Here is a 64260-nt window from a genome sequence, read left to right on the forward strand (position 1 = left end):
TTTGAATTTCTGTATTTCAGTAAAATGTTGAGGTACTGTACCTATGCTTTGTATATTTTTGTGCTACTATACATTTTTATTCTTCATTCTACTAAATATTTCAGAGGACAATATTGTCTATTTTATCCCTCTCCATCCACCGCAGGGATATAGTTAAACCTGACTCAAATGAATGAATGATGATGAATGCTTCTATTGCCTTGCTGTGTTTATATTGTGAGTTTAATCCACAATAACAACTTAAATAACTTGATGATATTGTGGATTACCAAGATGAAAACATGTCAGTGTTGTGTTAAAAGTATGTTGTGTTGAGCTTAATGGCCAAAATTAATTATTAACGTAGGTTTAAAGTCCCCATGAAACAGAAAGCGGTGGGCTATTTGCATTTGGCATATTTATGTGATTCCCTTAAAAACGGTAAGGAGGGGCTTGTGGTGGATATTGTTTACAATAGCTAATAGTGAGTTGTGTGTTACATCCTCACCGCTATGCATTGCAGCTGTTTCTATGATCCAGTGTCAGTGTGTACTTTTCAGTGAACTAATTGAACTAACAGTCAACTCAGGGAATAGAGTTGCCTACTGAGGTATTTTTTGCTGGGTTTGGCTCCTGGAGTCTGGGGGCTGAGTCAATTCAGTTAGATATAAAAAATTTAAAAAATACCACAAAAGTGACTTTTTTCTCAGTGTCAGTTTTAAACCGAAAGTGGTACATCTACTCACTGGTAGAAGAGGCCCATTCCATCCTGAAAGTGATGGCTGTTAGCTTAGCCAGCCCCCCCAAACGAGCCAAAGAGTCTGCAGCCTGCCAGTTCTTCAGATTCGGATTATTCTCCAACTCCATCATGTAATTACTCCGTGTAGCTACCATCAAACCACTCAGCTCTCAAGCTAGCCGTTCCCTGGAGACAGCAGTGCTCAGCAGGTGTCTAACTCTGGAGTTGTTGGAGAATCACGAAGCCTGACTGCTAGACATTACGAAGCTTCACTTGGGTTTATTTTCATTAGTCAACAGTTGTATTGAGTCTCAAACTGAGTATTTTTATTTGCTTCTTGGGATTTCCAAGAGGAGTTTTTTTGTTGTTGTTAAAATAAAGACTCATTAATCGTTAGTTGAACTGTGGGTTTGTGTTGAGCACTGACTGTACAATACACTGTGGTGGACTTCAAATTCTTGTGTGTTTTCTGTTTGTGTAATTACTCTCACTGCCAGAGGGGCAAACAAAAATTCTGCACTGCAGGTTTAAGTAAAGGACCTAAACACTTCTTCCACCACTGTTTTCAGATCATTCCCAATGGAGGAGCTGCAAAGGTACCATTCTTTTTTTTCCCCCTTTTTTTTGTGCACAGCATTTTAGACATTCTAACAGTCTATGTGAAATAATTAATCAACACCGGGCTGTGATCCTCTTATAATTTTCTAAAATGTCAGACTGCGACTTACTGCATGACCGTTCATTGTCATTGAGAGGTCACATTAAAGTCTAGTCGTCCAATTACCTTCCAGCAATGATCCCTCTCTCCACCGTAGCTTTCTCTTTTTACTGAGTTGTAAACGGGAAAGCCTGGCCTTTGATTTCACTTTATTCAGAGCAATAAAAGAAGGCCTTTGCAGCAAGGAGTTTATTCAGACATTTTACAGAGGGACCATGCTCAGACTTTACCATTTCATATGAAGACACTCTGATAGTATTTGTTGCTACATCTTTGGAGGAAAAAGTCCCGAGGTGAACCAACTGTTTGTCCATCAACTGCATTTTTTAGTGTTATTTGAGGAGAGCTTTACTTTTACAGCATTCATGCATGTGCCATTTGCAGTGAGTGCCTGAAGGAGGATATAATGCTGTTTTGTGACTGCCTCCTTTTCCTGCCTCACTGCCTGCGGCTCACTCCTGGTTTTGGAAGAACCTCTGGGCCAAACAAGACACAACCTGAGACATGTTTTAAATCAGTCTTTGGAGAAAATTCAACTGTTCAACAAAACAAAATCTGTTCACTAATAGGAGAGAAGGAGCAAAAAATAAAGTGTCGCACTTGTGAAATCCCTGTTTTTCCTCTTCTCTAAATAAGAGGGAAAGTGGCAAAATAAGACTTCCTCTTCCTTGTTATGACAAGGAAGAGGAAGCAAATGAAGACTGATTGAGGTGTTGTGTGTTTGTCTGCAGCTGAGTCTGCACATCGTTGGGTTTGTGATAAACTCATGCAGCAGTGCTGGTAACGATGTGAGCGCAACATGCTCCCATGACAAACCTGCAGAGGGAAGATTGCTGTGTGTGCGTGTGTGTGTGTGTGTGTGTGTGTGTGTGTGTGTGTGTGCGTGTGTGTGTGTGTGTGTGTGTGTGAGAAGGAGGGTAGCTTCTTGTGAACAGCCCCAAAGATAATGAGAAGCATCAGGGCCCTCAAACTCTGTCTTTGACTTATCAAGCAACAGCCCTGCAGTACTCAGGACTGGACTGTCAGCAGAAACCTGCAGAAATGTTTCTCCGTGTGTGTTTGTGTGTGCATTGGGGCTCCTTGGTAACTTAGGGGCAATAGTGGGAGCTCGAGGGAGATGGAGTGTTGCCAGAAGGAAAACACTAAGGATGTGTTGGGAAAGATAGAGGCAAAACCAGGGCCAAAAAATCCATCAGGCTGCAGTTTTTGAAGGACAGTTTCCCAATGAGAGTCTCATCCCATCAGCCCCTGGGCTGAGCCTCGGTCTGGCCTCAGCAGGAGGGAGCTCCTCCTCCTGAGATCACGCGGCTTGCGATTGAAGGTTATAAAAGGGGAAATGTGAGGAGAGAACAAGCTGGTGAGAGACAGTGATGGAGAGGTGGAAAGCTAACCTTTATCAGCTCTTGTTTTATGTCTTCCTCTCTCTTCACTCTCACATTTATCACCTGATATGAGCCCTTAGATGAACACCCTTTCTCTCCTCTGAAGAGTTTGGCATAAACACTTCTCAGTTACATGAAAAGAGGAGAAACTGTAACATTTCACACCTCCCTTGCTTTCTCCCAGTTCACTCAAACACACACACACACAGATGCTGACACGCTGCTTGCCAAAAGCATGGGCATGCACACATCCACACATCCCCACCTGATCGTCTTCTAAGGGAGTGAATAATTACTTTGCCAAAGGGCACAACTGTGATCCCTGGCTGGTATTTAAAGCCTTGTCACTGAATTTAAATTACCCCTCCTCTCCATCGCTTCCTTTAGTTAAGTGGAAATGTCCTCTTTTCGGGCTAATACAGAGATCACAGCCCTAATGTCTTCATCATGGCCTCCAGCTAATACTGCCACGTCGCGTGGTAGAGATACCCAGCTTGAATTTCCACATTGGCATAGACATGTGAAGCTATTTGCTGTCACCCACTGCAATCCAAACTCCACTTTTTCTTTTGTTGTGTTGCAACATGCAGCGAAGCGTAAAGTCCTAAGCTTTCATATTAGTATTTCCATCTCAAAGTCTTGTTTTTACCATGTAAAATGATTTATAGATAAACTTATTTCTCAAGTGGAGGAAGGGAGTGCTGACATGATGGAGGTGAGTGTGAAATTCTGCCCTTCTAATTAGTTTATTCAGTTATTCTTTCCTCTCCAAACCACATTGTAGCCCTAGGCCATCTGTGCTTCCTTTTGCAACAAGCTCCCCCAGCCTCCACCATCGCCCCCGCCCCACTGTTTCCTCAACCCCTTCACTGTGCTATATTTTTCCAGCCTCTCTCATGGCCTCTGTTGAGTGTGTGTGTGTCCTGTGTCCAGTCTGAGCAGGATACACTGAACCAAAGATAGGGGCTGCAGTTTTTCATCATGAATGAAGCTGTGGGGGTTGAAAGGCTGATCCCGTATTTGTCCTTGTCTGATCTAACTCGTTTCCCAAGATGCTCTGTGGCTGAGACTTGGCCCACCTGCTTGTTCTACTCCGGGCTCCATGATTGGCATCGTGGGGCAGAGAGACTATTAGGATGCTGGATCATGAAACCACTTAAGTTGTGTGTTTCTGTGTGTGTGCGTGCGTGTGGGCAGCAAGCAAACGCATGTGTACATTTGTTTTTACACGTTTGCGCTCGTAGTAAGAGCGTGACCATGACCACCCCGACACACAATCCAGAATATCAAAGAACATCAAGTGTATTTGAATTCAGTGAGTGCAGCGAGGGGAGATATGATAATAAATTGCATCTAGATGGAGTTGGTATCCAGGTAACAAAAGCCCTAATCCATCGCTATATGATCTGCAGTTCTGTGTCCAACATGATATGGAAACCGATTAAAGAGACACTGAATGATGGACTAGGTTTTTGTCATACAAAATATGAACGTTTTTAATTAAATATATGTATGACTCATGCCAATATGCTTTCACTTTCCTATAATATTCATTATATCCCCAGAATTTCATTCTTCCCAGGGTGAAAAAGCATCAGAAACCACATTTATACCATAATGAGATACCAAAATCTCTGAAACCCCCGGACTAATGAAATTTTCAGATGGGTTAGCAGGTGACCCAACACACCTATTCAATATATGAAGAGATTTGGGGGAAAATTAGTCCTTTAAATTAAGAAATAATTCACGAAAATAGATTAAAAAACAGAATTATGCCAAGAAGATTATCCTTATTGCAGGGTTTACAGACTAATGTGACTGTTGTCAGGGAGAAACCTGTATCATATTAGTTACAGATGACTGATGAAATCAGATTTTTAAGACCTCTGGTTCTGTATATCATCAAACTGGTATACCAGTCTAATCCTCCTCAATGATTTCAAAGTGTGAAGAAATGAGAGCGCCATGGTTGAAGCGTCGACTTTGTCAACACTGTTAGAGGGCGGATGATGTTGCACATTGCAATATCTACTACCAAAGCAATACTAAACGTTGTAGTGTAACGTGTCATGGAGGAAAATGACTCATAATTATTATTCTGTGGGGGAAAAAAATGCAAACCTGATAGCCTTGCTATTGAAAACAAAGTGCTAACAAGGAGTCAGCACCGTCTCTTCTGTCTTCGCTTACTCTCTTTCTCTCGTTACATATTTTTTCTGCTTTTTCCAGGCACACTTTTTCATACCTCAAGGTTGTTTTTCTCAATGTCTATTTATCATTTTAAGCCTTCTCCCGCCTCCTCATGCCATGACTAGTTATTTTCTCAATTGACTATCGCCTGGCTTCCCATTACTCATGCTAAAATGCCCTTTCCTTTCTGAGAAGCGCACATTCTTGAATTGTTTTCTCTCCTCCAACATCCGAAAGCCTCTTGTACTTCCTGTAAACTCTTGCGTCCATTATCGATGATTGTTGCCTGGAGATTTCACCGTCTGTGTGTGTTCATGTGCCAGTTTGACCCAGTATGCTGCTCTCACAGATTTCACAGATTTAACCTCAAATCTGCTTTCTTCCAAATTAGATTTCCATTCTTCTGTCTCCATGTTGACTTATTTGCTTCCCTTTCATCATCTCCAGCAAGGTTATCCTGAGGCAGACAGCACTTTTATAGGAACAAGGGGGCGAGAAGGGGGGGTTGGAGGGCCTGGCTTTGCCGGCAGCTATGCCTTAATCGATCTTGTTTAAAGGGATGTTGTGAGCTGAATGTTTGAACCCGTCCTCTCGTTAACAGTTGTCTGGGATTTAATTAAGAAGTAGAATGAATTTAATGTCAATTACATCTTAAAATGTACGGGAAGAGCAAAAATGAATAAAAAAGAAAGAAGAGTGAGAGAGTGCGGAAAAAAGAAAGTGGAGGCTAATTAGAGGATAGAATTGTGTTCATGCATCATTCCAGTTGAAACATTTCCTTCCTCTCTCTCTCTCAACCTCATTTTCCTATCTGCTCCTTATCCTCCTCCTATTTCTCCTTCTGCACGTATATCTGCAAGAGCCCTCAGCAAAAAGAAATGTCACATCTTTTCTTTGCCGCTGGCACACAGTATGGGTATGCAAATATGAGAAAATAGAGACCTCAGCATTGTTGACACACTCTTCCTACACATGAAGCAAAACCAGATATAAGACTGGAGCCGACCTCTCTTTGACTGAAGTGGTTTAAGTACTTGTGTTGTACTTTATTGATTTTTAGAATGTTGAAAACCACAGTAAATGCCATCATATCATCCATACAGTATATCATCCACATGACATAGAGAAACAAAACCATGAGGAACAAAAAGATAAAACAGACAACCTCCACTGCATGACCCACATTTAAATACAACTTTATTCAGATCTGAGAGCTCTTAGCTTTTATATATATATGTATATTTATGTTTTTGACAGTCGGGTTTTGTTACTATTCTTTGCCGAGAGGACCAGTGTTGTCTTGCAGTCTCTAAGGCCAAATATCCACATCTGTTGGCACTAAATAGGTCAACAGTAAGGCTGCTGCCATAACAACATCGTCCATATCTTAAACTTAGTCCAGCAGCCTTTCTTTAACTCGCTCCGGGGAGGTGGAGAGGGTGGAGTCTCAGTGAGAGTATTGCTGTAAATCTGAGAGGGTCGGTAAGGAGCAGAGTGAGGGGCTTCTTCCGGACAGGTAGCCCAAGATATGTCCTTGTTTTTTTTGTTTTTTTAAATAAGTTCAGTGCTGTGGGCTTGTGTTGCCCGGGTTTGATTCGAATGTGTGTGAGTATCCAGCTTCTCTCCGGACACCCCGCAGGAGGGGGGAGAGGAGCATTGAGGTTACTGGGGCGTATCTGTGTCGGGCACTCTGTTGGCATGCTATTGAGGAGATTTCATGTCCTCACGATCCACGGGCTTATGTAAGATGCTTTGCACAGGAGAGAGGAAAATACCTAAACCAGCACATCTTAAGATTGTGTGTGAACACGCATTTGTTTGATGGGATATAGATATAGAGAGAAATAGATAGATAGAGAAGGAGAGAGGGGAGTTCTCACTGCTGATGTTCAGTTGGCTCGGCATTAAGCTCACAGAGATTAGCCAGCTCAGCTCAGCGCTGTGCGCAGGAGGGCGGGCAGGGCAGCAATGAAGAACTACCCACAGCAGGGTTCAACGCCAGGGTAAGGGAGGTAGAGAGGGGATGGAGGCTTAGTCCAGTGACCCGGGTCACACACAAGGAGAGGACGACAGCATGATGGCAGCGGGGCATATGACTGAGAAACATGCAGACGTCTGGAGTGGAAAAGGCCCAGAGAGGGCTGTAGGATGAGGACATGGATGAACAGAGCAAGAGGCAGTGGTTCATTCATGCTGGTTGATATGCATTTTACACACATGAAGCTTTGTATCTCATCCAGAAGTCCAGGAAAAGGACCCTCAGACAAGTGTTTAGTTTCAGTTGCTGCCAAACCAACATCTATATTGCATGTTCCACTGGGACTCTTTATGTATGCTTTCAAATAAATATTGCATAAACGCTACTGTGATGTGACAGGAATCAGATTCTGTCTCTACACGCTTTCTCATAGTTGGCGCTCTGATTGTTGGTACCCTCTTTAGGAAAAATCGACTCCGTGAGGATTTCTGATTGTGAGACACGTACAGTAAGAGACGAGCCAGAAGCAAGCAGCCGAGCCGGTGCATATATGAAATATCTGTTACGGTAGAATAATCACATGCAAGAGGAAGCAGAGGTCTGACTTTCCCGGATGAACAGGCTTTATCACGGCTGCGGGTGGTGTAGCTGTCTGTCGCCTGCAGACTTGCTTGTGCACTGCTGCCATTTGTTCTGGGCCACAAGTTGATTTGGTCGCATATGGAGAGGTGCTACCCCCCTCTTTAAGAGTAAATTAAAAACTCAGAGCTTTGACGTGCAGATTTACAGGTCTTTGTTTCTATCTTTAGCCCTGTTGCTTTATTTCCCTCCTACTCCTGCGCTCACACAGAGCAGCCAAGGCGAAGCATTTATGTCCAGCCTTATGCTACCCCCCACAGGAGGACGGCTTCACGGTGACTACTGTCCACCTGGGACATCGCTGAACAATTCAAGCCAAGCATGCATGCGCACAGGCCATGACTGTATCCCTGATATCACAGCACATTAGCATCAAACCAGTTATCTGATACCGCCATTTAACGACTCTTCACACCTGTCTTGTGACTGTTCATCGTTAATGGACTGAAAAGTCATTGTGTCCTCATAAGCAGGATAGCGGTAACCTCTCAGCACACAAAATGTCAGGATACCTAATTCATAGCTCCATTGTGCGCTGATATTGTTTGTGAGAGAAACATGAGATGGGCCAGCCAGTGGCCATTTATCTTAATGAGAGCAGTTAACTCTGGGCTGAGCTGTGGCTGCTGGCTCCGCGCTAGAACGCAACAATCTCCATGAACGTCCTCTTATCCTCCTACCCGCCGAGTTGATTTTTAGGAATACATTTCGCCCTCTCGTAGAAACCTTAATTAGTTCTAAAGGAGATTAAATTATATGTAATTATTATGATAATATTTTCATTTATTCAAGATAACGGGCCGCCTTTAGTGAACACAGTATTTGTCGGGAGAGAGCAATCTCTCTCACACAGTCAAAGTTATCAAGGCGTGAAATCAGGAATCCTGACGGCAACAAAATGTAATCTTTTTCATACAGAGGGGACAATAGAAGGAGCTGCATACTCTCTACGTCTCCTTCTCCACTTTAATTAAAACAGCTCACTGAATCTCTCCCTCTCTCACTCCCCCACCTTTCTCTCTCTCTCTCTCCCTCTCTTAAGTATGGAGGGCCAATCCTATCTCTATGCAGAATCTAGTTATTTCCCTCATGCTGAACTTGTCTTAAACCCTGACCCTAAATCTTTGTTGAGCAATTGCCTTTTCTTGCATTTTTTAAAATATTTTCTCTCCCTCTTTTCTTGAAATGGGGTGACGTAACTGAGCGATATAGTGTGATTAGGTTTGGCAGGCTGCGAAGGTAAACACTACACCTGGACAATGCCTTAATGAGATGGTTAAAGGTGATGTGGACGGGGTGAAAAGATGAGTAAGAAGTGGAACTTTCTGGGATGCCCTTTGAAAAGACTTTGAGTTTAACCTCCATGATCCCGTGGGTTGGTTACACCTTACATTCATCTGCTCTTTGCGTTCCCTCTGGTAAGTTTTAAACCGTGATCTTTTTTGCCTTTACAGTGTATGATGTTAATCACTGCATGACGTCTTTAATAAAGTCTAAATTTGTATACAGCTCTCCAGTGAATCGTATCACAACATTTAAAAGCGAGCTTTCACTAAAAATGCTGCCTTGTGACTTTGCAAAAGAGCGACATTGTAAAGGGTGATTAAACGGACATTCAGACAACATTCACAAATGACTTAATGGAAGAGAGAAATAGCTGGAGAAAAAATGGCATTTAGAAACTGGATTGAGGTAAGAATGTGCGTGTTGGTGGCATTTAATTTTCACTACCAGCCCAGTTAATGAATGCTGCAGTTAAGCATTCCGAATGCCTCATTATCTGCATACTGTAGTTTTTGTTTTGCATATATGTTTTTACATCTTACAGTAGTCAGGCTACAAAGAGAGCTTTTTTAAGGTGTCTTGCTGCCACAGTGGCATTAAGGACTATTCACAGCCCTGGTTTCCTCCTCATGTGTTACAGTCACTCCTGCTCAACCCCCTTTTCCTCTCCCCTCCCACCTCTCCTCCCCCCTACAAGTCTTCTAGCCCGAAGGCAGGTAGGGCATCTCGTTATGGTAGTTGTAGTCCGGGCAAACCTTCTGGACCAGACGGTAGTCCGTACTGTAGAAGGAAATGTAGATACAGATGACCTTGAAAGGCTTGGAGCAAATCCAGGACACGTGGCTCTGAATCTGCTCCTGGAAGCAGGTCTTGGATGGGTCGTAGTTGCACAGTGAAGTGCGCTTGCTGCGATCCACCTTCTCATAGTCCACGCGGCAGTTGAAGATCTTTGAGTCCTTGGGGTAGACCACGCTCTGGCGCTCCAGGTCAAACTCCACCGCCTTGACAGGTGGCACCAGGCTGACTGAGATGTTGCCCTGACCTGTGGAGTTGTGGCGGAAGTAGACGCTGAATGTGCCGTTTCCGTGGTCCACAATCTTACCAGTGATCAGCAGGTTAAGCCTAACCGTCTTGATATTGGAATAGAAGTCTCCCCAGCCAAACATCTTCTTGAACTTGCCGGTCTTAACAATGGGTCGTCGTTTGACCCTGGAGCTGGAGGCATCGGGTTTGAGTAGGTCACTGCCCAACATCTCCCAGAACTCCTGTTTAGAAAACTCCTGCTTGGAGAATGGGACCGGGGAGCGGTAGGGCAGCTCCAGAGAGGTGGTATTAGCAGCTCTGCTCTTACTGTGAAGCATCCAGCGGCTGAGAGGCGAAAGGGGAGTCTGCCCGCTTAGGAGACCCACCGTCTTGGAGGAGTCATCTGAAGAGCTCTTGGGGCTTGAGGAGTCGTCTTCTTGACCCAGGGCCACCTGGAGAGAGGAGGTGGAGGTGGGGATCGAAGAAGAAAATAGAGAAAGAAAGGAGGCAGTTATTAACAAGGTAGAAAGAAACGTGGACAGAAAACAAATTAAAGGTTTAATCGATACTTAATTTACCGTTCATACCTTCAGTGGTAGTAACCGTGACATTCTATCAATGTTATATATATAAATAAATGGTTGAAATTTTGCAGGTATTGCTATTATTACATTCTTTTGTTTACTTCTGCCGTGAGAGAAAATACTCCTTTATGTCTAGTTTTCACACAGCCGATGTAATTCCCTAAGCTCACTGGTAATGGGCTCATATGCCTCCGTTGGAGCTACTGGCGAGGCCAGAGGGATCAAAGAACAGATTCAAACATAAAACCCACACCAAAACTGAATCCACATAAAGCGTGTTACTCCTGTGGTCTTGGGCAGTTTAATCAATATTTCTGAGAGTGGACAATTTTCTACAAAGGCTATAATCCTGTAAAACAATAAAGCTCTGTCATTAAGAAATGGTTTCTAGAGTTGTTTCTCTGACAACAGAGGTTGGAGGTTGATTTATGCACTTATAAAGCGTCTGAATGCACCAAAAAGAGCAGGATTTATGCCAGCGGTTATAAAACATTTCATTTCTACATTGCCAAAACATCATTGGAGGAACTGCTTTTACATTTCTCTCACAAAGAATAACTGGAACTGGAACAAAGTCAGAAAAGGTCACTTGAAGATCATCTTACTGGAGAGAAATTGTTCTTATATAAATTCTTACAGAAAGAGACTCCAAGTGAAAGTAAACTAAGCTGTGTTTTCTTTGCTTTTCTGCATCTTAAGCACTGGTGCAAGTCTAAATGCAGGCAAAATTATTATTGCCTCCAAAGGTTTTGGTCTGAGGATCAAAGTGTTGTGAGGAAGGGGAGGTGGACAAGTAGGAGGAGTGTGAAGAATAAAGTGTAATATCCAATTAAGACTTCCAGTGTTTTAATTAAAGGGGAAAATCTGTATCGGCACACACACAAAGCTGTCAGATGTTAACATCAACTCAGGGGAGGAGAAGACGACTGAGGGAGATAAGATAGTGCTGCTGTGCTCAGCAGTAGCTTTGTGAAGAGTGTGTGAATGTAATGGGTAATTATTCAACGGTAATGATCTATTAACAGGTAGCCTCTGTCTAATCCAACATTATGATGTCCTTTGGATTTGGCAATGGAGAACACACACACACACGCACACACACACACAGGTTATTTGTGAATTTTGAGTTGTGGTAAACGTGAGCAATAAGCGATGCAAATGTGAATGACGTTTATGTATCTGCGTGTGCGCTCTACCCGGAGAGGATTTGCAGGAATGCATAATGCATGCATTCCTGTCTGTACTCCGGCCCATCTACTGTCTTGACTGCAAGAGCTTCCTTATACAGGCTTAGTCAGGATTATTAAGTCTGACTCATTTTTATTCCATTTTATGCAGGTTTTTCAAGCTCGCTCAGATTTGTTCACTTGCACCGCAGTCAGTCAGCGATATTGATTTTCTGTCTCTTCATGTATTTCCTTTCATAACAACCTGTATCACATTTCAACTGCCTTGCGAGGATTCCCGCTGATGTGGTTGTGGTCTGGTGTTTGGACTCACATGAGAGGACTCGACTTTTCCCTTAATCTGACCCTAGTACCACGGGGGTGTTAGAGACCAGACACCCTCTCCTCTAGTTACCTATCGGCTGCTACGCTACACTGCAGCCCCGTTCCTTCAGTCTCCCCATGGGGGGCCGATAACAGCCTTGACAAGGACTCCTTCCTCTTGAATCAGATAGTTATGAGCTTCTTCGAGAATACCAAAGTCATTAATAATGAAAAAACATTTTTGGAAGAGCTCAAGACATATTGATTTTAATCTTTTCAAATGGATCTTTGTTTTTTCAGAGGGGAAGTTGAGGCCAGGCAGAATGACTTTGATGACAAATACACCATTCCCCACGGCTCCTATTGAAGGACTAGTTTGTGTTTGATTTCTCTTCTTCAATGAGCTGGTTGCTGCTGGGCACAGAGGGTAGCACTCTGCCTGCCTCCCCAGATAGCACTTAAGAGCCCCTGCGGTGTCCTACAAAAAAGCCCTTTAGGGTTCTTAAAAAATATTTCACTCTTGATTTCTGTGTAACTGCCCCATGCTTTTAAGATCCTGATCATTTTGCCAGCACAGCCGCTTGTCTAGAGTGACTCTCAGATGGTGCCAACACTCATATCTGAGCAAAAACATATTGCAGTATGCTTTGTTGTAGCTTACATATTGAGTAAGGCTTCTCTCTCTCTGTCTCTCTCTCTCTCTCAAGCACAGTCTTCATTAGAGAGCCTGAGAGGCCAGGCTGCAGGAGAAGAGATGGAGTGAGCATTGTGCTATTGTTGAACAGAAGATTTAAGTGTCTGGCACTGCTGGAGGTGTCAGATTCAGTGTGCAGCATCATTGTCAAAGACAAATGTTAAAATGAGCTTAATATGGCTCTGAAAAAAAGAAGGAAAAACTGAGCCAGGACTATAATGATCACTATAGTGAGAGAATGCGTACTGTATGATTGTCCAAACCACCATGATGCTTTAAAATACAACTGTGGCTTAATTTCTGCAGGTAAATGTTCTCATTAGTGGCCTGTAGTATCACTTTATACATGCTATATACTTGTATTTGCACACCAGGAGATCTGTATTTCTAAGGTCACAGAGGTTACACTTTATACGGCAGCACATAACATATTTTTCATCATTAAATACTGTAAGAATCGCTACTTTCTCAAAAACTGCATACGGCTACAACTGTCTCGCCACTCTGCATTTAACTAGGAGAGTATATGAGGTGTAAGATTTAACTATCAGCATGCTTCCAGCTTTGACTTATGCAATGTAAGCAAGTTGAAATGGTGTAGAAAAACCCCAGAGTTCATTGTTGTTTTCCACAATGCCAAAAGATTAATGCATTGCCTTACTTTAGCAGGACATTTTCATATTTTAGAATGCAAACCCCAACACAGTTGAGCACTGATGTTTTTATGCTCTGCGTATTCATGCCACTCTCTTGCTTTCATATTTAAACACAAGCCAAGAAGTCATCCTTTGATGATGCACCACAAATGATATCGTTTTATATGATGTGTGTTTTTCGTTGACCAGTGTTGTAACATTAAAGAAATGTTTTGATGAGATTAAAAAATATGCAACAGCAAAGAATTTGTAAGGCTGCACAGGAAATGTCAAAGGTTTCCTGCTCACTAAATCATACTAAAATATGCATGTTAAACTATCTACATAGTGTAACACAGTAAAATGTTGCTTTGAAAGGCCAGAGCAAGTTACTTTGAGACTAAGTTTGTTTTGTTTCATGAATCTTGGCAAGATGTATCCCAGCTTTAAGTACTGTAGGCAAAGTGTGGGCGATGGGCAATCAGGTCTTAGCGAGGGGGCGGAGGTTCGGGATGATTTTGTCATTTGTCATGTGCGCTAAGTGAGTCAGTGAAACGGCTGGAGAGGATGGGAGGTGGCTGCAGGCTCTGTCACTGTGGTAATTGTGAGTCATTCAGCCTCAGTGAGCACAGGCCCCAGGCCTCTCGCCCAGCAGGGAGTATGGGGAGGGGAGCGATCCTCACAAGCCTGCCAGTTCCACAGGCAATAATCAGCCTGTTACAATGACAGGTACACCGTTTTAACCCCTTTCCCCCGGTGACAGAAGAACACTATTGCCATAATATAGCACAGAGATCAGAGAGCCACTTAACTCTCACAAAAGCAGGGGCGTGATGACAGACTGGTGTGTTGACCAGAGAAGTAAAATATTGTTGCAAAATGTACTCATTCAAGCTTAACTTATTGACCTGTAAGTAAATACAAGTTAAAAGAACAGCATAGTTTTACTTAAAAAATGGGGAAACTAGAGCTAAAATAATAAATAATTGAATGTAAGCTATTTTGATAACTGATTAAATGCCATTTTTCTAGTGAAGTGCTCTGGCTGATCTGGTTCCAGTTTCTCCAGTGTGAGATGTTGCTGTTTTGTATTCGGGTTTTAGATTGCTGGCGGAACAAAAGGTTCAAACATTTTGGAAATGTCATCTTAGGCATTTGGAATTTAAAATGAAGTAGACAAAATGTTTGAGTGTTTTAGTGTCTTTCAGCTCATTGTTTTGATTTTATGGCCCCTGTCCTTTGCTGTTGGTTCTCTCACCGCTGTCACATTGTTGTTTTCTGCAGCAGCAGGCAGCTGTTTTCAGCAGAAAAGCTCTAAGAGGTGACTGTGCACCACCTGCCCAGACTCCTGCAGACAGACAGTTAGTAGCTAACTGGTGAACAAGGTGGAGCATTTAACAGCCAGACAGAGATATTTAACCTATTCCAATTTCAACGTTTATTTTGGACTTGCTGCTGTATGTCTTTGGTGTGATGCGTGTTTGATGTTATCTTTTTATGGATGCATGATAAAGTAAATTGATTGATTGATTCATACAGAAAATCTGTCTGTAGAGCCACCCAGTGGTGCTGAAAGCATGTGCGCGTCCTGTGGAGCTGACAAGTTCAATAAGCACTCCATTTTCCTCTGGCAGTTGAGTCGAAATCTTCATCTCTAATATGACATCAATTTTTAATTAAAGACCCAGGCAGCTCAGATTTCTTAAGTGTTCGTCAATGCTTTATTCTTTTCTCTTTTTTTCCTTCGGTCTCCTCTCCCCGTCTCAAGATCTAATATGCTCACTGCGGGAGACTTCTCTGTTACATGATTAAAGTCTGAAAATGGCTGTGCCCTTATAACTAATTATTCTTCTGGCTAGTGTAGATCCAAGAGGAGGTGAGGGAGAAAAAGGTAATTTCACAAGAAACAAGCCATTTGACTCGTAATGAATAATTTACTCCAGCTTCTTGGGGGTCACTGGAGCTTAGATCTGCAGTGTGTGAACAAACTCACTACACTGAATCTTTTTATTCTAAACTCTTTTTCCTGATATATTCGTTCTGTTTGCATCCTCCACCTGCTTTTCCAGCTCATTTTGGACAGGTTGAGTTGTGTGGTCCCAGTGGACTCAGGCTCATTTTGTATGCTCAGAGAGAAGCCGGCTCTGAATTGGCTATCACATTTTTACATTATAAGATATTGACAAGTTGGCGGTGCGAGGAGGGTGTAGAAGTACGGCTGGGGACGGTTTCTCCCCACTATTCCCCGAGGAGAGTGGTGAGCAATGCATGGCCTGATGGGACAGGGCTGATTAAAGTGCTGTTACAGTATTCACACCTGTCTGGTAAAAACTAGAAGAAAAAAGCTTTCACTGAATGCCATCTTATCAAGTGCTGGTGCCTGACTTTATGCGCCAGTCTTTCTGCTGGATTTTGACAAACACCTGATAATAATTCACCAGAAAAAAGCAAATGAATTACAGCAAAGCAGTTGAATTGCTTCAGTAAAGGTGCTAAGTGGTCAAATCAAACGACAACAGTTTGTATAGCTCCCAGCTGGGAATGTTTGTAACTGTGTGAACAGGCTGTGTTCACACTTACAGTAGCACTAAATCCAATCATTAGTGGACTTTATATATAAATGTGGGCGCGCCCACAACACATTGGGAGTCATCACGTCAGCGACATTTTGAGGTAGACCAGATGTTTCCACATTTGTATTGTGAACACGAACGCATCCCTGATTGCTTTGAAGCTCCGTCTAGCTTCACAGGTTGCACGCAGACTACAAACCATCAGAACGCTGTTCATTTGCATATGTGCCACACGGCTCGGACAACAGTGAAGTACCAATCTGACACAGCAATCTGCTTCAATAGCTGAAGTCGAACTTTTTTTTTCTCTTTAACAGCAGTCTTTAACACATAAAACCAAATGTGAGCTGGGAAGTGAAATCTGATCACAAGTGCTTACTTGTTTAACATTTGACACTCATCCTGACAACAAGTCTAAACTGCAGTCCATCTCAACTCGACACCTGAGACACCAACAGTATTCAAATTCATAAAACCGCCTATGTTTTAAGTGATGAGTGACCTATATGAGTCAGGCGAACAAAAACGGTCTTCTCCAGATAGATATCCTGTTACAAAACAAACAACAAGTCTTAATGGACTGAATTTATGCAGCACTTTTCTGGTCTACAGACCTCTCAAAGTACTTTACAACACTTGTCACATTCACCAATTCACGCACTGATGGCAGAAGCTGCCATGCAAGGTGCCAACTGCTTATCAGGAGCGATACAGCGCTCCTATCCAAAGTGCTCACAATAAATCCAAGCTCACACTTCACACACACTCACACAATTTGGTAATTTAGGGTGTAGTATCTTGCCCCCAATTGTTCCTGTTGTCCAAGGACACTTCAACTGGAGTGAGGGAGCCAGGAATCGATGGTTGGGCGTACAAAGAAAGTGACTTTGGCATCACATATTGTGGTCTGTTTCCTGTTGGCGTCTTCTCTAATGAATGCAGTCTTTCATTGACCTTAACCAAGTACCTGCCTAAACCAGACCAGACTTTAACCACAGAGGCGACAGTTAAGAACATTTTTGAAACAGTCATATGTCACTTTTTAATGAACTGACTAATAAACCTATTTTGTGCGTTAGGTCAGTGAACCTTTAGCAAACAGAAAACACAACAGCTCTTATCACTGCGAAGTGGGGCATGAATAAGTGTATGACTGCTCAAACTGACATTTCCTGGAGAAATAAAGGTTGAAATAATTGCTAGATATTGCTGTCCTATATTCTACAGTACACTCTCAATTGAATTCAGAAATCACTGTACTCTGCAGAAAATGTCCCTGTTATCCATTTATTACACTGGAAACACTCTTCTTTCAAACTCAGCCAAATTCCCTGATCCCTGTGGCTGTGCTCTGCTTTAATTGGAAACCCCCGTAAAGGCCCTCAGTGGGCCTTGTCTGGTCATGTGCACCACTCTGACCCTGAAAATCACTGTACCGTCACTGGGCAGCACGCTGGTGAACTGCACACTAGATGTTCATTGACGCAGAACAGACTGTTTACAGATTGTGAGAGAATCGAGAATATAAATGGGCTTTTGCTGGACCACTCTCATTCTGGTGTAATATCTAGCAGCTCCAGTCACACCACGATGAGGTCAGCATGAACTTCAGAGCCTTGCGGCATCAGAAAAGCTTCAGTTTCCCTCAGTGTTAAAGTATATTGACAGCCTGGTGTTCCCTCTTCAAATAAGCCCACATCCCATGGTCCCACGTCGCCTTTTCTAATATTGTTTGGATGCCCACAGATCTTGAAACGCTGAAAAATTTTGTTCTATATTGACACTTTCCATAACATTTTCACAATGCTGTAAAACAACTTTTTACTATTGTCAGTTCTAGCAGAAGCTCTCTGAAATTAAAACGGCTGTTATGGATTTTCCCATCCTTAGTTATTCCTCCGTGTGAAAGTCAAGCGCATCTTTATCTGGATCCCCTGGGAGTTATACCCACTCATTCTACCAAAGGCTACGAGTCATTTTTCTTTAAGCAGTGCAGTGTAATCCACCCTTCACTATCCCAACCAACAAATAAACCTACAGATATTCTTCCAGGATTTGCTCTGCCTCTCCTGTAGTCTCCCAGAGAGCAATGCCACAACAATAAATTGTGCTAGTTTTGAGCAGCAACGTATTCTGTCTCAGGACAGCTCGCCGCTTCATTATGAAGGGCTGTCAGTGTGTCAGGGAGCATCCTTTCTGTCTCTCAGTTTCTCTCTTTGTCCGTCTGTTTGACTGCTCGGGGTGGTGGAGTGAGGGGAGAGGTGGAAGGACAGGAGGGGTCCCCTGCTGGCTTCCACAGCGAGTGGTCAGAGGGGTAGAGGTGCACCTCTGGGGTCATTCTTGCTGTGGTTGTGCATAATTCAAGCTGCTTTACAACACAGGCAGGAAGGCTTGGCAACAGCACTGCTCATCTACAGCTTCTTCATGTTTATATATTGTTTTTTTCTGTTTGCTCATTATTGTGCTATGTATTTGCACAGTACACAAATATAAATTAACGTAAAAGGTCAGAGCAAACTAGGTTAAAACACCAAAAGGGAAAAAATCATAGAGTTACACCAGATGTGCTGGCAGAGCATGTGGCTCCATTTCAAAAACACACACCAGATTTCAGGGTGACACACAACAATCATGCAGCTATCTGTGCACACCATGTACTTTCATGGATGTAGAGTCACAATAAAAGGGTGCTAGCAGTCGGAAATGAGGAATCACTGAACATTTATTAAAATATCTCTCCGGATTCTAAATCCAGTGTTTGAAGTTCATGAAAATGAAATCACGGGCTGAGTGTTTTTGAAATAATAATGTATAAACTTAAGAATCTGCAGTTTGTGGGCCAAAGCCAAAAGATTTTACTGTTTAATAGGACAAAGAAAGATAAATTGCAAATACTCACATTTGTGAAGCATTTTTGGAATTTTAGCTTGAAAAATGTCAGTCACTTTCTGACAAATTGTTTTATCAACAAACCATTGTTGCTGCTCTATAAATAATATGTAAATAAATGGACATTGTGGCTCCTGTGTCATACACATGATAAATATAGGTAGGAAACGTCGTCTGTAAGATATACAGTTTTTGCAGTTGTATCTTGTGTGTGCTCACTCAAGTTACAGTTGCTATAATTGAGCCTGTATCCTATTTTCTTTCGCAATTAAAGACAAAGTCTTGCTAATATCTTTCCAGTTAAACTTGTTATGTATCATTACTCTAAGGAGCCTTGTTAAAGTGGCTCTCAATTCACTACCTATTACAATAATTATACTCTTGGTTTCACAAATAAAATGAAATGAGTTCTCTTAATATTGAATGAAGGTTTATTCAACTTAATTTAGATATCTGGTATAGTTTATTTAGCTTAAGTCTCAGATTTAATGCAATTTAAACAGCAGGGTGATGGGCTGCTTCCCCTAAATAAATGGCTAACAAGGGAAGTGCATATTATTGCACAGCTGATGATGAAGATGCCACAACTTCATAATTGTCCCTCTCAAATCACCCCCTTATGATTCTTTATGCACCCACACAAGAAAAGAAAAGGACATATGTCCTCAGCACAATAAAAAGTGTCTGCTTCCAGCATGGTTATATAGCCAAACCCTCCCTTATGATAAAAATTTGACAATTACGAATGAGTTTTGTGTTTCCTGCTTCTCTGTGGGATGTGAGGTGGAGAGTAGAAGCTTATGAGCTCTGACGTGCAGATTGCAACAATGATGGCAAAGAGAAAAACTCAAAAAAAACAAAATAAAATTAGTATTCTCTCTGCCGCCGCTGTCTCACATTTGTGTCTGCATGCAATATATGCTGTATCAGACAGTGATGTTTTTTTTCTGTTTGTTTTCTCAGGATTAAGGTGGTATTTCTGCTTAGCCGGGGATGTATCCAGGAGCCCAAGGTCAGCGACCCTGTGAGAAAGACAGGTATCTAAGAAACATGAATCTAAGAATTTGTGACAAATGGAGAAAGGAGTCCGATGTGGCTAGAATTAGTGTCAGACAGCCTCTGCATTGTAATCGTGCACACAAATATTCAGGTTTGCACAGCGTGTGTTTGTGCACCATACTGTCTTGTAGTATTCCAAGCATAGTACAGACAGTTTTACTTTAGATTTTTATGCCTTTGTTGTCTCAGTTGCTGTACTGCTATGTTATGATTTAAAAGTGCCATTGCTGTGGTGCTCTCTGTACAGCCTAATCACAATCCCCTCTTTGTCATGAAAGGGATTTTGCCTTTGTGAAGACTTTCACTCTAAAAACACAAATTGTTTTTAATTGTCGAGCAGTGTTAAATAAGCGTTTCCTTGCTGGTAGCAAAGTCAGATAGAGGGCGATGGTAAAAGTTTAGAAATAGAAAAAGTACTGTAACAGCACAAGAGCCACACAATTTGTAAAAGCTAATTCGTTCAAGTGACATTGTTTCTTTAGATTTTCAAATTACCTACTAGCACAGAAATGACTGTGCCACATAAACCTTGGAATATGTATGAATCGATTCACTAAAATTCAATCTTCAATCTTCAAAAAAAGTGTGCAGAGCTACAGAGGTGAAATTCAGCTATCAAGCATGATGGCCAGTGTCTACGTCTGCACTGAAAGCAATCAGAAGGAGTATAAAGCCTCCCTGTCTCTCATGGCCGCAGAGAGGCTACCTGAAGCTCATCCTTTTCAAGAAAATTCTTGTGTGAAAGAGCAGATGTGAGCCCAGTGTGAGGGTCGAGCTCCTGCGATCTTTGCCATGTGAAGGTTACAGCATGTGCAAGGTCAGAATACTCTTATGAATAAGCTCTTTTGTGTGCATGTGTATTCAGTGCTAAGCATTTATGCCTATGAATGAAATGACAATTATGTTCGTAAAATTACCTAATAATAACATTTTAACCAGGCAGAGTTTTTTGAGTAATGTTTGAGGAAGAGATAGCAGTTCACAGAGGTAGTTAACTTTAATGCCCTGTCCAGTGCACTTCATCCCCCTATTGGTAGTTATTCAGATTGTTGAAGGAGGGAAGAGCACTTGTCGTTCACCTCACCCCTCCCAGATTTCGGATGAGCATTCAGATCGGCAGTCCTGTGCCGTGCACGCTTCAGCCACACTGCTGCAGTCGTAATTCTACGTGGATTAAGTACATTTTTCTTGGATGTTTTTGTACAAAAGGAAGAAAAGAATCCGTGATGACTGCCAATGAGGAGTAAAAACCTGCGAGGCAGATGTTGGCATTTTATCTACTTTATCTACACCTCCTCCTCTCTCTTCCTCTCATTTCTTTTATCCATCACTGTCTTTCCTGTCTATTTTAAGCGTGTCAACATATAATCTATAGGCACCTGTCTTTCCCCTGCATATGGTGTGAGCTCAGTTCACATCACGTCTGCTGCATCTGTTAAGAGATTAATTTTGTCCTTTTAAAGACTGTGACTTTCACATCAGAACGAAACGCAAAACTGACAGAAATATAATCAAATATTTTGACAATCCATTAGCAAAATTGGCACTTTGGCACATTGCTGCTTTTCATTGTCTTGTGTTACAGTACGCTGAATATTTTTGCATATATGATTGTGGCACCTTTGAGCTCTAGGATACACCCATTATCTGATGTTTTAAAGACCGAACCATCAATCAACTAATTGTGAAAATATAAAGCAGATTCATCAGTAATAAAAAAATAAAAAAAATGTTGCAGCCCTATTTCACATCTCACTTCTGCTTAATCTGCAGCTGACCGCTCATCACAAGGACAGTGAAAAAGGACACTAAATGTCAAACTATCCTCCTAAATATTCCAGATTATTTTCTTGTCATATGCATATTAGCCACTTAGTTCACTGAAACAAATCCAGTCAGCTTGCTGAGCATCACAGATGAAAAATAACTCAATCCGCCGCCAAAAATAAACATAATTTCTCAAGCAGTCAATTATACAACTGAGATGGTTTATATTATTCATAACCCTCCATTCAAATACAGAGCATAATTAACATTTGAAACACATCATTCATCACATAAACAACAACCAGAGTGGCACCTTGTCTTAATAGTCCTCTATATAAGTCATTTGCAAAAGGCCCCTCGAGATCTAAACCCCTCCCTGAGAATTGCAGAGCTATTACAACACAAAATCCAAATCGAATTTTAATGCATAGTAGGCTTATATGATTATTAATCACCACTCCGTTGCATAATAAAAAGTTACTTAATTTATTAATTGCTCCATAATTTATCAATGTCACGGGGCTAATGAATTACCCAAGATCTCCTGCTGAGGGATGCCATGTACGTTTTTCATAGATACATGGTCTGGAGAGGGAGAAAAAGCCCCAATTAATTTCATTATCATTAGCCACAGACCTTTTGGGTTATAATAGACTGTAGCCCTGCAGCTCATGCTCGCAGAACCAAGACAACACAAGAGTGAGTATTAAGCCTATTATCCCACACTCTTGTATCTAGTTATACAACAGGGTGAAAAGGCGCTCATCCTCCATATTTCCAGTCAGCGTGTGGTCTCTTCTCAGATCTGTTGAAACGGCTCCGTCTCAACTAAATAAATCTCTCTGTGTGTTAAGTCTTTCACAACCGTTTTCTCTGAGACCTCACATCACCAAAAGGGCCATGGTTTTATTTTGGAGGACCTGAATAACACCTTAACATGAAAGCCACAAGGTCATCCTTGAGGGGTCGTCGACACAAATGGGTACATCTAACAAGCACTCAGCCTCGCTTGAATATTTCCACCGAACTTTCTTTTTTTGGGAGGGGAAGTTTTTTTTTTTCTTTTTCCCCCCTTTCTCTTTTTTTGGGAGCTTGCTCATTTCTCCGGCAGTGTGATACTCAGCCCAGGGGTTTCCGAGCAAAAGGATGTTGAAGTTTTCTCATGTGTATCAAGAGCTGATTTCTCATTAAAGGCTGCTTTTTAATAAATCTGCAAGCATACATGAAAGAGGAGTGGGTTGATCCAAATTTGATTGTAAGGTTATGTAATGTTGGAAGTCTTCATTAAGACTACAGAAACAGTTCATGTTTATACATCTGGTGTAATATATCAATGGGAGTCTTTGGGAGGATTTATTACTGTTTAATAGATAATATTTACTTTAGATTTGTAGTGTTTCTTCATTTATTTTAAATGGTTTACTCTGATGAGAGTAACTCACTGTGTCTAATCATATCTGACTTGAGGTCCTCAAAAAGAGCTGCTTGTTTCATCTTTCTGTTGATCCTCTGTATGAGAGATTCTACAATAAATCTCACACAGAACAAACACATGGTACCCTACAACCTACTAAAACAACTGTGTTAAAATATGTTTATAATATTTGAAGCCAGATGTGTGGGCTACTGCAGGGTGAACCCACTTCTGTTCAGTTTGCATGTAATCTTGCATGCACTTTATTTGGCTGATGCAAGTGTATTGGTAGCAAAAATGTCAAACTGGTGAAAGCTTTGACATTCTTTCCTAAAAAAAGAAAAAGATTTTGTTTGTTTCCCTGTAGTTTTCGTGTAATTATTCGGTAACTTTCAAGTGCAGTCAGATAGTTCCAACTGACCCAATAGTGGAGACTGAATGACAGGTTAAAAGACTGGCTTGGCTTCTAATACGCACAGAGCACACTGATGATGGGCACCGGCGGCTCGGTGCGCTCCGCTCGCTGCCAAGCACGAGTGTCCGCTGGGAATAGTCATAGTGTACATTGTTTACTTGTTAATTGTTAAATTATAGCCAAAATAACACAGACATCAGCACGAATGCTTTTGGAAGCGGTGAACAGAGCACACAGCAGGCGAGAATTATCTCTGCATCTCTGCAAGAAACACAAGTGACCTGCACGTCTGCTACTTTATCATGTTGTCCAGCATCGGTTCTCTTTTGTTCACATAATTTATATCATACTCATATTTGCAAGTTTGGAAGTTTTTGGTGCCAACGGGATGCAGACACCTTATTGTACCTCATGACGCAGGTACAAGGTGTTGCATGGGTAATCAAAGGTAATTTGGAGCAAGATGCATAAAGACTACAGTGTGAGTTTCCCCCCCCCCTCTCCCACTCTTTTCTTACCAAACAAGCAGTTCCGTTGAGGAGGAGCAGGATGAAGCCGCGGTTGGGACGCATCATTCCGGCGCGTAAAACCACAGCTCCCCCTCACTGGTAGCAACAAAAACACCCCCGAATAAAAAAAAAACAACAACAAACAAACAAAAAAAAAACTCCCGCACACGGGCTTTTCCTCCTTCAGGAAGATGCTCTTCCTCTGGCACCGGATCCCTCTCGGCTGACGCACGGTCCCATGTCCAAGACAGGCTTCCACAAACCTTACAAAAAAAAAAAAAAAAAAAACCCTGCTAGAAACCACTTGAAGTCTTGTCTTTTCTTTTTTTTTTTCACCAATCCCAGGTTTGAGTCAAATTAGTTGTGGTATGAGAAATCCATGAACATGCGATAAGCTGTTTTCATCCATGCAAACAAATAAAGAGATCCCAGCTCGGAGTGAAATGGGCTGACTGGGAAGAGTGGGTAGATCATATCTGGTCAGTGGAGATCCTGAGCTGCAGCCTCCTGCAGAAACTGAGCGATGCTGAGACTGGCAAGCGCGAACACACGTTTTAACAGTTTCCTCTCTCTCTCTCTCTCTCTCTTTCTGTCTGTCTGTGTGTGTGTGTGTGTGTGTGTGTGTGTGTGTGTGTGTGTGCCTCTCCCCTCTTCTCTCACCACGAATCTCTTTTCTCTCTCTCCCCCCTGTCTCTCCTTTCACCCCCCTCCCTTATCTCTGTCTCTCTCCACCTATCCAGCACCCATCCCACTTTCTCTCTTTCAGCCACTTTCTCTGATGCCATCCACTCAATTCATCCAGCACACAATCTAATAATAAAAATAAAAAAAACAATTAAACAAATAACCAATAGCAACACAACAATAAACATCTGTTCCACTTGTATGAGTGCTTCTGTATCTATTTTCCGAACCCCTTGCCAACATTTCTGACGTCAGGTTTTCATTGCGACGCAGCTTGTCTCACTGCTCCACTGACAACATTTTGGGCATTTCTCATCAGCAAGCCTGCCATTAAGTATAATCATCACTGCAGGTGGGTGTAAGTCATTGATTGGGAGAGACTGGGTCTGTTTTCACACCGTGCTTGTCACAATAATATGCCGTACTGTAACTGAGGATGTTCAAGCTGAGTTTTGCACTTACAGGAATGTGTCACAAGGCATAACCCTCACGCATGCATGTCACAGTCACACTGCTCGTCCTCCCCAACAGGCCAGCCAGAGATCCAGAGCCCTGCTGAAGAGTATCGACGTACATGGTGAACACCGATGAACCAGTGACCGTCACCTCAGTGGGGTGTGATTAATAAAGACTTTCCCCAATAACACGCTGTTCATTAGGAGCAGGTTAATGGACTGAAATGCAAGATACCACTACGCAGGTCCCCTGGCTCCCAACTGCTCCATTTCTGCTTAATTAGACTCATAGATGAGCTCTTCTAGCTCTGTCCATCTATTCTTTCCACCCCCTCTTCATTCTCTGCTGCTCAGTTCTATCTGACAAGCACCACAGAAGAAGATCTTTCTCTCACCAGGTCAAGGCCTTTTCTATCAGCGTTATTTTGTCTCGGATCAACCCATTTTAAACCTTTTGATCATGTGGTTTCTCTGCACCTGCTAATAATGCATGTGGTGTTATCTGCTAAAAGGGTTAATTGATCTCAGTTCTGGGGTTAATTGGCTCCACGGGCCTAATGCTGAGGGACCTGCCTCCTGAAGGTGTAAGGTCAGGACTGAGAGGTCACCAGAAGAGGCGAGGCCCTGTCAATCCAGTGTGACCGAGACATCAGAGAGTTTGGGTGCAAGGAAGTCTTCTTTTCAACACGTCTGACTGTGCACACATACAGATTCACTGCTCATTATAATGCAGGAGATGCTGATGAAAGATGGGAATGAGCTCATCGACTTTGGATGTTGCTTGATCCCCTCTCTCTCTCTCTCTCTCTCTTTTTTTTATTAGATTATTTCAGACACTAAACGTGTCTCTGTATAATTCCAGCCAGCCTCTTCAGTTGCCCAGAGTATCAGGGAGCTCTCTGGGAGAGGAAACAGCAACCTATAAAGGGAGATCCGCTCCCCGGCCCACAATCTGAAGAAACAGCAACCATAATAAAACGCTTTTTAAAACGGAGCACGTTCATTCATACACACACTTTCACTCCTGCACATAATTATAGGGCCATAACTCAGTCTGTATACTCTCTGGGGAACAGCCAGACAAGCTGCTGCTATTTTTTACTCACTTGAAAATAAATAAATAAATAAAAAAAAAAGCAGTGTGGATGCTAAGATACCCATCATTTGACACCCAGCATCGACTTATCTTAATGTTGTTTCACAGACGACTCACATCAGCATGACAAATAGGAATACGTGTTTGTATATTTTCCTTTTATTCCGCTCTCCTGCCAAACTCCAACAATTGTGCTCAATCATTGCATTGCTTGACACGTAATCCTATTTCACAGTATAATTCAGTTTGAATGAAGAGCTGCAGGCAGCAGACAGCATGGTGAGATGTCAGAGACCTGGACTGCAGGGTTTGTAGATGAGCATTGGCTGCCCTCTAGTGTCTCGATTTGTCACTTCTGCACAAGCAGGGTGGAGGCAAAGCTTCTATACTGGTGGCGCTGTTTAAAGGCTCAGTTCATCTGAATGTCAAATAAAGCAACGGTGTCACTGACAACTGTGCAGATTTAGTTTTGTATCCATCACTGATATTCAAAAAGGAGCAAAGGAAGAGTGTCCTTTTTTTTATAATCATAAAGTGCAGACAGGATTTGATCCCCAAAGAGTCGAGATGCTGGTGGTGATGAAGGTTGATGCTCTCATTAAAACTCCATCCTGGACCTCATGGTGTTGTTGAGCATCAGAGGATCTGCTGGTTCCAAGAATGGAGACAGAAAGATTACATTTAAAAAATTTAACATTTATGTATACAATTTAACCAGAGCTTTCCAGAGACAGTTTCTTATGGTTTATAGTAAACTGGCCTGATGTCTGGTCGACTATCCATCTCTTAGTCCATGAGGGATCCCACTGTGAAATTAGTCTTATCTTTATTTAAGACTTTGTTGCCAAAGCATAAATATATTTATGAAAGACAATGTTTAATAGTAAAAGTAACAAAAATATTCTTATTAGATCTGAGATGAGATAGATAACTGAAATAAAATGATAAGGAATCAAGTCAGTGTTGGTACAATTTTAACGTTTAACAATTCAAGGCAAAGAAAAATAATGCAAGTGGTAAGTAGACATGAGTGTTAGATTGTGGTTCTCTGATCGTACTCTTTCATCCAGTCCACAACCCTTCACACTTTGTTTAAAAAAATATCCCACGATGCATGTCACTGAGTGTCACATTGTGAAAAAGAATACAAATTAAAAAAACACAGAAAGGATCAGCGGCAGTCATTTTTACACGTCTAATAGCACTGCATTATCAGTCTCAAACGCTGCTGTTCAGAAACCGTCACAACTAAAAGGTGCTGTGCCTGACACTGTTTGGACACATCACACAGATGATGTCAGATACAGCCTGTGAGGATTCAGTGTCTTTAAGGCTCAATAGGACCCTAAAACTGAATTTATTTCTTCTGACTTCCATCCACTTTTATTAGATTAGGTGATGGCACATCTCTAAACCTGGTAAGATAAGCACAAAAGTATGTGGATACCACAAGTGATTAGTAAGAAAATACAGAAAAAAAAAATTAAATTCTTCATGAAAGTTAGATTTATGTTCAAAAATTATTCTCCCACTGCTAATTCAGATGCGATACAGATGTGCTTGTTGAATTGAGTGAATCCTGGTGTGATTAAAGAGTGAGCAATAATTCTCTGGCAGCCACAAGGGGGTGCTATAATCAAAGAAGTCACTTAACACCTCTGGCTCCGTACAGGCTCGTCTTGTATCAATAGCCATCCATCAAACATGGGACACTGATGTCTGACAACATGAACAAAGTGTCGTGTCAGTGTTTCATCGCTGCAACTGTTTCCTCTTTTGTGAGGAGCACATTAGCTGAAAGGAAAGAAATCTGTCTATTTCTGGCCGATGTTCCTGGTTTAGGACATACAGACAGTATCAAGCTTCAAGTCTGGAACATATTTGAGTCTCTATCTTGTTTCAGCGTGACTCAATCTGATGTGCTGCACTATTTGTGTGTTCGAAGAGCAGAATATATAGTAGGAGGAGGGAGATTTACTGTAAAGAAATGTTTTTATTAACAATTCCTTTCCTTTTCCTGTGTCCCAGTTTTTCCCACCACTCCCCCTTCTTCATCCTAATCTTTAATCTCTAGAGATATACTGTAAATATATGAGCCAAGATAACAATGGACTGATTGAATTTCTGCGACAAGGCAGTCTATCACAATGTCCTCTGCTAATCAGTGTCTTTTTTTTTTTACTAGAGGGTAGGGCACTATTAGAGAACAGGTCAGGAGGCAAGTAGGAGTGATGACAGGTGTTGGCACTAGAAACACTGGAGATCGAGGGATGAAATGAGGTTTAAATGTGGATTGAGGGATGAAAAGAGGTCTGGATGGATAGAGAAGAATCAAATCTCCAACTCTGGGGAGGTCTACAGACTCCAGGATCCATTAATCCCCGCACAGATCCCCCTCGTCTTTATGTTTCATTTCCTCCCTCTTCCTTGAGAAAAAGGAAGTCTATAGTTTTCCCATAACCGCCGATATTCTCTTATCACCTGTTTCATCATTAAATTTTGAACATGGCTTCTGTATTGTAAAGTCTGTGCATATTTTCTCTCTCTTGTTTCCACTAAAAATATTTTTAGAAGTTGAGTATTTTCTCTTGAGTGTTGCCTTGAGATCTGAGTTCAACTTTGAATGTACCACAGAGAGTTAATTGAGTTTTAGGAGGGAAGGGGCACACATTTGGGACTTGTCAGCTTTATAATTTTCCTTCTTTTTTTTCCTGGTGAAGAAGAGTGGATTACTTCCAGACACAGAGGCTGGATCCATCCAAATGGCCCTTCCAAATCTTTTTTAGAAACACTCGTGGTGTGGCTGCAGGGAAGGATTTTTGGCTGTTGTGTCAGTCCAACATTTTACAGAGTGAAAAATGTGCGTGGGTTGTTATGAAATTTGGTACAAACATTCATGTTCCCTAGAGGATGAAGACTTTTCCCCACTAGTCTTCATCTAGTGTCGCAAAGTTTAACAGTTTATGAAAGGACGCTTCCACATGTTGCACACACTAACATCAACATTAAAGCAATGAAGGAGGCATTGAAGGAGGTATTAAAGTATTACAAGTCAAAGTTGTAATATAACACTGTAAAAACTCTGTTACAAGTAAAAGTCCTGCATTGAGCATGTTATTTAAGAAAAATATGCAGAAAAATATGTCCTGTGACTGTTATACATACAAACATATATGATTAGATTTGAACTATGTTGTATAAGACTGCAACTAATCATTATGTATTGATCTGTTGATAATTTTTGCATTAATCAATTCATTGTTTGATTTGGAACATTTCTGAAAATGTGGAGCAATGCTGGCACAATAACACAAGGTGCAGACAGGAGGTGAGGTAAGCCCAGCAGGTAGACGCTCTCATTGAAAACTCTATCCCGGACCTCATGGTGTTGTCGAGGTGGTGGGTTGAGCAATAGAAGGTCAGCATCAGAGGACCTGCTGTTTCCAGGAATGCAGATAGAAAGACGATTAAATATGGTTTAGTTGGGACTTTGTCAGTGTTGAAAAAGCAGAAGTAACGAAGAAGATAAGATAAGATAATGGCCTGGTGTGGGCTCAGGCTGAACTTATATTTTCTAACCCACTACACAGACAGACCATTTTGTTGATAAAAAGAGATAAAGTATAATTTCTTCTTTCTCAGAGAGGAGAGACTGACGGAAAAGAAAACATTTCACAACAGTTTTGTGGCCTGAGAAAATTCCTAAAGCCTTTCTAGACTAATAAATCTCTTAAACGCTTTGGAACATTTCAAAAATGCTTTGTCAACAGGACTGAAACCAGGCTGTGGGACAATGTTTTTACCGAACAACAACACTGCTATAACTGTGACTTCCAACTGCACAGTGGCAACTCGTAAAGTGTTATGAAAGAAAATCAACAGGGAGGTAGTTTAAATTAAAGGAGACAGTACAGTAGATCTATGCTGGCATTGAACGACACCTGATCTCCGTAATAATCCGTGAGCTATTTTCACAGTTTCAGCCAGAATAAATCGTCATCTGCTCATGTGCTTCTGATCAGTCGTGAGTCTCTGCCTGCTGACCTATCCACAGCTTGTATTTGGGTCCAGGCATGTCAAAAGGTGTTAGTGACTCAGTGCTGCACTGCTGTTTGTTTGGGTTCTGACAACATGGGGGGTGAGAGTGACTCAGTCTTGACACCAGCGGATTTCAGCTTTGGCACCTTCCCTCTGCCTACACTGTTTGACCTCCCTCTGATACTAAAAATAAATATCTCAAGGAGCCCAGAGAGAGAATTTGGGATTTCCCACTGTGAAGCATAACGGGGTTCGTCCATTCAGTGTCTATTGAATGACACAGTTTAAACCGATCTGCCTTTTTATGTAACCTTTGACCTTAAACAAGCCACTTGGTCCGCTCATAAACATTTCCTGGACCGTTACTGGAGCCATGTATCACAGTGGAGTGCCTCAGGGGCTCAGCCTGAATACATTTGTACTTTTGTCAGAAGCCTTTCCATAGAAGATCTATTAACACTGGGGTTTACTTATTCAGCGTGAGTGATGGCCGTCACTACTGGTTAAGAAGATGAGAAAAATACAAGCTGTGTCACCAGGTCAAGCTCCAGTGTTCCCTAATGAAGGTCCTTTTGGTGGTTTGGCCTGCTTAACATATCCATCACCTGGAAAGTGTGAGTTTAAAGTAGAATATGAGCAACATTTAGAGTTATGGCCCATTAACTCGTAAGTCTGGTCTCCATTTTCCTCAGTCATCCAGCAATGCTGTCAGTGGACGCAGTAAAATAGCAATAAAACAAAATTTGATGTCATGAAATAAAGACTAATTTACACTGATGGGATAGCTTAATATGTGGAAGTTGTTCTTCATCCCTTACAAGAATATATTAAAAGTAAATGTCTTTTTTTTATTATTAGGAAAGTTTTCCAAACTATCTTTGACTGACTGGAAAATGTGCACACACATTGTCATTAAAACTCATCACATAATGGAAATCTTTCATCTCACCCTTTTTACGCTCATCCATCACCAGACACTCTTACATGCATAATTATATCCCAGAGAACAGGTGAGGCTTTGTTGTGGTCATTGTATCTTCTTCTCTTTTGTCCTCCACCCTGATAACAGAGAGGCCTGCAATATGTGTCAACCTATATATATAATATAAGAGCTTCCTTTTAAAGACAGCATAGCCGCAGCAGGTTGTTCCATATGGTCAATACGGTTATATATCGGAGGGAGTCTTGTGGTCCTGATGTGGCGTCCTCGAATTACATTGTTTTTAAGAGTGGATCAAAGTGGAGCCACCATCAGCTGGGATGCTCTGAAGCATCAGACACACAGGGAAGGTCATCCGGCGGGGAAGGTGTCCGACTTCAAGGCCTTTGAGTGTGTTGGGGGGGGTGGCGTGCGTCATCCACCATTGTAAGGTGGGCCAGCCAGTTGGGGGTGCCACAGAGGGAAAACAGTAGGGTGCCCTCAGGGATACAAAGGACAGGGACCCTTTGAAGTGGGTTGCAACTCTGTGGCTTCATGACTCTCCAAGAACCCCACCCTACTTCCACACATCACATATGGACACCTCCGTAAACTACCCCTGGGAGCACTGTGGCTCCCAGACCCAGGCAGTGTAATCTGAGAGTGGCTGTAGCAGCCTGTCAGACCACTGATGGAGCTTCCCCATTGGTCCAAACAGGAAGCAAGCGTGACCCTGTGAAGCCCTGGGGTCAAATACGTCTCTTAGAACGGTGACAATTGGATTAGTGTCTTATGTAGGCCAGACGGCCTTGAGATCCCATAAACACAGACATATTCACACAGGTAGGAGTAGCCTGGGAGCACTTACACATCTCAAACACACACATCTTATTTTAGGTGCCTGGCTCTGAGCTTACTTCAGTTGTTTTTTTTCCAGTTATGCAGCAGTGCAGCTCATCAAGCACATGATGTCACCAAGCATTTTCATTTTTGTTTTATGATAGGAGATCAATAATTGAAAGTGTACTGATCTGTTTTCAATGGATGAGTCATCCAGTCGGCTGTGCTGCCCTTTCTATCTTTAGCCCTGCATTTATTTTTCAGCACAGTTTTTTTTTTCCTGTGAACAATCTAGCAGAAGACACACACCTCCTCTTCAGGGAGGCACATGGAAACAGTGTTTTATAGCTCTGCTCCCTCTTGCCCTTTTCCCTCTTCTGTCTTCCTCTCTGCCTTTCGCTTTATCTTGCTCTCTCCCTCTCTTGCTCTTTTCTTGCTGTCCGTTCCCTCTCTCTTGAGTAGATGAGGGCACGCCACCATCACTTTTGCAGACTTAAAAAAAAAAAAAAAGAAGATGATTAGAGAGATTTAATGCCACTGGAGCCAGTTAGGTTGTCTGGTCAAAGCATTTTATGATCACAAATGCATTTATATACATGTGTGCATGGCATATGTGCGTGCACTTGTATGTGCCGTGTGTACATGTCTGCGTGTGTGTGTGTGTGGTCATATTAGTGGATGTAAGTATGTGGCTGGCTCAGAGGAGCAGCGGTGCATACACTACCATCAGTCAGAGCCCAGAGCCAGCCTTGCTTTAATGGTCGCCATAATTAAAAAAGCTTTTAGAGGAGGGTGTGCCACTAAAGGGGGCAAGGTGGGGGGCAGCGCTGGGCTGATTGGAGATGCAGAGTGACTAGTGCAGGACACCCACCTGCCAAAAAGACAGCCTTGTTTTGTGTAGGCATGCTGCTTCTCCTGAAAATGCATGTTGAAATATTAAGACTACACCTTTCAGACTTAGAATGTGAAGTGTGGGAAGTAGTATGTAGGTTATTTATTTGAACCTGCAATAACTGTTTTTTTTTTGGCCACTTGCAACAGAAACAAGTTCCCAAAAAAAGCACTGACATATCACCCCCTTGTTGATTGTAAACTTATTAGCAGTTGCTTACTTACACATCCAGCTGGGAGAGTCGTGTTTCTTGTTATATAATAAATGCAAGTTCAATAGTCACTCTCCTATTTGCTCTGTTTTTGTTTCCATCCTGAGGGAAAAATCTGGCTCTTTAGCTCTGCTCAACTATGTTCACCAACTAGTATCTAACTGTGCCTGTCTGCTGTTTGGTGCTGAGCAGGTACAGTAGTGTTCAGTGGGTTTTTAGAGCATCTCACAAAAAAAAACAGCTGCGTGCTGCAGCTGAAAATGACACTATGAGAGCGGTGCCAGTGAACCAAAGTGGTGAAGTTGCAGCAAAGTAAAAATACAACAGCCTAAAAACCTGACTTAAGCAAAACTATAAATGTATTCTCATCAAAATGAGCCTAACATTCTTATCATGCAAACAAATAGAACCTGTGGGTGGCATACTATAGCATTTTGTGTATGCATCTAAAGTTAAATACATTTCAATCTTGAAGGAACAATAACCAAGCAAGCTCTGACTTTAGAAAGGCAACCAAGATCCTGGTTTGCAACATTTATTACAAGTAAAAGACGCATACACTGAAGAATAAACAGTTACAGAGGGTAAAACTGACACACATATAGCTAAAGAGAAAGGCTGATAAAAAATGTAATCAGTTTCTGTGAATCGGAATCAGAAAAGAGGATAAAAAGTTTTAGAATTACCGGTTTAATCTATATTAAATGCTGTACTTTATAAGCACATCATAGATTTTGTACCAGTAAAGTAGCAAGAAAAAAGGAAAGGGAAAGTACATTAAAGTTGAACTTAAGTGGAGTAGATGTACTTGAAAACTGGTAATGCACAGTGTAAGGAAAAAAACAAGGCAGCCGTCTTTCATGAACAGTCTGTGTATGTTGGTCTTTATAGCATGAAGCGCCCGTGGAGAGTCAGGAAATCATGCTGATGGAAAGAAGAACATAGAAGTGCTTCAGGCTGCCTGCAGCACAGACTATGACCTCAGCAAATGTATCACTTAATCCCATAAAAGATGTTACCAAGAGGTCATTGTGGCGTCCACTGGCCACTACGGTGAGTAGAATTTAGTCAAAATCTTTAACTTTGTATTAAATAACCAAATTATTCTACTACTGTATTCCTACGTCATGGAATAATAGCACTGCTGAGCCATCCTTGTTGCCATTAGCTGCTGTGTTTACATGTCTAAAAAACATTTATTTTGCTGGCAAAGCTCTGGAACATAAACACCATGAACAGGGATGGAAACAATTACGCGTCTCGGATATGCCCCCAGTGATAACAGCGTAAGACTCTGATCTAAACACACTGGAAAGCATAAATATTCATAAGAGCCAGGGGAGAGCCCGGATTAGATGCTGGTATAAAGTGGATTTCTTGATGTTGGAGTCATGACAGAGTAAATGCGTGTAGCTATGTTCAGTTGCTGGTCAGTACATCGTACATGAGTTCATATTACATGGCACTGGCTCCAGCTAAGAAATTCAAGTTAGCCAATTTTGACAATTATTTATCGAAACCAGATTTGTGAATGAGATAGTTTTGTATTGGTAAACTATGTTTTCACACACACTGTAATACTGTAGCTGTCCGTCCATTAGGTGTGTGGGATTGTGGCAAAATAGGACGTGTGGTTGTGATTAGCGAGGTCCTTAAACTCCCCCCGGGTTGTGAAAACATTTGAAAACACTTTTCATTTCCTTAGTTTGAACTGGAGAGCATCCTGATTCTCACACGGTTCCTCACACACACACACACTCTGCACTCTCTCTTCCCTATGAAGGTAAATGATCCCACTCTCTCATAGAAGTCCAGCGGAGCAGACCTGCTTTACTATGGCCTCTGGGGTCATGTAGAGGAGGTCTGCGCCTGGTGCGTACGACTACTGTGCCCCACAGTTTATTTCCACCGAACCTATTGAATATCACCGAGGGGGGAAAACATTGCTTTGTTTACTGCTGCACCCAGAGTTTAAAGCAGCGACTTGGGGAAGAAGGTGTGAGTTTTGGGTTCAGACGCAGGTCAGAGTTAAAAAGACCATGAGGTTAAAGGTCTGAGTGCTGAAGTGTTTACCTCCGCAATGAGTGTCTTTACTCACATTTATTTACAGTATGTGACACTTCGGCTGACTATCTCATAAATGTATCCATGAAGCAAATTTAGTTGTAAATAGGTTGTAATTGTTCTTAAACGTACTGCACATGTGTATTATTTGGCCTGCTGCATATATTCTTGTCTTTTTAATTCAGGTTTTTGGGGTGCAATCCCACTGCTACTGCTCTCATCTAGCTTGCTGTTAATTAGTACATCATATTTCACATTATAAATATTTAATTTGTGCAGTTTTATTTGTTTCATTGCTCAAATCACTGGTTGTGTGTGCTTATTCCCACCTCCCACTGCTCCGCTAGTATATGTGTTTCTTGTTTTTTTTTTGCTGTGTCTTATGATTTGCTGCTGCAATGATCCTTTAATTCCCTGAAGGGATCATTAAATTTCCATGTGAACTGATGTTGCACAGTGTTTGACATGAAGTTGATGGGGTGTATGGGTGAACCGGACCTCTTGTTTTGCCCCAGAAATGGGAAATGGGGTGACTGGGTGGGTGGAGGTGTTAAAGTGCTTTGGGCAGACGGAGTCCCCTGTCCTCAGGGCACAGGTGGGGGCAGCGGGAGTTTTCTGGGCTAGTTCTTATATTCAGGAAGAGAGCAGGCAGGGGTGCAGGATCTGGGCAATTACACTATTTGGGTTACAGGGGAGCTATTTATTTGCGCGGTTTGACATGTTTCTGTCGTCTGGGGGAGCAGTGCAGTACGGAAAACCGATAGCGCTGAAGTGTATTTATTTATTCTGCAGGCAAAGCAGCCAAACTGAACAAGGCAGAGGAGAAGAACTGGAAATTAGAAAGTTAGAGCATACACAAAGAGAGAGAGAGAGATAAAAGACAATTTACAGAGTTTTTCAAAGAGTTGGGCCTTCAAGTTTTCTCTTAGCATGCTGTGCCCTGAGTCCTGTGGAGTTGTGGGTGGATGAGAGGACACGTCCTCCATCTGCCTGTACAACTTCCAGGACCACAACAAGATGCTGGCTACTGACCAATGGTGAGATTAGTTTTGTTTTTATTCATGGTTCAGTACACAGTCATAACCATAATTTAGCTTTGAAATCTTCACATGTCCAAACTTTCTGAAACTTTCACTAACACAGTGCTTTATATAAAATACACCAACTTAAATCATAACATCATTCTGCCCTCTTCACCTCTAATTGACTGTCTGATACGCCTGCCTCAGGTGCTACACCTGTCAAGCTTTCTTTAGTAAAAGTATAATATGACTAGGAGGCTACACTACTATCTTGTAGAGAGCTTTTTGTAATGAAACTCCACAAAAAAAGTATAGCATGTAATGCTCCATGGGCTTGATTATAACATTACATTAGCATTACTCAGGTGTTAAGCTAGTTTAATAATACTTGTTTTTCATCCTTTTTTATCATAATTTATTTTGTACGCTTATGGCACCTATAGCAAACTCATTCCTTGAACTTTTTCTCATGTATTTTGGGTTTTGAAGGAGATAAAAAAAAAAAACTATGACAGCACCCTTTAAACTCACTACAAGCAGAGTTTACTCTTACTGTTCTTCCGCGCCAATATAAGTTCCTTCTGTAAAACTATCTTTTTATGTCAGAAGTTTCAGTTTTAATATTATTGGTGGCAGAAAGTCACGAAATGAAGAATCAAAACATAACAGCAATCCAAAGAAAGTCTCCCGGGTGTTTGCTTCTTTAATCCATCATGGGAAACACAATGTGCACCAGCATGCTGTTGGCACATTATTGACATCAGATGACTTCTGGGAATGTTCAAACAGCTTTGGAAAAAAATGGCACATCACTGCCACTTGTAGCTGCTGACATGAGAAGTTGCCCAGGGCAGTTTTAAATATCATGTTGTTGATTTGAGTGTCAGCATAACATCCTCAAATAATCCTCAGACAAACTCTCTGCCATTGTGTGAGGGTTTAAGTATATATGTGTGTTTCCACTCTATGTACAGATTCCTTATGTTTCCCATCACACCAATAACCACAGAGACAAAAGAACAAATCAACAACAAAAATAATCAGATTTGACCCTTTCCTGTCATTGTCATCATTAACTCCTTTGTCTGCTTTTTTCAATATCACATCTTTCTTCACCAATCTGACTCTCTCTCAAACACACACACACACACACACACACACACACACACACACACACACACAGAGTGCTAATGTTGACCATGTGTATATCTGGCAGCTATTTTAACCCTTAAATGCATACCTCTGTTTTTAGCAACCCGGGACTCTCACCCTGTCTAATTCATTCATTTCATTCAGCACGCAACTCCATGATACTGTTCAAACTATTTGTTTTCAACCCTGTCCTTTTGTCAAAATGTCAAAAATAATAAAGCAAACCCGTGTTTTTCTAATGTTTTTCTCAAGAAAGTTTATAGGGTAAGATTTTTTATTTGTGGTGTGCTGAATGCAAGCGAGTAATGTTGTCTTTCCTGTTCGGCCTCATGGTAGCAACGTTACCCTCACTGAATAAATACAGACACAGTGATAAAAACATTACGTCACAGTAGCATGATGGTGTATTCGTATGAATCAGGTCATCTAAAAGCATAAGTGGAACATGAGAATGACAAAACATAAGAACCCAGAAGAGCTTCAGCTGTTGTGGCTGAAAACACGAGGTTCCATGTCTTCCAAAGGTAGTTGGATGCTCTAAAGAAGTCCTCCTGTTTGTCCAGTTGGGGACCATCCAAAAAGCAGCTGGAGATGCCTCATCTGTCCATCCGTGCTCAAACACAAAACAGTGTATCAGTATGTACAATACACACAACAACCAATGACCACAAACAAGCTTTGTGATCTGTGATTACTGTGCTGACCATTGTCAGGCAATATTACCGGTATTACCAGTAATAATTACAGTAATAATATTACCTCTTCATCAGTACTGTGTAGTATAAAGCATTCCTAATAAAATTACAGTAATGTTGTTACAGTTCCCACCCTCAAAAATTATTTACTTCTAATCTTACTTTTGTCACCACTCTACTGATTTGAAACCCAACAATCTAATCACAATCCACATTTATTTTTGTAATTGTCACACAGGGACGTCACCAGGCAGTGAGCTGGAAGCATGAAGGATGGGAACACTTACATTCAGTGCCTGGAAATACTCCCATCACTTTGATTTTACTGGGAGGAAAGAAGACTAGTACATTGTCGTCAGAAATTGTAAAATTGTGTGCCGGTAGTGGTAATGTTCCTAATTTACACTTTCCACTGCAAAAAACATGGACTCAGACATCCTGAAACACCCACTGCAACAACACAAGACGTAAAGTTTGCGGAAATATGCCCCGCCAAAGCTGTCTGCCGTGGTGGAGGATGGCTATAGCCCTACAATAGCTAAACAACCCATAACTGATTTTAATTGTGAACAGAAGACTACAAGCGGCAAAGAACTTACGAATCTTGTGGGCTGGATATGTGATGAATGAAATGTCTCCACTATTGACCCCAAGTGAAAAATCACTTGCAATACTAGCTGACGTTTAAAAGACTGTGTCTCGTCATCGTTCTGAGCCAGGTGTGCTTTTCATCTGGCCTGTAAATTTTATGGATTCATAGGCTGCAGCAAAAAAATGTTTAATGTTTAAAACCTTAGCTGTGCTCGCTGGGTGATTACCCTAACATTTACACAGAGAGACACACGCAGAGTCTGAATTTCTAAGAAAACGGACGCAATTACCAATATTCTGGGGTGAAAAGTGATAGTAGTTTATAGAACCCTGTTGACAGGGAGTAATAAGTAAAGTAATAACACTACTTAGTTACAGAAGCCTCCACAGTAGATGATACTACTACCACTACTACTTCTACCTGAGCCATATGAATACATTTTTTCTAATATATACAAATTCTTGTAGAAATTTCATAAACACCAAAGATAGACTTACAAGCAATATGATTGTAATATATGGATTAATCTGCGTTATCGAAGATCTGAGTAACCTGAGCTGAGCTTTGTAGGAATGTTAAATATGCATTTAAGAGTTAACCTCCAAACCTTTGCCCTTGTGCTGTACTCAGATAACTCCTGGGCAAACACAGCTAATACAGCACTCACGCAGCTACAGAGGATCTGGAATCAATACAGCAAAGAGCGGATATTATTCGCCAATATTTTGAGACTGTTCATATTCATAATTCACACTATTTATAGAATTTTCTGTGGTCAGAAGAACAGGTCGTGCCGCTCGTGCTGGGAACGGCGGGCCGCTCTGCATTGCACACAGTGGCAGGCCAGATCCTGCAGAGCAGCTCCCTCGATGGCTCACAGCACTAGATTACAGGTGGAATACCTGCGATGAAACATGACAGGATATGAAACGTATCACACTTGCACCATACATGTGTATGAGGAGCAGCAGAGCCAGGCCCCTTTGATATTACAGCTTATTTTAGGCCATGTCTATACATAGTGTGTGTATGTATAAATGTGAGCGCTGCTGATTATCCAGTCCTACGTGGTGACTAATAGAAAAAGTGTACATAACTGGCTGTCTGATGAAAGAAGAAGTTGTTGTCGAGGCACTTTGTCACCCAGAGACTCATTAGGTGCTTATGATGCTGATGGTGACTCACAAGTATGATTGATTATTCCTCATAGCAAAAATCAGCTGCAGTCTGGGTATGTTTAAAGAATATGAAGTGGTTTTAGAGTTTGTTTGATTGAATTTGGGGCACAGGGCTGGTTTACCGCCTCAGGCCAGCCTTATCTCAGCATAATTCTTCTGCTTTGGCAGGAGATGCGTCACATGGACCACAGAACACCAGCTTCTGTCATGACCTTGTAGGTTATTTTTCCCCGCCATGATTACTTTAGTCTTTATTTTTGTTTGATTCTGTCTGATTCTGTCAGTGCACATCTTACTTTATTATTATAGCTTAAGTTCAATCTGTTGCTTTTACATTTTCTTTCCCCACTCAGCTGTGTGTTCACATCCTTCTGATTCAGTGTTTACAATAAACCTAAATTTATATTCCAGCTCTCATTAGGCTGATTTTGACTAATGGTTCTTAATTTTTGAGACACAAACAACATAGTGTCGCCTAATAATCTGTTAGGTTCAACATCATGAGTATTACAGATATTGTTTTTGTTTAATAGGAAACAGGTCAATAAGAATCAACTAAATAAGTTAAAGTTTAACACTGTTTGTTTAGTAACTGACTTCCTGTTACTGCCATACTTTTTGTATATGATGCCAATGCCTGGCAAGATGGCACAGATCTTATATTTTCTATTGAAAAAAGTGCTATTCTTATATTGTGTTTTCAGTTCCGATCTGGACCACATGGGATTATACTACAGGATTTCATCCTGAGGCATGCAGCACTGAACACTCTGAACACGCTCAAATTGGAACCTACCTGCAGTGTCAATGCATTTGGTAAAATGTAACTTGGGTAAGATGGAATAAATTGAACTTTATTAAGCTTCAGTTGAGTGACAACTGGAATACATTTACCATGACCTAGTGAAATTGAATGGGTTTGTATTGTGACCACATCCTTGGCGTCTTGCTATATTTGTGTGGGCTGGTAGAAGTCCTAATGGAATGGACTGATGGACGGCTATAATTGATCAGCCTCGCTATTTATCTCATTACAGTATGTATACAACTTGTTGTTGGTGTCTGAGTTTCTGACTGTTTCTTTAGAGAGATTTATTTAGCCAATTAATTAGTTCCGTAATCATTTCAGTTGATTATTTTCTCTCTGTTCTAATATTAGATTTTTAGCTCTTTGTGTTTACTTGAGACAAACAAAGAAAAAAAATTCAAAAGTCAAAAAATGATGTCTCTCTTACTTAAATGTTAACTTAAAGTTCCAGTGTATAACATTTAGATAAATCAATATCACAGAAATGGAAAATATTATTCAGAAATAGGATTTTATTCATTTATACTAAGAATTGTGTGTTACTATCTACAGAGGAAGCCGGTCATCTTACACAATGTCCATCATGTTGCCCTGCTTTGTTTCTCTACCAGAACAGACAAACCAAAACCAGGCTCAAGATGGGAATACCACAGTTTCTACTACACCCTTGAAAGAAGGCATTGAGGCAGGCGGACCTCACTCCTAAATGCCACCAGATCCTACACTCTGGACCTTTAAGTCCAAAAATCATACAACTTACAACTATTTGCCTGTCTGCATACATGTGTCTTTCACACCGCTGTGAATTTACATTGGCATCAGACACCAATTACATACTGTTGAGATATGTAAAGTGTGAGAAACAGTTGTATGTGTATATGAGACACTGACCAGGTCAGAGCTGATCCTTTGTTTATATCAACCAATCACTGAAATTCACACAATTAACACAAACAATCAATTTGACAAATGAGCTGAAGGAATGGAGGCATGTTGGACAGTCAGAAAGTTTTATTTACACGTCAGAGAGCAGCACCTACTCTCTTCACCTCCTTTTATTAGAGGGGAACAGTTTTCACCAAGGTGATTCATCACTAGTGAGACTTCCTCTACTTTCTTATCTGATGTTATTTGGGTTGAGGCCTCTGCCCTGATCTGGCTGGATTTTGTGCCCTGTCCCATGATGGATAGTCGAAGGTGAGCTGTGACTGTGATCCACAGCAACACAACCTTTCTGAAACAAACCTCCTGCTTTCCGCGGCGCCACAAACGGTGTCGAGGCTTGAAGATGTGGCATTAGCTATGTTCTTTGATACCGGGTGTAACACAACCTCTCATTACTCACACAGACGTATTATTGCAAATGTAAATGAGAATGGCCCTGAGCTTAAGATTTATCAATGTCACATCTGTGAAGGCTTGGAGAGTTTTTTAAACTTTGACTGATAAAGCAAATAAGTCTGTGAGAGTGCAATTTGGCTATAAATGAAACACTGTTCTGCCGAGCCGTCTAATGTCTGTTGTTGTCGTTTATTTTCACACCCATTTTTGTTCAGTGCACTTATGCTCACCTATTTGTTTTTCTATCAGTTGAAATAGGTTAAAATGACCTTGACTCCAGCATGCTGAGCCGGACACCAAATATAGAGAGGTGGGGGGTAAGGGCACGCTGAGCATGGGTGGCCTCAGAAGTAGGATAGCACTGAGATTAACAACTTGTGGAGATTTGTTTATGAACGTCAGGGAGTTTTACTCCTGGCTTTGTAAAGGAGCTGAGGCCCTAATTTGTCTGGTTAATGCTGCTAATCCTGCTCCTGGAGATCGTCCGGGGTCTGCCTGCTGTAATGCCTTCCAGGCTGCTGTCAGAGGGAGGAGAAAATTATTTTTATTAATCTGTTTTTAAAGGCTCACAAGGTTCTGCTGTTGAGGGCTATCAGAGTGAACGATGATCGGGCCGAGACAATAGGTTTAGGATGCGCATTAGAGCACCTAATGGTCCTCTCCATCTTCCTCACACACACACACACACACATATGTACACATCATTCTCATAACGGCATCATCTAAACCAATATACACATGCACAGATGAAAATTCACATGCATGAAAGCGCTCGCACACACACAGTTTTCACAGCTGAGAGTGAAACATTTTTCTGTCAGCAATTGATCGGAAAATGACAACAAAAAAAAAACCTGAAAAAAAAGTCATTAGATGATTTTCGTTTGATGCCTTTGTTTGGGAGAAAGCAGCCAGTTTCCATTACAGTCTTCTGTTTCTGTTTAAGCTGAGCCAGGCGGCCATCCAAGACTCCACAGAATGAAAAATAACAAGAAGGAAAGGAAACAAAACCCTCGTCTAGCAGTACCATCTATTGTGTTGTCTTTGTGAATAATCATCTCTGCATAGTGTCTTCGCTCCATATAATAATATTTTTCTGGATCTAAATACCTGATGCTGCACAATAGAGGAGTTCTGCGTGGGATGCTTGTAATTGTCTGCGGGTCTGTTTACTGTGGTCGCCCTCAGCATGGAGCTCAGCTTGTAGTCAGTCCGAATTTGAAACAAAATAATAAATTTTATGACTTTTGCATTCCGTTGTTTAATTTCCGGGTCTCTGTGCGGATTGAAATCCACAGCTGTCAGGGCTCTAGATGGATTAGCTGTATTATGACTCGGGCAGCTGCTTGATGGACGTGCTTACAAAGAGGATCGCTGCTGAAACACTTTAAACACTAATGACAACTGATTATCTCAATTTAAAGTACTGTATCATCCCCTGGAGTCTTATACAGCACCATCATCATGTTTCTGTATACACAGACTGCTCTTTTTGCTAGCTTTGCAACATACCTGGCACGTTTGTTGAATGAAATGATCAAAAGATGTTTCTGATTTGCTCAGCCCCCTTCCCAGATGTCTCCTCTCCTCTCTGATCCCTTATGCTTTCACTTTTCCTCACAGGAAGTGATTCACTGTCAAACACATTCCAACAGCCAACCCCAACTCCACGCACTGATCTATCCCAACAGACCCTGTGATTTTATTTTTGCCTCCTTTAGTCTTCTGCCATGGTGGAACATCATGGCTTCAACCTGTGTTTTTTTTCCAGCTTCTATCTCTTCATCAGAGCATCTGTGATCAGCTCCTAACCACGTGCAGTAGTATCTGTTCTGGTCTCTCTGTGGCTGTAAGGGATTATTTGTTATTCCACCGTGTGTTTGTCCCTATGATTTGTTCGCTCTTTTCTTTTTGTTTGTTGAACTGACTGGATGTGGAGAAAACCTAGGGGAAATCATGCAGCTCACCAACACATCATTTTCAAATTTGTGTGTCGCATCTATTCGAATTGGTCCAAGTGGGCAAAAGTTTTTTCTTTTCTCTCAGTAACTTCCCCATCCACATGTCCTCACATTCTCTATCTTTTTTTGTCCTCTATCTTCTCTCCCTCTCTTTGTCCCAACATGTTTTCCTCCTCTGCTTCCTCTTCCCTCCTGTCTCTGTATCCGAGTCGGAAACATCCTGTTCATGGCTCCATATTGACAAAGACACAGCTGGTCTGGGTCTGCATGTGGGCCGGCTGCTCCAGCTTTATTTATGCCTCTCTCCTGGTTAGGCAGCCGAGCTCTGGAGCAGATGGCTGCAGTGTTCAATTGGACTCTGCCATTGTACCCCATCGTAATTGGTACTTGGAACCAAGTGCTTCATTAATTATGCAAAAGGGACTGTTTTAATGCATAGTGAGCCAGTCTTACTGAAGTGTAATACTAATCAAGTGAGTGCTTTGCTGCATTATGCATTAGAGAATTTGATTTATTTGGATTGTGGGCTTGTAACCGGATGGTTTCAGGTCTGAATCCCTGAACAAAGGTAGGTGGGGAAACATGGATGAGTAACATTGTTTGTTGCTCATCAGCTGCCCTTGTAATGCCCTTGAGAAACATATTAGGACTGAAAACTGTTTTTAAACACTGATGAAGTCCAGTTTCAGTTCAGTCTGCAGCAGGAGTTAAAGCAATTCATCCCATGATCTTTATGTAATGTCCTGTTGTTACACAATGTTTATGGAATTGTAGAGTTTTGTAGCTTGCCTGGGCATTATATCTGATTGCAACTAAAGATGAGCTCACCTACAAATGCATGCATGAGTAAAGTGCAAAAGAAAAAACTAGATACAGTTTCAGTGAATTGTAAATGCAGCTCAACATAATTGATGCTCGCGTTGAAATAAACTGAGCTGAAAACAAAGTTGAAATCACCAAAAGTGGCTTTGTTGATATGGAGTGATACACAAAAACACACTGTGGTTTGGACGAAAAAATTTCTTGTGCATGGAAGCAATTTTCCAAAGATGAAAACCACCTCTGAAATGATCTTAAGATCAGAACCAGTTAATCGGTCCAAGAGTGAAAACACCTCCAAACCCTTAAATGCTTCAGTGGCGCTGCTAAACTTGAAGTCTGTGGCTGCACTGAGAATTGAATGTGTTTGTGTGAGTGCAGGTTTTGTTGGAAAACAGCAGGTAAGTTGACTTAACCTTCCCTGCATGAGTGAAGTAAATAAATTAAGGTCAAACACACAGAGGCAGTTCACAAAAGTCAAACCCTGCCTTCTATTTCGACTTAAATCCATAGCCTCGCATCGGTACCCACAGCTATTTCCCTATACAATACATCTGCTGGTTGTCACAACAGTCAGTCTTTCAGGTTCTACGCGTGTGTTTGATATGGCGGCCGATTTGGTCGGTATGTAAACGGTCGTCTCTGGTGGTTTGAAGGGGGTAGAACCGCAATTCAGATCACTGCTGCTTGAGAATGAAACATTACACCACGGCCTACAGATTCACTCGATTGGAGCTACCAGGTCTGCGCAGCTTTGGTAGCGTTGGGCGGTCGTCTCCTGAGGTTCGGCTGGTGTTTCGACTCTGCGTTAATCTGTGGTAATTAGAAAGAACCATCTGGGCTACAGAGAGCCAGCGGAGTGTGCCATACACATGTTTACGCATGAAGTGCTCTGCTTGCTGAGTGCTGGACGTCGTCGTTCTAATCACATCAAGAGAACACAGTTGTATAGTATGTGGTGTAGGATGGCATGTTACGTATAAATTCATTTAGTGATAATACTAAATTGCATTCGTGTGTTCTATGTGTGCAGATACAGCATGAGTGCAAATTCTTTACTTCATCCTTAATTCACAGTTCATGATCTGGTTGATTGTGCATCAATCCTGATTCAAACAGAACTAACACCACTGTTATCAGTGGTGTTAGTTCTGTTTAAGACTGTAATATATTATGATTTATCATTTTCTGAAGATTATATCTCTGCAGCACAATATCAATCTCAAATATACTTAGCGTAAAAAGCAATGATTTGATTAGCGGATGAAATTCAAATCCTTTCAGATGTCTTGATGCGTCTCCTACATCATATAGCAGCCAGGTCAACTCCTATTAATGAATAAAATGTCAACATAACTGCATAATCCATCATATCGCATTAACATATCGATGTGATGTTTTACGGTAATATCATCCCCCATCGATTGCATTGCAATTTAAGTGTATCCTTACTGTATGTGGATCAGTGTATGTGCGTGTATGGTGGCAAGCAGGGGATGGTGGTGGTGGTGGTGGAGATTCGTTGGAGCATGACCTTGTTAAACTGTGTGCCAGCGCTCACCTCATGTGTTTAATGTAACATATGAGGCGCAATTAGATCAATGCAGGCGCCAATGTGAGAGGTGGTGTAGTGTAGTGCTCTGCAGGAGCTCCTTCCTATGCTGCCATGCTGCTAGAAAAACACTGTTAACTTTAAAGACTGTGTGTGGTTCTATCGCTTAAAGGTTCCCTGTGGAGTTTTTAACCTGTAGTGGTGCTATGGAGCCTTTTACATAATAACTGGTCCCAGTTTTATTCATCTTGAGCATGCAGGTGATGCGATATACAATCCAGCCATTAGAGTTGCACTATTCAACTAATCACCAGGTGGCTGTAATGCACTAAAACATGCCAGCAAAGGAGATGAAGGCTGTAAGCTAATAAACATGGACATAAGCAACGCTGGATTTAAAATACTTACATAATACATACATACTTACACATTCAAGCATTCACACTGTGTGTTTTGGTGAGTAAAACTTAATTTTGTTTGTTTGTTTACAAAACCTAGTTCAAAACCATTGAAATCTGTCTTAAAGCTATAATTAGTTGCCCTCATAAACAGTGAAATTGTATTTACTTGCTGTAATCATCCTCCTGTTCACACTGGCCATTAAAGGATCCCTACCTGATGTGATCCCAATGTAAATGATAGGGGACAAAATCCACAGCCTTCATTCTGTCTAGAAAAGTATTCCAAAGTTAAGCTGAAGTTAATGTGAGTCTGAATTAGCCATATCAGCTTTACAGTCTGTTTGGGACAAAATTCTCCTCTGCTCTCCCTCTGCTACAGCTCATCAAGGAAGCTGTTTTACACAGCCATGCGGCAAGTGTTCTTAGGTGCAACAGAGCAAAATCTGTGCGCTGGATGTGGGCTTGATTGAAACTGCTTCACGTCTGCCGCCTTCCCCTGATTGAAATGACTGGAGGCGGTGAGTTACCGTGCGGCCGAGTGAAAGACCCATAAAATCGATAGATATCGATGATAATTTGGCCAAACTGCTGAAACCTTGTATTTTGGACAGAATGAGGACTGTGGATTTTTGCTCCCTTCACTTACACCGAGTGCACATTATCATTAACAGGCCAGTGTGAACAGTAGGAATGATTCCAAGTAATGTTCATATGGGAACCTCATTGTCATTTTAGGACAGATTAATAGTATATTATTGTATTACGGTGAAATATCATCTGTGAATTAAATCAGATTCACCAAGATGGATGCAACATTTAGATGTTGTCATGGCAATATAACTTGTTTGTTTCTAGCATTACAGGTGGGTCTTGTTTCTAGCCTCAGGGTATGATCATCATCATGACGATGCAGCATGTGTGAGTCAAGCATCTTTTTCTTGTAACACCTCTACGTAGTTTTCGTATGACTCCATCTAATGGGCCAGATCATTTTAAGCACAACATAACGTGTACGTCATTTCTCAGGTCACTGTAAACTGATATTTTACAGACTGAATTGCTTGTGGTCCAAAGCCAATTTTGAACTGATTTCCATCGACAAAGCAATTTGTTGGGCTGATTGTTCTCAGCCATCATCATGCAGTGTATTTATTCAGGATTTCTTCAGCAATAAATAAATGTTCAGCCTCATTTACATTTTTTAAATGTACAAAATGTTATTTCTAATTTGCAGTTCCCATTCAGCTTGATACACCCCAATTTACATGAAAATACAAAGGTGGACACCCCAGCTTCTGTCTGCAGGTCCTTTTTCACTTATTCTTTCTCTCTGTCTGTGATTGCAGGTAGTGACTCATCCCTGCGTCTCCACTCACAGGACACACACAGAGATGATTACTGCTGTAAATCAGGTATGATCATGTCTTCATTGTGCAAAGTTTGGATCAACTTTTAAGCCTATTTAACGAAGACATAAAATGGGATCCTAATATCATGTCTTTTCATGTCTCCGTTCTTCTCAATCCCCCTCCCCCCCCGATCCGGACAAACGTGTCCATTTCACCTGGTCCCGGTCTGTGTAATAACAAGGTTTTCTCATTCTTAGTCAGATGAAACACAAAAATCTCTAATGATGATTACTGTAATTGCTGCTCAATTTGTCTGCCTCAACCTCCCCTATCACCTCCAAAGCCCCCCTTCCCTCCCCTCCAGTCTCAATAATTTGTCATCAGCAGACCTTCCCTGGGTTTTCTCATGCAATTATGCCGTGCAGCGTGTTATTGGTTTCCATGGTGAGTTTCTAAGATAAACATCAAAGTATGTGATAGGAGAGTGGCTTATTGATTTAAGAGATCTCGGGGTTACTCTCATAATGTGTCCATGTTTGACCTTTGACCCGTCTTTATATTCTTTGACAACATTGACAATGCAGTAGACTGTGGTTGTGATTGTGGTTGAACTGAGGAGACTGTGGGTCTTCCTCCATCGCTCACAGATTGTCCCATCATCCTTCCACCCCCTCGATTCACAGTCTCCCTCAGACCTCACTGACCTGAAACACACTCCCAGCATGCACTGATGGTGATGACATATGAATTTTTCTGCACATTTGATTTTGGCAGATGCTTAACTCAGGTTGAAAGATTTATAGTTGCATGTTCTCGGCACAGCTGTTATACTTTATTTGACTGATCCGCTATTGCATAAAGAAGTATAGGCATGTCTCAGTAAAACTGTTTGATCAATTGCTCTAAGTAAGTAGGTACAGGTTTATTTACATAGAACTTTTCAAAACAAAAGTTACAAATTGCTACACAATTAAAATCTGTTTATTATTTCTCTAGTCTAATTTTTGTATATTTGGTAATTTCTGTTCACTCACCAAAATAACCTCTGCAATCTGACAGCATCACTACAACAAAGTCTGACGGAGCAAGAAACAGAAGCAGAAGAACTGTCGGGCGGGTTGTAAATAAACCAACCATTTACCAACCGTTTATCCAGCTTATCTAAACCACTGTCTATGGAGGTAAAACACAAAGGATGGCACAGGAAAACTACAACACATACGATGGTTTAGACTGTTGCTCTGTAAACATTGATTGGATGTTTACAATGGACAAGTAATATTTCTACTGCTCGCCTTTGTTTTCTCTTTCAAATAGTTATAGCAACACAACAATATATAAAAACAGAATAAAACAATACAAAAAGGAGAAAAAATACAAGTTTTCCAAAAATGCCAATTGAACTCGGATATATACACATGGATAAAACTATTCAAAAATAGGAGACAATGTGTCTGTTCATGCCAAACCCAGCCAAGTTTGGGATCATCTAGTGGACATTGTGAAGGACATCTGAGAGAGCTTAGGTTGTATTTATTTTTTGAATGAAAGAGTGAAGTGTGTCAGCTGAACTGAAGAAGTCTCTTGTTGACTTCCATGGTTAAAAACAAAAAAGCTCTGACAGAGTGCATGACCTCTGAATGTTTCCGTGTTTTCCATACAGCAACTCATGTGCAGTCCTGTAATCTACAGAATATAACCGCAACCCTTTACAGAGGCCACTCTGCACTTGTTCGTCACAGTGAAAATCCCCTTCTGTTTCTCGCACACAGAGAGGCTGCAGTCCAGATTTCTCAGACAAACCGATCTCTTCATGCCGCATCTCTCCCACTCTCACGCTGTCATAGCGCCTTTTCATCACTTTGTGTTTGCGATCAGAGTGGCGTTCACCACCACTCTGTGGCGGGCTGATGTGGTTTCAGCCCCCAGACATCCTTTCAGGGAGTAAGGGCCCTGTCTTGTCACATGATTTCCAGTCCTATCTGAGAAGGCAAGCGTGGGCGTTGGTAGAGGAAAGGAAGGAATGGGTGCATCTGGGTTAACTCATGCAACCCGTGGGTCGGCTGTGGTTTAGGCTTTGTGAAAAAAAGGTTGTTAAATTGGCTGCTTCAGCTGACATTTTTCACACTTGTCTGCCAAGCACCGCCAGCTCATGCCTGACCTCCTCTCCCACCACCTCTCTCTCTCTCTATACCTTTTACTCTGATGGTGGGGAAACACGACCTTTAGTGTAATTATCCTGACTGCATCTCCCTCATTAGACTCCTGCGGTGGAGCCCATAAACAGCTGCAGTATGTAGCCCCCAGTGAGTGAGCCACACAGTATACACCCTGGACTCCTCACCCACGCATTACCTAAATACACATCACATAGCTATTAGCCAAACCTACTACCATCCAGTTATGTGCTCAGAATTGCAGAAAAAAAGTGCTTTAACATCAAATTCAGAGCAAGCAATGAACCACTATCTCATTATTACACCCAACAATCCTGGCAGTATGACAGTAAACATTTGATTTCTCTCACATCCACTGCCAACATCACCACCGTCTGAGCCTCAAATCTGCGGGATCTACAGTATGTTACACAAACATAGTGTGGAAATCTGTGCATGCATTCTTCAAATACCACTGCCACAGCAATGGAGATGCTCCATGAAACATTTGTGTTTGTGTTCGCGTGGTGACATTGATGTATGGTTTGTTTACTCCAGATCCTGGGGTAGTTTGCTCTGGGTCACCTGCAGGTTTAGTCTTTGAGTCATATTGAACTTCAGCTTTGTTCAAAGCCCCCTCAGGTTCGCTACATCTCTCATTTTCATAATCACTAGACATTTTGATTGTGGAGAGTCAGTGTGTTTGACGATAAGTGCAACAGACTGAATCCATTAATAAAAAGTCAATGAGCATGGTCAATAAGGCAATTTAGCCAAATACATGAATCAACAATAGCGTATTACAGCTCTTGCCAGTAAGTGGGTCCAAGGGGATGGCGTTTTGCTGTGTGCTGTGAAAAATCTAATGCAATTATGATCAGAATAATGCCTGGTATTGACCGGTGGGAGAGGCCATGAGGTGCAGGGGTGGGGCTGCTCTGGGGATGACCCCTTCCCACTTCATGATTGATTGGGTGTGTCGGAGCAATTCCAGCCCAAATGACTCAGGGCAGGCCTGTGTGTCGAGCTTCGTCCAGGCTGGGCTCACGTTATTAACTTACCCAGGAAGAGGGCACCGTAAATAGCCTGCAGTGGAGCCTCACTGGGGGACACTGCAGAAATAAAGAGGGGAAAAGCAGCCCCGCTAAACTCAATTTGTAATTCAATCCAGGGTGCTGCCATCGATCGAGATCTGCTCCTGCAATAGCAGCCAACCTGCAGCTGGGCAATGGATTAAAGCACGTACCAACTTATCATCCTCACTCCAACGCTGCCCTCCATTTCCCATTTTGTCATGAAATTGACTCAGGGAGCCGCCTACACGATCTTGTGTCTTTGTCGTCCAAACAATACTCCTACCCAGACACACATATTCATTTTTTAGGCTTTTTTTCCCAGGCACAAGTTTCAAAGACTAAAAAAATAGGTCAATCATATCCAGGAAGACAGCATCCACAAGGCTAGAGCTCCCCTCATAAAACACGAGGAGGGTAGCAAACTTTGATGTGAACCCAGTGCAAAATGTCAATAATGTCAGAGTAAAAAAAATCTGACTAAATGTTTTTCAAAACCATTTTCGACAACTATAGAAATAAATGATCACTTCACCCACTGTGTAAAAATATAATATATTGTTCACTTAGTCTTAATATATAGCCTTAATGGTGATATATAGCCATGCAGTCCACCCATCTCTGAGATTTCTGCTTCCACCACATTACAGTGGGGGGTGGATGGAGTTCCTCTTGTGGTGTTCAAAATATGTATATTTTCATTGAAAAACAGCCTCTATTAGTAGTATAATGACACTGAGACTAGAATTATCTTAAGAAACATAATGTCAAACTGAATTAAATTCATCTCCATTATTTTGTGTGTCGCAAGAAGTATCATATACCGAAACTCAAAACCAAAAGGCTCAAAGGCTCAACAGGCCCGCGTGTTTGCATGGCTAGATACCACAAGAAATATTTAAGAAGATGTGTTTTTTCCTAATATCATCCATCATCTTTTGATGTTGTCTCTTTAGCAATTGTTCCGATGTAAAAATGATGGTTGGTCTCTCTGTGACCCCCCGAGCCATTGTTTCTGTAAAGCCCTCATGACTGAGGTTAAATATGATGCTTTTGTCAGCTGTATAATACGATGTCATGGCAGGGAGGCGCTCCCCATTCACCTCCACAACGTTTGATCTGAGCTCAGTGTTTGAGAGACGATACGTGTGTTAACTACCAGCTGTCAGCTGGAACCGGTAGCTCGCTCCACACCAGGGAGCAGGTTTACATCAGTCATGGATAAAGTGTTGTAGCGCCACTGCCATCTTCACCTTCTGCTGCTCCACACATGAATGTGATTCCAGAAAAGTTGAGCGCATTGTCGCAAATGAGCGTGGGAGGCGTGTTTGATGGATGCCTCTGTCCTGTCAGACGGGTGGTACTGACAACTCCCTGTAAAATGAATAAACTTTATGTGTCTCTGCTTTGGCTCGGACAATGTTAGAACACTATTTGTGACAAAAGCGAGCTCTGTGCAAGCAGAGTAAGATAAACTATACATCAGCCTGATTAGGCTCTGCAAACACACTTTGGTTGAACTGTTTGCCATATGGAGCAATGAAAGGCTTTTATATTTATACGTTCTGCCACGGTTGTAAGGGTTAGAGGCGAAAGGGAAAATGCACGGCAGCTTTTCTGTGAAGTGATATGCCGAATTCCCCTACACAGATTTTATTACTCGCGTGTTTTGCTTGCAAAATCCCATATAATGCTTGGAGTACATTGTGGTTACTTTTAGTTTTATTATGGTACCCTTTAATCAGCTACTTTTAAATATTTTTTTTATTTTATTCTCGTAAATTCGGCATCCTTCTCAAGGGTTAACATTTCATTGGATGATTCTATTTAAACGACAATACATTATTGGCTTCCCTAATGGAAGCTGTCATGCTTTCACTGACCCCACACAAACTCCATCTTATTTCCCTTGGTAGATAAGGAGAATAGACCCAATTGTTGCTGTGAAATATCAGTGAAAGACAAGCCTACCATTTTGAACGTACTGTAATGGACTTCTTTCCCTCCCCCGTGATCTCTCTTTTCTGTGTGTGTCCCTGCATGTAGTCCATGTATTTTGTTCAGAAATACTGTATGGCTCTCAGGTTTTTATCGGTTCCATGTGTTTCATGCCCAGTCGGGGACTAGGAGGGAATGAATTGATCCTTAAAGAAACAGCCTGCTTCAATTCTCAGCATCGGTTTAGACAATCAGCACCCCTGCTGCTCCCACTCATTCTCATGATAGTCTCACTAGAGTTTCACTAATATCTCCAGGAATGCTTGCAAGCACACACACACAAACACTATCTATCCCTTCATCTCTCAACCTTTCGCACACAGGCTGCATGCATCAACCACTGGACTAACAGGAAACAGTCCCAGTATGTGAACGACTCAATTGTCTTAATCACACTCTCACAAAAGCAGAATGATCTGCAACCTATCATTGTTATTTATTAGGTTTCAGTTACTTTGCAACAGTTCTCTTATGTGTCAAATGAGGAACTATTATTGACTTTCAGTCCCCAAATCTCAACACAACACAGGATACCACAGTGTAGGTCTTTCACTGTGGTCCTGACAGTATTTATGGGAAAAGGCCAAACAGACAATGGATCCCTGCATTACTATCATGATGTAATGTTGACCTTTTCCCTGGATGTATATCTCATTTTTATGATTATTGTGAGCATCACGAATTACCCAGTGGCATAAAATGTCGGGGGAGGTGGTCAATTTAGAGATTGGGTTGAGTCTTTGGCTGCAATTTATAGCGAGTCTGTGATTTCGTCTGAAATTGAAAAACGGGCTCATTTCATCACTGGTTTCGTTTCAGCTATTGAAGCACACCCCGACTTTTTCCCCCAACATTTTTTTTTTCTTGCACCACTGTTCCAAGATAACTTTCTTTCTATTGTGGCATGATTTATGTGCTGACTAATCCGTCACAATCACAAGCTGGGAAAGATGTTTTCAGCACCATCGCACGCTGTCAGGGACAGGGCTTGTGATTTAGAGCATGTGGATCTGTTGCTGCTGTGAAGGGAGGAAGAGGTTCGAATCGAGGTGGGTCGGCTCTGACATGGGTCAGTGGAGAATGTGAAGGCCCTGGAGGAAGTGGAAAGATTTTTCTTGTTTTTCAAGGTTTATTTTTCTACATGCTGGGGGCTGGTTCGCAGGTTTCAATTGAACATGATGGATCAAACATCCTGGAAAATAAACACATAGTCACAGAGACGCACACTTTGTCATTCTCTCTATTGCTCATAGAGTTATTCACTCCATCAGTTGTGCACATGTGTGCAAGAAACCACATATACACATGAACACACTCAATTACCACCACTGGTCACGATGCAGTAACACTCCTGCTCCCCAGACACTATACTCCAAACAAACAGCCAGATGAAAGCTTAGGTCCATGTCAGACTTAGCTCTACTCTAATGAGCTGACCAAAGGTAATGTATTGCTCATTACTGTAACTTTAGTGAGTCTTGCCTGGATTCTTTAAAAGGAAAAATCTAACTTTATCCATGTCTGGCTGTCAACTCCAGTGAGACTTTCTGTTGTTCTGAAGATCGATGCCTGAATTATGTGGTGAACATGAGGGAATTACAAGGCTGTCTATTGGGCTGAATTAAAGCAACATTGCATAACTTTCACCATATAAGGACAAGCATGTTGATTTTAATCCTTGAAATTAAATGAGAATCTTTGAAGATTCAGAACTGAGTGGAAGTGTATGAAGTCAAATTTTATTTTTCAGTTTTTCAGTGCCAAATCATAGCTAGACTTAAGGCTTCTAATGGGGCAGAGTATGCAACTCTAAATGTTTTGCAGAAACTTGATCACTTTTATCCAAAGCACCATCAGGAAGACCAAATGTGACCACACTATTAGCAGATCAATACATCAAGCTTCGTTCCCTGAGAGAGAACAATGTCATCACAGACACAGAATTTGCTAAATAAAGAAAGCAAGACAAGAGGTCTTCTAGTGGTCCCAGAGGACAAGTAGCAAAAAAAAAACACTTTTCTGGAGATGGGACCCAAGGCCAAACACTTGGACTGAACTAATGCTTCCACTGTGAGATGAATGAAAAAAGTCTGATTTACTTATCAATCTAAGTTTGAGATTTAAAAGGCAGTAGCGGGGGGTGTATGTAAGGACAAACAGAAGAGAGAATGATCTGCAGTGCAGTAAGTGCACAGTGAAACATGATGGTGAGAATATTCAAGTCTAGGTCGGACACCTGCACTGAATTGACCACCCTGATCACAGAGAAGTAGCACTCTGGTTTGCATCTTCGTTGGAGGTTGCGGAGGATTCTGCAGAATAGTAACCACAAATATGTATGAGAACTACTTCAAGACCAAAGACAATGGAGTTCTGGAGCCATCTATGACTTACATTTACAAAAGCAGAAAGCAAAGAGTCACAATTGACATCACAAGAGGCTCTTTACAACAATGCCAGATCATGCTGGGATAACATGGACATCAGTCCATACCGGCTTGAGTATATGTTGTCATCAAAGCAAAAGGGGGACAAACCAAATACTAAAACAGTCTGAAATCCATGTTTCTATTTAATGCTATTTTATAATAAAGAGGCTAAATTATTTGTGACAGAGATTCCTGGTGCACAAAATTCCTGCATTGCTATTTAATGTGAGGGGAGATTACAGTTCACTGATTTATGAGCAATGTTATGCTGTCTAACAGGACAGGCCTGGAAAAAAGTTGATTATTTGCCTCTTATTACTTAAAAAGTAGGTGGACAAAACATTTGAATCAACCCTCAATATGTTTCTGGATTGTATTAGACTGTACAGCTGGACCTAATAAACTGAGGGATCAGTGTATATATGCGGGTTAAAGAAGCTGCTGATTGGTATGCAACCAAATATGACCCACCCTGGTTACAGTGTTTGTAATGGTGATTTAGCTTCTTCAAAGCTTGTTATCTTTTAGCCTATATGTATGTCATTTTGTTTGCCTCTTGTGAAATTGTTATGCTGACTGGTGTATATGAATATAAGCACTTGTGAATTCCACCATTGTCACTGATATATAACAACATGGATATTATTAGAATAACTATCTACCTTTTCTGGCAGATCCTCAGTAAGTCAGAGAGAGGACAGCTCTGTCGTTCACTCAACACCAGCAAAATGAGAAATTCCTCACCGCGACCTCACAGCCTTCACAGCTCACGATGTAACACCTGTTCAGTAATGACGGATACAATGAAGATAAAGGTCACGAAGTAAACCCCAACTTGGTAAAACTCTTTGATGTGTGTGTGTCTTTGTGTGTGAGCCCAGTGGACATGTGGCTGTGTGTGGAGAGCTGGAAAAATAACAGACAACTTGGCTGATGCTGGTCTGTATTGAATAGTTGTCAGGTGTTAGATATTACAGTCCTCAAGCCTTCCCCTTCCCCCCGTGTTTCACATCTCACATGGTTTATAACACTTTCTGACACATTCAGCCCATTTTCCTGAGCACAGTAGACAAGTCTGTGCCCACTACCCTTCCTTTCTCCTCTAAATTGAGGCCGTCACGGCTGACACCTGCCCAGGAAGCGCTTAAAACAATTAGAAGTCCCTGGAATGCTCAAAAACATCGCCTGCCAAGAGATGAAAAGAGACATAAAGCATGGTTCCCCTTCTTAGATTAAAAATCCGAAATTAAATCAAGTGTGCCATCAGTGCATGCCGGGGAGGGTCCCTAATGGCAGGCTTCTCATTCTTTTATTTTATTAATTCCCTCTCCTTACTCAGCCATCTCCTACTGTAGCAGCCTCTCTGACTCATCTGCTGCAGAAAAGGAGGAACGGGAGGAAAAGCACCTAAGAGTGGAGGAGTTGGGGTGGGCACAGTGCCCGCCTGAGGCGGAGTGAGTCACGACGCACCGCAGGACCCATTCATCACAGTGTGGCACTGGCACTGCCTGCACCTTGGCACTGTCCATCATAACCAACCTGGGCAGCCGTAAAAATTAGGCTGCTTTATCTCTGGGCTTTATGTTATTGTTGCCTCCCAGCTCTGTGGTCCTGTGGTTTATGATGAAAAGATAGAAGCACAAGAACCCGATCAGCGTTCACCGTTCATGTCAGGACATTGGTAGCATGTAATTTTACACCCCAAATTTGACTTATCAGTCTAAATGACTTGGGCAACAATAGAAAATTGCCCTTCATCTTCCTTACAACCCTGCCAAGATTGTCTTCTAAATAACAATGAGCTCTTTGTCCAGAGACTGAACCGTGATGGCTGACCTGCTTTGACCAGCTGCATCCCAGCTGCCAATAACAAGAAACGTCTGTTATTGCATGTAGTCACTGTGTATAATTACATACTTTGAGTCATTGTGTAAAATTATTCATTATAAAACAGACAATGTAAAGATTCAACCATGCATTGATGGTGACAAGAATAAATGTGATGCCGCAGGATTCAATTGTGAGGATGGTGCCTTTTGTCTGAGAGCGATGTGCTTTATAGTGCAGAGAGGTTTCTTCAAGGTTTTCAAGGTGAAAAACAGTTTAACTGTGTTAGATGAATCGAATGCTTTAGGTGCATGACATCAAATGATTTCTGGGATGTAAGAAAAGTTTCAAAAGTCAACTAGTTTTCTTGCAGTGCAAAGTTGTCACATGCCATTTTAATCTTCTCCACTTGGATCACTACAACAGCGTGTGTTATATGAATTATAAATGCATGACGCAAACAGAACAGAGAGTAAATACGTTTTTATTTATTTATAACACAAGCACCAATTTTGGTATACAGTCAGTGTGAGTGATGGCATGGAAATACAGCAAATAAAGGCACTGCAAAGTAACTCCTAAAATCAGAAAATTATAGGGGGGAAAAAACATGAATATAAAATATATCCAAATGCACGATTTTTGTAAAAGCACACGAGTGTGCAAAATGTGAAATATGGTATATGCCCATAGCTTCATGCTTCTGAATAACTTCCATTTCTTACCCACAGAGGATCATAGTCGTCATCTTTAAAGAGGTTTGTGAAACAGTCACAGCTGTTCTAAATCACTTCCTCCACCACTCTTAACCCACTTAGATGCTGAAGAACAGATAGCATTTAGCAATGAGACACTATAGGCATATTGTATATTTACTGTGCATCACAGTGTATTGTGGGTTAGTCTGTGTGTGCTACTCATTAGTTAGTGAAACCACATCTGTATTTCCATCTAAACAGTGTTCTTGTAGGGGATTATGAACAATACTGGGACGGCATTGATATTTTCCCACGAGGAATGGTTGGAAAACGGGTGGAAACTGTTTTTTTTTTTCTGTTTCTTTGTGAAGCTGGACTGTGGGGTACTGTGCTGACCAACAAGAGAGTCCACTGAGCAGATGGAAAGACTAAGCCGTTCAATCCTCAATTCCAAATTACTCAGTTACAGTCATTGCCTGGTGGGAATAAGAATGGCAGAAACATGTTGATTTAATCTCAGCTTTCTTTCACCTGGCGAAGGCTGTTTTGTTTATTCAAAATCTAATGTCGACCATATGATGTTACACTTATGTATTGGCTTTCTGTTGTCTTTGATCAAGCTGCCATGGTCAATTTTCTCCATTTACATCAGGTATGAATAATGCATCAGTGCACAATCATCACCATTGGTTTGAGTCAGCAATACTAATTCAAACAGGATTGGATTCGTTTACAAAACTGATTCACAGTCACTTTTTTTGGGTCATGCAATTGAAGTGTCACATGTCTATATATGTATGTAGCCCTGGGATGCTTATTATTTACTCGTCTTCTCATCTTCTTGTATGATTTCATGGTCAGCTCAAAAAATGTGTGGCCCATATGCTTCAACCAATGTTCAGTTTTGACACAAGAGTTTTGCTCCATTCTGCTCATGTCACACATCGGGTCCCACATTCCACTCTGAGCCGAAAAACCCTCGGGCGGTTTCATCCTTCTTCGTATAAAATCATGGATGGACATCACACGTCTTTAGGAGCCTTCACGGCACATCACGGCCCTCATAAAGATTTCATTTACGGCTGTTGAATCACCCCTCTGTCTCTCTTGTTTTCTCCATCATTCCTCTTCGCTGCCACTGCCCACACTCTCATTGTAAATGACAGGGCTGCCTACCGAAGGCCACTGTGTTAGTCACCACATTCAGTTTTAACTCAAGACTGGTCGGACTGTGTCACATCAACCCCTTCTCTCCCCTTCATCTGAACTCAACCACCCTGAGCAGCACATCCTACCCCTCATCCCCCATCGTTCATCTCCTCTATGCTGGTGTCTGGTCCGCCTCCCTCACTTTAATCTCATAAAAGTGGATTTCAGATATAGGGAGTGAGAGGGCTTTTAAGTGGACTGAGGTTGGTATAGAGTGTGTATGATGGGTGGGAGCCACAGGGCAGACTGATGTGATGGGTAAAGGGTAGGTGGTTCCTGTAATGGCTGCTGCCCCTCCACCTCCTATGACCCAACCCAAACCTCCCTCTCTATCAGCCACTAATGAGCCTATATAGACACCCAGTAGTGGGTTTATGTTGTTGTGGTGAAAATGAGAGCTGGACGCTGAGAGAAGAGTAGGTCCATCTGAGCAGCGCTGCACAGCCGGTCACTTACTGATATTGATCTGCGTCCCAATCCATCTCAATTTCCCTCATATGTAGTCACATCCAATTATGTTTTGCTCCATCTTGAGAGCAGCATGTTTCAGCGGAGGCATCCGAAAACTGCCACTGCATGATGAGCTCACATTTATGCAGCACACAGAAAAAAACATACACCATGCTCGGGGACTTAGGGCTGCACACAGTGGAGGAGTGTATGCATTTTTATGTGTACAATCCACTTTTCTCTGTCCAAAAGCCTAAAATCCCTGGGGTGAGTGTGCTACTCTCTTTGTTATAACATCTCCATTTGAGGAGAAGATGAATGCGATCCCTTCTTCACTTCTCCCCCTCCCTTCTTTCTTCGTTCCCCCACCAGCTGAAAGCTGCTGTCTGGGTGGTTAAACTTGACTGTAGTGATGCACAAACCCAGGAGACAGTCAGAAGGCTGAAGACCTTCTGTGTCTTTTTTTTTCTTTTTTCTCTTGCGTGTGTGATAAATCACATATACATACAGAACAGTAGTCCTGGAGATCCATCCTGTTTCTTATTATACTCAAGGATACACAGAGAAGGAGCCTCTCTGTCTTAATGACAGCAGTTATTTCAACCAACACAGAGCTCCTTGAAAGTAAGATATCTAAAGATACAAGTGCTCCGTACGGACTAACACTCAGCCGCCTGTGAATCCTATTGTTTGTTCTGTATTCAGGGAAAAGCATTGACTTAAACTAATGAGATTGTTTTCTTGTATTGTCATGTATACAGTGTTTGGAAAACATAGCTCAGCATTTTCACCACTGCCTGTGTATATCTCGTTTATAAATTTAAAGTGACGGCATGTCTATTAGCATTTTTACAATGAAATAACCGTCGATTGTTTTTTTTATTATTGTATTTATTTGTATTTATCCCCTCTCACTTGACCTGATCTGTTTTCCCAAGAGGTCCTTAGTGGAGATAAGTCAGATTTACAGTGGCTTAAGAAAATATTCAGCCCTCATGCTCCAGATGCAATATGACATACCTTAAGAGAAACATGAAGAAAGAGACTACACATGAATCCATGTAACCAAAGCCACTTATCGAAGAACATTTGAATTTTATAACTGCAGCTAAAGATGCTGCTAAGCACTTAATAAAGGGTCTGAATACTAAATAGAGATTTCATTTTTATTTACTTTCCTTGTTCTTTATTCTGGGTTTATCATTCTGGGTTATTGTGTTTATTCACATGTTTCTATAAAGTGTGGCACTGTATTTAAATAGCTCAATTGTCTATCCTCAGACCTGTTTACTAAAGAGAGAGTGAAGATGCTGAATCGTAATACAGAGCTACCTTGGGGGTGGCATTCACACTGATTTTATGCCTCAATGCTCTGCTCAAAATGCAATTAAGACTGTCTTCTCAAGAAGAAATCCAGCCAGTGAAGAAGGCCAGCCAGTGCCCCAAAATATGGTGCAAGTCAGGTGATATTATAGAGCGACAAAGTTCACAGAGGGAGGAGGTCAGTGTGAATGGATGGAAAAACGTAAACACAAATTTTACATGGGACACTGCTGTTCATTTCCTGCTTCGAACCATCAGTCAACATTATTCAGTTTTATTTAAAAAGCATGCACAGGATTGTTTCCTAACGTTAACCACGTGTCTTTTTGAGCTCCCAGTACTTTAAAGAAGTAGTAATTTTAATCCAAACCATGTTGTTTCCCTGTACCCCAAACCAAACCATGTTGTTTAGTGCCTAACCTGACCTAACCTAACCTTGTGACAGTTTGCAACTTTGATCATATTTGTTGGGGATCTTTAAGTCTTTCAGAAATGACATATCTGTGATGTAAGTGAACCATAACATATAATGCGTTTACAAACTGATTCACAGTCACTTTTTTTGGGTCATGCAATTGAAGTGTCACATGTCTATATATGTATGTAGCCCTGGGATGCTTATTATTTACTCGTTTCTCATCTTCTTGTATGATTTATGGTCAGCTCAAAAATGTGTGGCCCATATGCTTCAACCAATGTTCAGTTTTGACACAAGAGTTTTGCTCCATTCTGCTATGTCACACATCGGGTCCCACATTCCACTCTGAGCCAAAAACCTCGGGCGGTTTCATCCTTCTTCGTATAAATCATGGATGGACATCACACGTCTTTAGGAGCCTTCACGGCACATCACGGCCCTCATAAAGATTTCATTTACGGCTGTTGAATCACCCCTCTGTCTCTCTTGTTTCTCCCATCATTCCTCTTCGTGCCCACTGCCCACACTCTCATTGTAATGACAGGTGCCTACCGAAGGCCACTGTGTTAGTCACCACTTCAGTTTTAACTCAAGACTGGTCGGACTGTGTCACATCAACCCCTTCTCTCCCTTCATCTGAACTCAACCACCCTGAGCACCACATCCTACCCCTCATCCCCCATCGTTCATCTCCTCTATGCTGGTGTCTGGTCCGCCTCCCTCCACTTTATCTCATAAAAGTGGGTTTCAGATATAGGGAGTGAGAGGGCTTTTAAGTGGACTGAGGTTGGTATAGAGTGTGTATGATGGGTGGGAGCCACGGGGCAACTGATGTGATGGGTAAAGGGTAGGTGGTTCCTGTAATGGCTGCTGCCCCTCCACCTCCTATGACCCAACCCAAACCTCCCTCTCTATCAGCCACTAATGAGCCTATAATGACACCCCGTAGTGGGTTTATGTTGTTGTGGTGAAATGAGAAGCTGGACGCTGAGAGAAGAGTAGGTCCATCTGGAGCGCGTGCACAGCCGGTCACTTACTGATATTGATCTGCGTCCCAATCCATCTCAATTTCCCTCATATGTAGTCACATCCAATTATGTTTTGCTCCATCTTGAGGCAGCATGTTTCAGCGGAGGCACCGAAAACTGCCACTGCATGATGAGCTCACATTTATGCAGCACACAGAAAAACATACACCATGCTCGGGGACTTAGGGCTGCACACAGTGGAGGAGTGTATGCATTTTTATGTGTACAATCCACTTTTCTCTGTCCAAAAGCCTAAAATCCCTGGGGTGAGTGTGCTAACTCTCTTTGTTATACATCTCCATTTGAGGAGAAGATGAATGCGATCCCTTCTTCACTTCTCCCCCTCCTTCTTTCTTCGTTCCCCACCAGCTGAAAGCTGCTGTCTGGGTGGTTAAACTTGACTGTAGTGATGCACAAACCCAGGAGACAGTCAGAAGGCTGAAGACCTTCTGTGTCTTTTTTTTTTTTTTTTCTCTTGCGTGTGTGATAAATCACATATACATACAGAAAAGTAGTCCTGGAGATCCATCCTGTTTCTTATTATACTCAAGGATACACAGAGAAGGAGCCTCTCTGTCTTAATGACAGCAGTTATTTCAACCAACACGAGCTCCTTGAAAGTAAGATATCTAAAGATACAAGTGCTCCGTACGACTAACACTCAGCCGCCTGTGAATCCTATTGTTTGTTCTGTATTCAGGGAAAAGCCTTGACTTAAACTAATGAGATTGTTTTCTTGTATTGTCATGTATACAGTGTTTGGAAAACATAGCTCAGCATTTTTCACCACTGCCTGTGTATATCTTGTTTATAAATTTAAAGTGACGGCATGTCTATTAGCATTTTTACATGAAATACCGTTGTTGTTTTTTTATTATTGTATTTATTTGTATTTATCCCCTCTCACTTGACCTGATCTGTTTTCCCAAGAGGTCCTTAGTGGAGATAAGTCAGATTTACAGTGGCTTAAGAAATATTCAGCCCTCATGCTCCAGATGCATATGACGTACCTTAAGAGAAACATAAAGAAAGAGACTACACATGAATCCATGTAACCAAAGCCACTTATCGAAGAACATTTGAATTTTATACTGCAGCTAAGATGCTGCTAAGCACTTATAAGGGTCTGATACTAAATAGAGATTTCATTTTTATTTTGTTTCCTTGTTCTTTATTTGGGTTTATCATTCTGGGTTATTGTGTTTTCACATGTTTCTATAAAGTGTGGCACTGTTATTAATAGCTCAATTGTCTATCCTCAGACCTGTTACTAAAGAGAGAGTGAAGATGCTGAATCGTAATACAGAGCTACCTTGGGGGTGGCATTCCACTGATTTTATGCCTCAATGCTCTGCTCAAAATGCAATTAAGACTGTCTTTCAAGAAGAAAGCCAGCCAGTGAAGAAGGCCAGCCAGTGCCCCAAAATATGGTGCAAGTCAGGTGATATTATAGAGCGACAAAGTTCACAGAGGGAGGAGGTCAGTGTGAATGGATGGAAAAACGTAAACACAAATTTTACATGGGACACTGCTGTTCATTTCCTGCTTCGAACCATCAGTCAACATTATTCAGTTTTATTTAAAAAGCATGCACAGGATTGTTTCCTAACGTTAACCA

General features: G+C 41.6%; 1 protein-coding gene across 1 annotated transcript; it reads right to left on the bottom strand.

Moving 5' to 3' along the window:
* Positions 1–6557: 6557 nt before the first annotated feature.
* LOC109139402 (neurexophilin-1) lies at positions 6558–24555 on the bottom strand. Its single transcript, XM_027285971.1, has 2 exons — positions 23974–24555; positions 6558–10387 (listed from the first exon to the last, which is right to left on the bottom strand). The coding sequence occupies exons 1-2, from the start codon at positions 24028–24030 to the stop codon at positions 9614–9616; spliced, it is 831 nt and encodes a 276-aa protein (XP_027141772.1). The 5' UTR covers positions 24031–24555; the 3' UTR covers positions 6558–9613.
* Between the last annotated feature and the right edge of the window lie 39705 nt (positions 24556–64260).

Source organism: Larimichthys crocea, chromosome XII (assembly GCF_000972845.2).
Source record: "Larimichthys crocea isolate SSNF chromosome XII, L_crocea_2.0, whole genome shotgun sequence".
In the NCBI taxonomy this organism is placed as follows: Eukaryota; Metazoa; Chordata; class Actinopteri; family Sciaenidae; genus Larimichthys; species Larimichthys crocea.

Excerpts from the sequence above, each read along its gene's own strand:
- LOC109139402 (XM_027285971.1), bottom strand. The coding sequence starts at position 24,030 with ATGATGCGTCCCAACCGCGGCTTCATCCTGCTCCTCCTCAACGGAACT. Across the intron at positions 10,388-23,973 it reads TCAACGGAACTGCTTGTTTG|GTGGCCCTGGGTCAAGAAGA; the intron begins GTAAGAAAAGAG and ends TCCTCTCTCCAG.